Here is a 70,119-nt window from a genome sequence, read left to right as displayed (position 1 = left end):
CTTGAAAATACTGAATCAGCACTCATAAAGAAGTCAGTTAATGATATGAAAGTGGTAGTGTGGAATACATTTGTTAAGAGTTCCAAAATAATTGCATTTTTGAGTCCTTTCTGCAGAAACGTCTGCTTCTCTGGGAGGAAAAATATACCATTAATGCTCGAAATACCCCGAATATTGATGTACAGCAGTGTATTAATAGGATATTAAAACCTGGAATATTATACTGAATTTCACAGCATCCCAAAAATTTGTTTTTACAAGGCCAGTTACCTTAATTTCCAGGACAGACTCTTGACGCTTCTGTCAGCGTGAACATGATGCACTAAGTTACAATAATTTTGCAATGACACTTGAAGTTTAGCTCAGGTGCGTTTCATTTCTCTTGATCATATTTGAGATGTTTCTACACCTTGACTGGAGTCCACCCGTGGTAAATTCAACTGATTGGACATGATTTGGAAAGGCGCACACCTGCTTATATAAGGTTTCAAAGCTGACAATGCATATCAGAGCAAAAACCAGGCCATGAGGTCGAAGGAACTGCCCGCCGAGCTCAGAGACATGATTGTGTTGCGGCAGAGATCTGGGGAAGGCTACAATAAAAACATTTCTGCTGCTTTGAAGGTTCCCAAGAGCAAGGTGGCCTCCATAATTCTTCAATGGAAGAAGTTTGGAACAACCAGGACTCTTCCTAGAGCTGGCCGCCCGGCCGAACTGAACAACTGGGGGAGAAAGGCCTTGGTAAGAGAGGTGAACAGGAACCTGATGGTAACCTGTGTGGAGATGGGAGACACAGAAGGACAACCATCACTTAAGCACTCTTGTGTCTTTCACCTCTCAGTGAAAGACACATTAAAGCCCGCTTGGAATTTGCAAAAAAACAAAAGAACCTAAAGGACTCTGACTGTGAGAAACAAGATTCTCTGGTCTGATGAAACCAAATCTAATTGTCATGTCTGGAGGCAGCCAGGCACCGCTCATCTGCCCAGTACCATCCCAGCGGTGAGGCATGGTGGTGGCAGCATCATGGGGCAGGGACAGGGAGACTGGTCAGGGTTGAGGGAAAGCTGAACAGAGCAAAGTTCAGAGAGATCCTTAATGAAAACCTGGTCCAGAGAATTCAGGACCTCAGACTGGGCCGAAGGTTGACCTTCCAACAGGACGATGACCCGAAGCACACAGCCAAGACAACACAGGAGGGGCTCAGGGACAACTCTGTGAATGTCCATGAGTGGCCCAGAGTGGGAGAGGATCTGCAAAGAAGAATGGTTGGTGTGTGTGTGTGTGTGTGTGTGAGTGTGAAAAGCTTGTCTCATCATACCCCAGAAGACTCAAGGCTGTAATCGCTGCCAAATGTGCTTCAATTAAGTACCGAGTAAAGGGTCTGAAGTCTCGTCAGTGTGATATTTCAGTTTTTACTTTTGAATAAATTTGCAAAACTCTGTTTTTGTTTTCTCTAGTTGGGTTCAAATGTAGACTGAGCGAGTAAGTGAAGTTAAAAGATTTTAGCTTAAGGCTGCAACATAATAAAACGTGTAAAAAGGGAGAGGATCTGACCCCATTCCCGAAAGCGCTGTAGCACTACTGGTGCGCAAAGTGACTATTATAGTTTTAAAATATTGATTTAAAAAGTTTGCATTCACTCAGTCATATCATGATACATTTAAACATACTATGATACTTGTTCTGTATGTACTATGAGGGGAAAAACCAACCTAGTCGCTTAGGTAAAAAGGATAACTAATGATCCGGCAGATACGACAGGATGTATTTATATTTTGATGATCCAGGGGAGATCGGTTTTGAGATTTGCCTTAGATTTAAAAAAAAAGTCAGGTTGTGTGTGTATATAATGAATTCATTTTATAGATGCGGCATCTGTGTGGAACACCTGATACAGGCGCACAGACGAAATGGAAATACCCGCTGTACGAGCCGTGCGGAGAAAGTATGCGCCGTGCGTAAAACGAAAAAGTGGAGACTGCAACACACATATTCCTGCTGCTGATGCTACAGGTATTTCCTAAAAACTTACCACAAACAGTTGGCGGTGTTGGCGAGCTTGGAGAGGTTTTGAGTGTGCGCCTCAGCCAAAATGCCATGGAGATACGCTCACCAAGCAGTTTATTAGGAACACCACACTAATACTGGATAGGGCCTCCCTTTGCCCTCAAAATAGCCTCAGTTCTTCACGTCATGGATTCCACAAGATGTTGGAAACGTTCCCTTGATATTCTGGTTCATGTTGACAAGACTACATCACATCAGTTCTGCAGACATGTCAGTTGTACATTCATGCTGCCAATCTCCCGTCCTACCACGTCCCAAAGGTGTTCTGATGGATTCATACCTGGTGACTGGGGGGCCACTGAAGTTTACTGAACTCACTGGTTCGTGAAACCAGTTTGAGATGACTTTTGCTTTCTGACATGATACATTAGGCCCAAAGTGTCCCGACACCATTACACCACCACCACCATCCTGGACTGTTGACAAAGTGTCAGCTCCAACCAGAGACTGCTGTGCGTGACAATCCCAGATGATCAGCAGTTTCAGAAATATTCAAACCAGCCAAACTGTCACCAGCAGTCATGCCACGGTCAAAGTCACCGAGATCACATTTTTTCAGCCATTCTGATGTTTGACGTGAACATTAGCTGAGCCTCCCGACCTTTATCTGCAGGATTTTCTGCATTGCTCTGCGGCCACATGATTGGCTGATTGGATAACTGCATGAACACGCAGGTGTACAGGTGTTCCTATTAAAGTGCTCTGTGAATATCTTCTGAGCAGAAGGAAAGGCAAATAAACATAATCTATTGACAACAGGCAGAGCGCCCTCGCCTCTGCGATTCCTATGTATCAGAATTACTAAACGAGTTGCAAAAGTGTGTTTATCATTGGTTGATTCAGGCGCTGCAAGAGTTTCCGACAGTCTACAGAGGTAGTGGAACATACACATCACTGATCACACAGAAGTCCAGACGTTTTATCATTTATTTACTGCGGAGCGTGGCTCTCGTGCACACGCTTGCACTCGCGTCAAAGTCGTGGAAGCAGGATGATGACGTAACCCGCGGTGATAGATTTGAGTTAAAAGTGTCTGAAACTTTATCAATAGCACTTGGACTTGACCCGATTCAAAACCTGTCCGCCGGAAGCTGCACTCGTGGAGCCGCTCACCTGGAAAAGGTCTACTGCAGGACCAGCTGTTCGACACTGAAGAAAGACCCGGAGGAAAAACTTTCATTGAGAGAGTGGCCTGCTGCTGGAAAAATGGCTTTTAATGGACGCCCCACGGAGGAGCGCCTGCTGGCCAGAGTCAGACGCTGGATCAGCTACTATGCAGGTAAGACGTCTTCTCATATCCCACCTGGTTTGATGATCTGATAAGTCTGATGAGTGGAAGAGATAGTCAGCCACAAGTTGGACCTACATACAGACCTGCCGTGCTCAGTCATCCCTCCTAATGCCTGTACCTGACATGTTGGTATTTTCATAATGTAGTGCAACGTGAGAAGAGAAGAGAGGAGAGTGGTTTCCTCATGCAGTGACTGTGCGCGTCCTGCTTCACGCACCCCGTTATGTGCGACTCATCCACTGCGACAGCAGCCGGTGTGAAAAGTCTGGCTCTCTGAGCGGCCTGGTTCTCCAGATCTCTGGCTTACTTAGATCTTCAATGATTCCTGTCTTCATGAATGGACAGAAGCCAACCGGTAATGAAGCAGTGGTGGAATGTAACTAAGTGCATTTACTCAAATTCGGTACTCAATTTGGACAGTTTAGAAATAGTTGTACTTTACTTGAGTATTTCCATTTGATGCTACTTTTACTACTTCACACGTCGAAGCCATAGTTACTAGTTACTTTGCAGATTAAGATATTACATACAAAGCATATGATCCATTTATAAAATAGGATGCATTGCAACAGAGTAGACCACCTAAAGTTTACAAACTAGTTCAAATCAGCTCCATTTCAATCAGCTACAGCGTTAAAAGGTTGCTTACATGTTAATGCATCAGTAGCAATAAGCTAACAACATATCGCATACTTCCTAATAAACTTTGCTATTGAATGCAGAACTTTAACTTGTAATGGAGTATTGTTAAACTCTGGTTTTGCTACTTTTACTCAAGATCTGACTTCTTCCACCACTGCCATTATGTCTGGTTATCGGGCTGATATCGCAATAATTTAGATGTCCTCTTCTTTATAGTGTAAAATAGTTGAAATTACATGTCATTTTGTCTTTACTATCTATATAATTAAAACTCATTTAAACTATGGGGTGACACAGTGCGTATCACATACGTCCCTATGGGCTACAGCCTTCTTTTTGTCTTTGTACAGCCTGTTTTGGGGTGACCCAGATGTTTTCCTGACAAAGAACTTGTAGATTGAATTGTTGCATCAGTAAAGAAGAAGCGTAACCGGTAGTTCTTACTGCAGCATGAATGCAGAATCACATGACTCTCATCATGTCACATGTTGAAAACAAACAGTAGCAGAGCTGCACTGTATTTGATATTACATGTAAAGGTGGCAGTAGCACTTTGTGTGTTGGAGGCTTCTCTACAGGGTGCTTGTGATGCATTTTGTGAAGTACAGTATTCACAGTTAGGTTTGGGAGTATACGAGCTACTTACATGGTCCCATTTATTGATTAGGCCTTTAAGCCTCTTGTTCGAGTCTGTTTTACGGAAAAATGCAGAAGGCAACTTTTTTAATGCTCATTTCCACCTCAGGTGCCTTCTTTGGGCCATTGAACAACAACACTGAACGCCCCGACGCTGAAAGGCCTGAGGAGAACAGGATCAACGACAGTCCTCCTGTCCCCCCTCATAGAGATGATGAAAATGAGGATCATGGCGGGTTTAACCAGCCCAACAGCAGGAGAGGAGAGGAAAGAGAGGAAGAACTGAATCATGATGATGATCGGGCTGCTCCACTTCAGCAGTTCCTACCACCGAACGTTGGGATGGACTGGAGACAACAGGGTGCTGCTGTTGAAATTCCTGTTTATTATCCTCTTCCCTATGCTGACCCCTATGCCTTCCCTATCGTTTTTCCCAATGCTTACCCTTATGCTTTGCTTAATGCTCTCCCTCATGCTTTACCATATGCTAATCCTTTTGCGCCTCCTTATGTTCGGCCTTATGTTCCTCCCAATGCTAATCCTTTTGCTTTTGCTTATGATCCTCCTTATCTTCCTCCTTATACCCCTCGTCATGCTGCTCCGTATGTTCCTCCTTACGCTGCTCCTCATGCTTTTCCTTATGCTGCTCCTCCTGCCAATCCTGCTCTTTTTCATGCTGATCCTCATGGTGTTCTCGAGCAGCTAATTGCCAGGAACCAGCATGAGAGACTTGAACAGGATCCTGGAATTGATGCCATTGGTGTGGATGAAGAGGATGAAATTGTGATCCCTGAACTTGAAGTGTTTGGTCTCGGTTATCCTGAGACCATTGGGCCGCTCACCACAGCGGAGTGCTTAGGATTCTTTAGGAGTGATAGCTCTCTGGAAGAAGAAGCTGTAGTTCCCTCAACTTCTGGCCTCAGCTCCGCAACAAGGAGGAGCAGGGAAGAGAGCGACGAGAAGGGGGCCGTTGCTAAGAGGCCGAGGTGGTCTGATGAGAGCGACTCAGACTAACTCCACATTGCTCTACAGGGCTGACGAACCACCCCAAAGGTATCTCACCGAAGCATCTGGCAGGATGGCTGCAGTGACCCTGTTTGCCACTGACAACTGGCCTCTGCGTCTGGCAGGACCAGCGATTCCCAACGTAGCGATTCCACCTGGCAGCACCAGTGACACCCAGCTAGCGTCTTTACCATGGGAATTATCTCTGCTATTTCTTAATGTTGGCATGGTCTTTGAATCGACCCTTTTTAACCCTGAGGGCTGGCCTCTGCGTCTGGCAGGGCCGTCTATGTCCCAGGTAGCGTCTTGCACTGAGGGCTGTTTTTAACATTGTCATATTGTAGCACAGTGGCTGGTCTTGCAGGGCAGTTACTTTTTATCTTGGCCGTTGTGTTAGAATGGACGCCATCCTCCTCGTCACAGCGCTATTGACTTCTACTGGTTGGTCTGCATAGTCGGCCGTGGAACTGGGAGTGACATGGAGGCAACACATGTGCTGTACTGCAGAGGGAGAGAGAGGAGAAGATGGAGCAAAAGCTGCGGAAACTAACAAAACAAAAACACCTTCCCTCAGCGGAATACAAACATCAGCCCCATACTGACACTAAGTTTAGCGGAGAGTGGACATGAGACAAAAGTGACTTCGAAGACTATGAAAGTTATGTATGTTATTGCATTAGAAAAATAACTGAAAGTAATGCAAGTGTGTAAAAATTAGATACAGCGTGTATGCGACACCTTTTTATTCATATATTAACACTTATTTATCAATTTAACTTAGTAATCGAAGTATTTATGTCTGACTTACTAACCGTTAATTGCATTTTTCTGTTCTTACTCAACTAGCTGAGCTGCTGCAGCTCACTAAGGCCAAAAAAGGTAAGAGCTTCTGACTAAGAATGGGCTCGTAATATGCAGACAGAGAATGTAATGTTTTTGCGTACACGTGTCTCAACATATCTTGACATATAACACATTACTTATATAATAATTGCAGTATTTGTCTAACCTGTTTTGTTGGCTGTTATCTTTCTCTGCTAACTCAACTGCTGGGCTTTCCTGTGGACAACAAGGTGAGTATGAGTTTCTCACCTGAAGACTGAAAAAGTAATACGAGCTACATTCATATAGTATAACTTATGTAGATGACAGCAAGTTTATTTCATCTTGTGTGTGTTAGTTTACAATTACCCTGAGACAACGGAAGTAGATTGACGTGACTCAGTGTGATGACTGTTATCGGCGGTGCACGACACACGGAGAAAAGTGTCTTACCGGTGCCGGTGCGCCTCGTTTTAGCCAAGCTGTTCAAGCTAGCCGTAGAGCTATGAAATTACTGCGCAGTTTCCTCCACGCGTTACAAAATGACGGCGATATGATGCGCTCAAACAAACAAACAAAAAAAAAAACATAGCTAAACTATGATGATGAGGACGTTTTTCCCGCCCCTCTGCAGCTAATAAGGTGCGTTCAGTATTCGTAAGGTCTATTTGCGTTTTCAAGCATTAAATGCGTGTATGAATGTATGTTAACAGTAGTTGGCAAATACATCATTATATTTGTGTTGTTAATGTCAGAGATTAGGCTAACGTTAATGCAATACACACAGTATGATATATACATAGTAAGTATAAATATGTAATTTCTTGTTGGATATATTTAACAAATGGATGTGCATAGGGACAGTGAATACAACTACATTTAAGTGAGGTTGAACATTAGCTGTTGACCGGATTGAATGTGTACTCGGGTGCAGAGTTATGCCTTAGTCTTGTTCAGTAACCGTAAAGACAAGGAAACAGGACGAGATGTATCGTCAAGATTACTTTCTTCCATGTTGTGTCTTTATTGTTAATGGTTATCACGATGGGACAATTCTGGGTCATCCTTGTATGGCGAACTTAGAATTAAACTATCAGTCAAACCAAGTTGTGCTCGTGGTTAATGGAGGGAGCTAAAACGTATTCAGTAATGCAGAGACAGTTGACGCTACCAACCATTATTTATTGTTCTCTGCTTTTTTTCCCCTACTTTCCAACACACCGAGCTGCAGCCACTTTAGAAAGTGTCTTAGGCTAAGATATAAAGAGAGGGATGTATGTAACCGTGTACATTTATTCATTTTTATAATATTACTTAGACAATGTCAAGGAAGTAAACAAGTAGGTGTGTGCATCTTGAGTCATAGATGTTGTGTGTGAGATTGGGGGGATGTAGGTAAACCCTGTGTTTTTGTGTGTTAGTGTTAGTGACCCACCACAACTTCCTGATAAAAACGTGGTAAACCCACTGGGCACACAGCTCTCATCATCTGAAAGACAATAATTCAAACATTACTTGTCCTACTAACCATTTTTTTTGTCTGACTTTATTCTTACCTTATTCCATCACCTAAGCTGCTGCTACTGCTCACTATGGAAAAAAGGTGAGTGTAAGCTTCTGACGTGTGAAAGTGACTTAGAATAGGCTACTGCACCCTACTGTTCTGTATCCTACACCTGTTAATCCATAATAACATTTATTACCTCCGCCAAGGTTATGTGATCACCTGTGTGTGTGTGTGTGTGTTTGTCTGTGTGTTTGTTGGTTTATTTCAGCAGGAGTGTGCAAAAAGTACTGAACCGATTTGCACCAAACTTGGTGGAGGGATGGGGCATGGGATAGGGATTCAGTTCAATTTTCGAGAAGATCCGGATCATTTACTATGAATTTGGATTTTTTCCTCTGAAGTCTGGTATATATCTTGTTCGACGTCGGCCTCGGCGGAGGTCTGCGCTCTGCTGAGCGCATTTTGTAGCTTAGTATTTCAAAGATTGTTTGCCTGTGTTACTAACCATTTTTTGTCTCACTGTCTTACTCCACCACCTGAGTCGTTACTGTTCACTGTTGACTAACCTAGTAGGTATGAACTTCTAACTTGTAAATAAAGTAACTTAGACCAAAGCATATAACATTGATAATAATCAAATAAAAAATTCTAAGACTACTTGTTTTACTAACCATTTTTTGTCTTACTTTATCTCATTCCATCACCTGACTTTAAATAAGTGACTTAAAGCCTATGATAGGCAGTGAAAGTATGAATGTATTTTACTATCCAACACCAACCTATAACTAATCTAGTAATGCAAAGATTATTTTGGCTGTCTTACTATTTATTGTTCTCTACCTTTATCTTAGCATCAGCTTTTACTGTTCGCTGTGGACTAAAGGTGAGTCGGAGCTTCTGACTTGGAAAGAAAGTGATCTCTAACAGGCTTTAATATCAAGACGGATAAAGTAATGTACGTTACATACCTTGTTGTACTTTGGTGGGGTGTTTCCACCAGGTGCTGACTGCTGCCCCAGGTAGAAGTATCAACAGAAGTCTCTGGCCCTGGCGTCAACCCTGAGCACCATCCAGAGGTGAGAAGGGAAGCACAATGTTAACGTTTCGTCCTGCCAGGAAAAAGGGTATGGTATTAATCATTAACCACTTAAACAGGCGCTTCCTGCGTGTCTTAATATGGCTTATATTAATCATTCAAAGATGATTTAACTGACTCACTCTGTTGTACTTTGTTATTTTTACTTAAGTTCTCTTTTTATTTTTTTTATTTATTTACAGAGACTCAGTGTTCCTGCATCCCATCCAGGGTTTCCTAACGACAAAGAAGAAATGCTTATTTCCGATCAGCAGGATGACTGAGCACAGGACAAGATGGAGAGCAGTGGTTGCCTCCGTTTCAGTCAATTAAGTACTGTAAGCAAGCTGCATATTAAAGAAATAGTTCAACATTTTGAGAAATTCGCTTATTTGCTTTCGTGCTACGAGATGAGAATATACAAACCACTTCCATGGCTGTCAGCAGTAATGTGAATTAGTGCATTTCTCAAAATGTCAACCTATCCTTTTCAGTTTACAGAGGGAGAACTATTGACTTAAAGTGGTGAAAAGCTAAAGTTAACGTGCTGATATTTCTTACTGCTAGCTTCTTTAATAGTAATCCATTGCTAATAGTGTAAAAGATGAAGGCTACAAATGTTTTCTAGCCTCAAATAGCCTCTACCTGTAAAACTATGGATTACTGTAGACTCAGACATGAATTAGCCTGCAGGCCGACACTGCATACTCCATTACTGAAGTTTGGGAGCTTTTTGCACTGACAGTAGACCGAGAGAAGGATCCATATTTATGACTTGTTTTTCATGTCACAGGGAAGGACTCTTCCTGGGTCTTTGGCTTTCCTTGGGCCCCTGAGAGTGGATGTTAACCAAACAGAACCAGCATCACACAACCCGTTTCAAGCCCCAGCACCACAGTAGCCCACAGAACCCACTAAACCGCTTTGAGCAACAGATCTTCTACACTTGACTAGTTGGATGTTGAATTTAATAAAAAAATAAAATAAAAAAAGTCAGACAATTGAAAATAATTCTGCGCTCTGTCTGATCCTTTACCCTAATTGATGTTGGCTTAATGTGACATTTCTAAAATAGCAAATCAGTTGAAGGTTCAATAAAATGTGTAGCAGCTAAACTGCTTCCATAACAACTTTCCCTCCAACAGCCTGTTTCAACAAGCAGCTATCCTGAGTTATCTGGATAAATTGGTAATAGCCACATCAGTCCATGTACCAGATTTGAGCAGCACTTGCATATCCTACAGTTGTGAGGGACCATCAGGGATTTAAGACGACAACACAGATCTATAAAGTAACCAAATGTTAACATTAATTTTTAGAATTCTAATTTACATATACCTGTATGATTTATTATTAATTTAAGAAGACTTAAATTGATGAGAAAATACTCAAAGCGTTTGTGAGGCAGGGATTACAATCAACATAGTTATAAGTAATGGAAATGTAGCCTTGGATTGCATCAAAGTTGCTGATAACAGCACAGGCTGGGAGGACCCAAACGACCAAGCTTTAATGAAAGTAAACAGGCTTACAGGCAGACGGGAACAGCCAACAGGTTTCTACACGCAGGTAACAGGTACACAGGGGAACATAAACAGATGAACCAACAAAGAGCTGGTGAAAAAGGCAGGTTTAAATACAGGCTGGGATGATGAGGGAACTGGGATCAGGTGTGTGAGTGGGGAGGGACGCTCAGGTGATTGCAAACGTGGAGCAGGTGAGCAAGTGGCGTGTAGACAGGGGAAAAAGTCTGGGGGACATCAGGTGGACGGATGGAGAATGGCAGATCTGGGGAGATGAAGGGGAGAACATGGCTTGGCAGAAGAGAGCAGGGGCAGGAGACAGGGACAGAAGGGAACTGGGAAGCCGACCGTGACAGATGGATGCATTCCAACATAATGAACTGGTCAGCTAGATTTGGGTGTCCAAGTCAGAAGTCTTCAATTCAGAGTTTTACTTTTAATTGTTGGGTTAAAAAGATATATTGATATACACTATGCTAAGCAATGACCATTAAATAGTAGTGGAACTTATTATGGAGTTTATAATGAAGCCTATAAGGAAGTTAGTTGGTGAATGAAAGAAGTTGTTTGCAATTCATTTGTTAACAGTTACAAATTCATTATAATTCAAACTTTATTTTGTTTAGCCTATACATCTGTTTCAGATTGTCTCCTCCTCTTCAACCCTTTAAAAGCAGCAGTCTTCTCTGGGAGGAAAAAAGATGCAGGACCCCAAAGAGTTATATACAGCGGTATATTAAATTATCTGGAATATTACACTGAAGTTTAAATATTAATATACAGCATGCATCTCAAATGTGCTTTCAAGGTCAGGTGTTGAAAATTCCTGTCACTATGTAAATGATGCTACAGTACTATGGACTATATATTCATTTTTTAAAAGTTTTTTTTAAGAGTTGATTAAAATTTTGTATTCAGTTAGTCATATAAGGGTACAAGTACATAATTAGGCTTTTTCTGTAAATACTATGACAAGCTCGACCAGCAAGGCCACTTACATGATCTGAGATTTCTCTGGAATAATCTTGTGTACAGACAGAATTTATTCTGATGATCCAGGGGAAAACTGGGTTTAGAGATTTGCTTCAAGTAGGCTAAAAAAAAAAAAAAAAAAATGCGGCCGCACAGTAAATGATCTCACTGTATAAACCTGGCACATGTGAAATACTAAACAAATTGCAAAAGTGTGTTTATCAAAGGCATTCAGGTGCTGTAATAGTTTCTGACAGTCTACAGAGGAAATGATCATAACAGAAGTCCAGAAATTTTATCATTTATTTACTGCAAATCATGGCTCTAATGCTCTCACACACACATGGGCCTACAATAAAGCTAGAAGTCTGTAGCCATTGTGGTGACTGAGGATGTCATTTTAAGTAAATAGCAGGAAACAATGTTGGATGGAGGAAAAATGGAGACAAAATGTTGCTACTTTAAAATACAATTTTGAAAAAAATGTAAAGTTTGACCTGAGGGTGGCACCATAGGAAAAGCCACGTTATTACTAAGGTCATATAGTTTATCCACTGTATGGGAAATTTAAAGACTATCATTACTACCTGGTCATTACTACCTCTCCTTTTAAAAGTCTACTGTAGCATCAGTTTACCAAATTTTCAGGAACTCAATTAAAACTTGTGCAACATATTAACTGAAACAAACTGGTGAGGGAGAAAACAGGTTATTCCAAAGTAGAGGCAATTTGTGCAAGCTGGCTGCACCGCTGGCTGCGTAATACTGTAGAGTCTCATCAGCCTCTTCCCAAGAGCTGTCACCCACTGACTATCTTGCAACAACCCTACGGATTTTGCATTTTATTTTAAATTATAGGTAGTATTTTAAGGACTTGGGCGGCTCATAAGTCGCATCTGCATTCTCTTATTTAATCAAACAACCCCTTTCACTTTACACAGCACAGTACCACTGTGATCCCTCCATTATAGTGATATTTTTAGCTAAGCTGGTAGCATGTCTTTATGGATGCCAGTGTCAGCCAGTCGGTCTGTCCACCACTCCTGATTTATAAACTACTGTATATACCGTTTACTGTAACCTATGCAGCCTGAAGACACTGAGCTTCTACATCATAATTTGAAGCTAGTACTGTACCTCTAACAGTCCATTCACACTGTGTGTTATGTTATTCATTTATTGTACTGGTTTATATAGTGAATGATTCTAGATCTGAAGAGTTTGTCCTCTATCTGTCCAAATAAAGCTAAATGATCAAAGAAAGACAAAGGAAGCATTGTTAAAGAGCATTACTTTATTTTACGTCAGAAGCAGGTAGTTATAGAAATTATGGAATGTGGGATAACCACATATAAATCATCATCCCTCTTTGGCTGTTTGCAGAGACATAACAGCTAATTTAATTAAAAGGGGTTCCTCTGCATTTCACTTTATTGAAAGTCACTAATGCCATTATTCATTCTTTTCTCAATTTTTTCTAAGTCTTACAATTTGAATAGTAAGGTCAAAAATCCGGAGAAAACGGCAAAATAAATAAAAATAATATGGGAGTATAAAACAAACCAACATGGATGAAAAACTATTTTAATCCCCCTAGACCTTCAACATTGTCAGACAGTACATTTTTGCCATTAGGGCTGCAACTTACAATTCTTTTCATTATTGATAAAATCTCCCCACTGGTTTCTTGATTAACTGTTTGGCATATAACAGATCAGAAAAACAATGATAAATGCCCATCACATTATACTAAGGCACAAGGTGACGTCATCAAATTGTCTTTTTTTGGGTTTTGTTTTGTTCAACCAACAGTCAAAAACCCCAAAATATTCAAGTTAGTATAATGCAAGACCAAGAAAAGTAACAAATCATTGCATCTCTGAATGTAGGCTCGTCCAATGTTGGGTATCTTTACCCAATGACTAAAACAATTTATCATTTTCAGAGTAGTTCCAAATTAATTTTCTTTCAATCGACTAATGAATAAATCAACTAATCGGTGCGTCTCTATTTCCTTTGACATAAAGGGACCATTACCCCAGATTGTTTCCCTTTATTCTTAGAAAATCAAAAGAAATCCCCAGAAAAAAAAAAGCCATGCTGATGATTGTCTTAGGATGTATTTCAGTACAGTGGTGTTTTGAGTTAAATGCTAACATGTTAATGTTTAGCACGTTCCCCATCTTAGTTTAGCATGTTAGAATGCCAACATTTAATTCATTAAAACAAAGTACAGCTGAGGCTCTTGGGAGTCTAATTAGCTTTGAAGGTATTTGGTCATGAACCAAAGTGTTGGAAACATAAAAACTTTGACCTGATGATGATGCTACATGGAACATCAGGCAGTCACCAAAGGCATTAAAATACATCCTGATGGGAACATGGAAATCTCTACCAAATTTGTAACACTCCATCATGTCAACCTCACCCTTTCCCCAGGGGACAGGTCAGGGATCCCCACATTCAGTAGGATTCATCCTCTTGGAACAACGAATGTCAAAATTTGACAGCAATCCATCTCAAAGTTGTAGAGATACTTCAGTCTGGATCAAAGTGGTGGAAAGACATTGCATTCCACAGAGCCATGTGAACCTCCACTTGTATAAACTATAACTGTCCTGCTGTGTGCAAGTGTGCACACTACATTCTCCCTCCCCACACCATCTCCATCTTCTGCATGTGGGCCTTCGACGACTTGGAGAAGGTGCTTTTAACCACGTTGAGAGGCGCTGCCTTGCCGCTGAGGTAAATCTTATTGAGACAGGCAGGAAGACAGGACTGCTCATCCTCCTTGTATTCTTTCTCCTCTACATTTTGCACTCCTTCCTTCTTGGCAAGGGTACATGAGTAGGCAAAGATGAATCCCGTCATAAAGGCATCAAAACCCGCTCGATGCGTTCCTGCCTCAGCCTTACTCTTCTGAGCATCATTCCCAGTTAAGTGGTCACTAAACTTCTCTTTTCCTCCATCTCCAGTCCTGCTTTCTACACGGTCCTCTTTGTTGGTCTTCTTGCTTGTGTCTTCATCGGTTGTGGAAATTGTTGCAGAGTTTCTGGAGTCTTTGTTGTCTTCACACACTCCGTTCCCCTCGCTGTTTGTTTTCATGTTCTCTTCTTGATTCTGTTGAGTGTTTCCATCACTGTCCATTAGGGGCCCACTTTCTGGGCATGGATCTGCAGTCGCCTTTTGCTGGTCATTTGGTGGTTCTACTTGATCCACCTCCATATGGGGTATTTTGTTTTTAGGGGCACCGTCAAAGATGGAGGAGCCATCTGCTACCTCTCTTCCACCTTTCTTCTTCTCTCTGTGTCTCTTCCTCTTTTTTCTCTTGTCCACCTTGCCCTTCTCATCCTGGAGGATGATCAGGTCAGTGTCATGGGATAATGGACACTGAGTACCATTCGGACACCAGCCAAACGCCTGTCAAACAAACACATACAAATAGAGAGACAGGGTAGGTAACACAAATACATACAGTTAGGTCCAGACGTATTTAGACAGTGACACAATTTGTGGAATTTTGCCTCCGTACACCACCACAATGGACTACCACAAAACAAAAAAAAACAAAAAAAAAAAGACAAATGATCTGTTCAGGAGTTAAAGCCATTTTTTTTTTTTTTTTTTTTTAAAACATAGTCCCCCGTTTTCAGACGCTCATAGATAATTGGACAATTGACAACTGATCAGTTTCATGGCCAGTCGTTATTTCAAAACAAATTAAGCAGATAAAAGGTCTAAAGTTGATTCCAAGTGATGAATTTGCATTTGGTAGCCGTTCATGGGAACTCACTATATGTGGTCCAAAGAGGTGTCAATGCAATTGAAGGAGTCATCATTAGGCCGAAAAAGCAAAACAAACAGATAACAGTGGCCAAATCCACAATTTGGTAAATTCTTAAAAAGAAGGAATGCACTGGCGAGCTCAGCAACACCAAAAGGCCTTGATGACCACGGAAGACAACTAAAGTGGATGACTGCAGAATTCTTTCCTTGGTTAAGAAAAACCCCTTCATAACATCTAGCCAGGTCATGAGCACTCTGGAGGAGGTAGGTGAGAGAAGATTAGACAGATTAGACTTTGCCAGCAAATATCTTTAAAAAAAAAAAACCTGTCCAGTCCTGGAGATTAACTTGTACCAGAATAATGGGAAGAGAAGAGTGTGGAGAAGGAAAGTAACGGCTCATGATCCAAAGCCACCACATCATCTGTCAAACATGGTGGAGGCAGTGTTATGGCATGGGCATGTATGGCTGCCAATGGAACTGGGTCACTGGTGTTTATTGATGATATGATGGCTGACAGAAGTAGCAGAATGATTTCTGAAGTGTAAAGGGCTGTATTATCATCTCAGATTCAGCCAAATGCTGCAAAACTGATAGGACGGTGCTTCACAGTACAGAACGATAATGACCCAAAACATACTACGAAAGCAACCAAGAGCTCTTCAAGGCAAAGAAATTGAATATTCTTCAATGGCCAAATCAGTCACCTGACCTCAACCCAATTGAGCCTACTTTTCCATGACTGAAGGGAAAACTGAGGGCAGAAAGACCCACAAACAAGCAGCAACTGAAGGCGGCTGCAGTAAAGGCCTGGAAAATCATCTCAAGGGGGGAAACTCAGCGTTTGGTGATGTCCATGTTTTCCAGACTTCAAGCAGTCATTGACTGCAGAGGATTTTCATCCAAGAATTAAAAGTAATCCTTATATTTATAATTGTGTTGGTTTTTCCAATTACACTTAGCCTCTGAAAATGAGGGACTGTATAAAAATGGCTGTAATTCCTAAATGGTTAATCTGATATTTTTGTTAAACCCCTTGAATTAAAGCTGACAGTTTACACTTCAATCACATCTTGATGGCTTTGTTCCAAATCCATTGTGGTCGTACACAGAGGCAAATTTACAAAATTGTGTCACTGTCCTAATACTTATGGACCTAAATGTACAGTCTACTTGGCTTGTCTCTTCTAACAGATACAGAAACAGATACAGGATGGAAAAACAAGACTGTACCTTTCCTAAGATCCTTATTTCCAGGACTCCATGTGTTTAATTTCACTTTAGCTTGAAAATTTTGGTAAAACTGAAAGTTTCCTTAGGGTAAAAAAGTAAAAAAAGGTTAAAACTCACAGAGAAGCGCTGGCAGATGTCCGTTTGTCCCTCAGGAGAGGCTACAGTTGGACACAATCTGTAGTCCACATAGCTGGACATGTGACCGGCATACTGACAGAACTCTACATAAACATGAGGTCCGGTCCTTCCAGAGGTCAAACTGCGACTGTTATCCAGCTTACTGGAAGGTGGAGGACGTAATATGAGGAAACAGAGAAAGATATTATAACTGATAAAAACATACACTTTAAAACATCAAAACAGCTTCATTTTTTAAGTTTGTTAAGTACCAATGATACAAGCACAATAGGTGTCCTTGCATAATATAAACTGCAGCCATTCTGCTCTGCTCTTCATTTTAGCATCATCCATCATTTTCTTACATTGTGATATCTTGCACATTATGACTGACATAGATACAGATACACACAATTATAATACGTAAAAATTATCCAAAAATAATTAAAAATACGATATATTTAAGAAAAAGTTGAAATAAACAAGAGTTAATGGCGGTTGCCAATCTGTAGCTGACCAACAATATCCCACACCACTAAGGCATATTATCTCAAAAAGGCACATTATGCCAAAATATGCAAAAAGTCGAAGTGCATGTATCCATCTATACACAGGGTAAACTAACCAGCTTTGTTTAACAGCTTTGACTGTGGCTGTTCACAAGTCAAATAGTTGTTGGAATTTAAAAAAAAAAAAAAGTTCTATTTGTTTCAAATACTGGCAGTTTGAAACACATTCCAGATTGCATTACATTAAAAGAGACACAGATGACATGTGGGGTCATTGATAACCTTATACACCTTTTTGATGACTTGTTCAGTAATAAACTGTGCAAGAGATGTCAGTGTTTTAATTAATCATTTTAGAGCTAACTGATCATTTCATTAATTACACCTTCCACTTAGCTCTTGTCCAATTTGATAGGGGGTTTTAAAAGTAACACAAAAAAAAAAATCAAATAAAAAGAAATTCAATAGTCCCTGATCTACTCCAAAGAAGTAGACAGAACAGATGCTACTGAACCTTTTTCACAATTGCATCTGTACTTTCACTAAATGTCAAACTGTTTACAAGTGTTTTTAGGTTTGGATAATTTCAACGTGTTGATACTGTGTATATTTGAGTCTATACTGTCTTATAAACCCATACTCACCATTTCTTATAGGCATACTCCAGATAGGAGGCAGTGAGCCGCAGCTCAAATTCAGTGACGTATTTGGTGTCATAGATGCCGGCTGGAAACATCTCAGAAAGGTCGGCTGTGAAGGTGGCCAGACGCTCGGGAAGATGAGCGTAGAAACTCTAGTAGAGGGAGACAAAAAATTTTTTTAAAAAGCAGTCATTAAATAAAAACTGTATGCTGTGACAAACCCAATATAAATCAACAATTATACTCAAAGGATTTTTGTCACCATGTGCACCCTTGTTTTCACCAAAGCTAATGATATATACTTGACAAACACCATAAAGCTAAAATTTGTAATGTTTTGTTATTAACTTGCCAGATAACTATATACCCACAACAACTAGGTTAGATGATGTATTGATAGTGCAACACAAATGCTGCACAAGCTTTGCTGCATCTTAAAGTCAACATGAGATTAGAATTCATCTCACCTTTTGTGTGTAGAAAATATAAAGTATAATGACACTGCTGCCACTATGCATATATTTCCATTGTGGATGACTGACATTTGGGGAAGGCATTGCTAGCCGACGCTCTGCCAACTTTCATGGTACACCCCTGACTGGAGCATGTCATAGCACTGTAAAGCCTACGAATGTTGATACAGGGCATTTCCCCCCCTTTTAATAAAAGCCCACCTAGAGTCGGTTATATACTGATAGCGATTTAAGACGTCTCTTCTGTTCATTTATAACACTGAACGTCAAATCCCAAATGAGACTGCCCCCCAGATAGTTAATTGCCTGTGTCTCTCTTGGATCTGAAGTAATTGTACAAAATATTTTTGGTACCTACCTATACAAATATACAGTCTGTATACAGTCAGCGCAGAAAAATAAATAAATCTTATTATATTATTAGAATCGTATTTTTTTAATTACCACTGTGACCACATAAGTACACAAGTCAAAAGAAACACTAAAGATATACAGTATATGCTGATTTCATACTAACTAATCTCAGTTTGATTTTAGAAAAACTAACTGTTCAGTGAACCTTTCTATTTTACCTAACTGGGAAAAAAAAAAAAAAAAAAAAAACATTTGGGATTTTTCATCTGCAAAAAAAATTCCATATATTGTGAAACACATTTAACATCTTAAATTAAAAAGTAATGAAACTGGAAGACAAAAATAATACTTGGTACCTGGTAAAGGAAGGCCATGTCGATGAGGCCGTTATGAAGCACCAGGGGTTTCCTGGCACGCAGCAGTTCAGTGAATAACGCCCTGATGTGGACACCCTGGTCATCGGATCCTCCCTGACAAAAGAGTGTAGAGATATATAAAACAACCAGAAGTCAAATAATAACATATGTGGAAGGTCAATTATCTTTTGTACTATCCTCTTCTATGTTATATTGTTACAGACAGGCACAATAGCGAGCGGAGTGGGCACAGAACAGGGCTCAGAACTCACAGTACAACACAAAATAGCATGGAGCACGTAGGCATCCTCACCTTATTATTGCCCTTGCAGTAAGGGATTCCATGGGCATACTGCTTGTTAAAGTCAAATCCATGCTGCACCAGGAACTGGACTGACTGGGGCTCTATGATATACTCCTCTGAGCACAGCAGGGTGAGGTTATACACCTGGGCCAGGTATGTGTCTGCAGCCTGGGTAACGGGGTGACGAAGGGGAACGGGGAGATGAAAGAAGGAAGCAGCAGTGGATAACTTCACAGACATAACAGATGTAGTATTAAAGAAGTCTGCAGTGGCAAATTCTCTACATTCCTACGATAGACCTCACAAGAACAATGTAATTGGGAGAACAATCTAATATGTTATGATCATTACAAGTATACAATAATCACCACATACATAAAGTTTATGGCCAAAAGTATATAGACACCAGTATCCACAAGTTTTAGGCAGCCGGATAAGGCAGCATCTTGTACCTTGTTGTCCAATTTCTTGTAACAGGCAATTCCCAGGGAGAGGATGGAGCGGGAGCGCGCTGCATGGCATATGGCTTTATATCGGTCCTCTATAGATCTGAAACATCCCAGCAAGAGTCGAAGCGGACTTAGAGATATGCAAACACTGAGAAGCAGTTAGAGGATGCATGACAGACTCAGAAACTTATATTTAGCATCCATTGCTTCTTGTAAAACAGCCTCTTGATACTGTTCCAAGCGTGTGAGTGTAGGTGTTAGGAGGAAGTGCAGAGAAAGAGAGGATCTCTAATGTTTTTACTCACTCTGCCAGCAAGGATTTCCTGTTCCCAAGCCCACTCAGCTCCTAAAACAACACAGAGGCCACTTACTACTTACGTACATTATATGTGAAATTTGATGCACATCCTGAGCCTATCACACTGATCCCAGTTTGTGCCTCTCAAGTGATAATACATAATACCAAATACGACATGCGAGTCAATTTAAGTTTATTTCTCTCTCTCTCTCTCACACACTCTCTCTCTCTCACTCTCACACACTCACTCACACACACACACACACACACACACACACACACACACACACACACTTACCGTGTCTAGTGCAACGAAGGACGAGGTTTTAATAGCCACTACCATAGCAGGCCAAAGTTCTTTGAAATTATCAATCTGGACATCAATGACTGGAACGACCAGCGAAGATGCCATGTTTGTCTCTACGTAATTTACCGTGTAGAAAGCTAACAGCTCTTTTCCGTGGCAGAAACGTTTCTGCAGTTACCGATGCTAGCTACAGTACTATTAGCTTAGCTAACTAACTTGCAAACGTTTTCATTGTGGCTGCACTATGCGGAGGCCTAGCTCTATGCTTGCGTGTTATACTACCTTCATAAATTTTTTAATTATTTGGCAGCTGTTAATTTCTCCTTACTCATTCAGGTCGACAACTAACAGCGGTTTAACCGTAAACATTTCAACGTGCTTCTCGGGGTCCTCGGACAAACAACCCATAGTAGTTGAACTATTTCCAGATCGCCCAATATCAATAGTTTTTCGCTAAATGTATGCACAAAATATTCACAATTAAGTTAAATAAAATTTTCATCAGAAATTATGGAATTTATATTTTAATTTCCCTTCTTTGTTGAGTTTTTTCTTTTCAATTAAACTTTATGGCAGGCGTTTATAACAGGCACATATAAACATTTCGTCACTATACTCAACCATCGAAGAGAAGTGCGCCATTTTGGCTCAAACAAAGTAAGAAATATTTTGTCTCAGATAAACTATTTTAAATTGTATCCACAAAATACTATGTAAACACCTGCAGGACAGCACTCTGGTTTCCATGAGTGAACATTTAATGACAATGTAACTTTTTCTTGTTTTTATACCGCGTAAGTAGTTAGCCAAAATTAATGATTAAAATCCCCAGCTGAGCTTCATTGCCAGCCAGCTAACTTAACGTCTGCTAAATTTAGCTTTGCTGTTTGTTTTGACTGCTACAATGGGTGGCTGCTCCGCTCCGAACTGCTCCAATTCAACTAGCATAGGCAAACAGCTGTTTAGATTCCCCAAGGACCCTGTCCGCAAGAAGAAGTGGGTGGTGAACTGTCGTCGTGACTTTGAACCAACTCCTCACTCCAGACTCTGCCAGGTACATTCACGCCGAGACTGGCATCTTTACAACCTAACGCTAACATAAATTGTTGGAAGCACTTACATGGAGACGATGCTTTAAAAAAATCGAGTCACGCGTTTTATTTATTCTTTTATGGTAAACGATTTTCTTGTTTAGTTCATAATCACTATCCACTCGCAAAATGCACGCTTTATTTTTTCTTGCGTTCACGGTGTATCATTAGTAGGTAAAAAAAATGTATCTGTGTATATCTCTTGTTTCGTCAAGGACCATTTTGAGCAGAGCCAGTTTGAGGAGATAGCCAGGTCTCCGGCTGGGGGAAAGAAGCTGAAGCCCAATGCCATCCCTACTCTGTTCAGCGTTGGAGACCCTCCATACCCTGCCGTCACAACCCCATACATCCTGCTGCCCCTGAAACCCGAACCAGGTAACTAAATGGACTGCCAATGACGTGTTTTCTGCGACATTGCATATTGCACGCGGGGGTAGTTTTGGTCAGTGATGGCCACATGAAGCTTCCTTCAGCACTCAGGCTTTCCAGCCCATTGGTTCGCCAAAAGGTTAAATACTGGAAGTTTCATTTGACAGTAGTCAGTAGCGACATCTACTGTTGAAGTTAATACGTAGATGCCAAATCATTCATGAGCCTTTAGCATAAAGAAAAAATGTAGCACTGCTATCCCCTCATATTCAAAATGTTGACTCATTACACAATAAACTTATTTATGCAGGGTTGTTAATGAAGATGAATGACAGGATGACATTTGTGTTGGGAGTCAGTACCTGGGGGGACGACACGGAGCAGAACAATGCAAGTAGGGGAGAGAAAGGAGGGGGACATTTTTACTGATTTTTATTTAAAAACATTTCTTTCTTCAGTGTGCCTGGCTTGTTCATACAAATGACCTCCCCGGCCTTGGAAAACATCCTTTCACATGGCACTGAGTGCTGCTGCTAATAATAATAATATTATTATTATTATTATTATTATTAACAAGAAGAACTAATGACGATTGTTGATGATGCACGAACCAAACTGTCACGTACAGCGACCCATGAAATGCCAGGTGTTTAGGACACTTTTATCTGCGAACCGGCACTCGAAACAAACTGGTAACGTGTCCCATCTAATGCGAGGCCTCGTAACTCATAGGTCACCTGGTTTTCTGCAGTGCGGGACTTCATCTGGCATGCCCCTTCACACTCGGTGCACGCCGCGGAGCCTCGGCTTCAAGCGACCCATCACTAGTTTTGGAACTTTGTTAAACGTATAGACCTCAACTGCAGCTGCTTTCTCAGGAAGCATTTTTAAAAAGCTTGTTGTTTCCAGTATTGTACTTTCCAGACGGCCAATCACTCTTGGGGTGGACTCTGCAGTGCTGAATATTGCTGTCTAGTCAAACACAAGCCTCAGAACTGTAACAACTCGAATACAACAGTAATTAAGATCCAAACAACCACTGATTGTCAATAGTGCTAATATTTGGATTAGAGATGGAAATTTCTCTTAATGTTAATGTCAATGTTTAAACGACACTTACACAGTTGATTTCTCAGTTTGTCTGAATAAAGTGACCCTGGATGATTTTTGATACCAAAGGTGAATAAAATGGCTCTTTGTAACAAAATATGCTCATGTTCTTCAGCACTATAGAGCTTTTTACCCACTTTTAGCCCATTGGAATTCTTAGTGTTATAACTTTTAATATCATAACACAGAGCAATTTATTTAAAATGATGGTATGACATTAAAAATGTACCAGATTCCAGGGAGGAAATACAGTACTAGTTACCTAATGCTTTGTGTCCCTAGTGGAGAAGGAGCTGAATTTTGGTGACCATGGCTATGCCAGACGTACCCCTCTCCCTGGCATGGAAGAGGATGATGCAGACAGGACAGGCGAGGACCAGCAGCCCTGCACACAGTGTCAACTCCTCAAGAAACAGTTGGACCAGGAGATGCAGCACACCGCAAGGCTACAGAAGGAGGTTCCATGGCTACAGTCTTTTTTCTTTTTCTTTTTGTTTTATTTTTTGGACAAATCAATGTTTGCATTCCTGATTTTTTTTTTTTTCTTTCTCCCCTCATGATGGGGCAGCATGCTATTTGGCAGCATTAAAATATTTCTACATTTAAAGAGGCACAATTATTGTCACTGGGTCAGACTTTGTCAGAAATGTGTGGTGGTCAGCTTTACAGCTTACATAAGCTTTCCTTACCTGGTTATTTAATTATTGGCTGTAATTATCTGTTAGCTGTTGACTCTGATGTGGGAAACTGTTACTCGAAGGTAAAAATTGAGAAAGGACATCTTATGAGGAATCATAAGTTGAAATGAGCAGCGATGTTAAGTAACTGTTCTAGCCCTAATAAACCATTTTCTTCTTGTCTGTCTGTCTCTGCCAGGCAGAGGAGATGAAGAAGCGTCTTTATCGTCTAGACCGGATCGAGAAGGGCCTCCAGAACTTTCTGTACGAGGACCAGATTCGCGCCCTGTCCCTCACCAAGCGCTCCCGTAGGGCTGTCTGGTCTCCAGAGACCATCCTGAAGGCCCGCAAGATCCGCTGTGCGGTTGGCACCAAAGGCTACGAGTACTTGAGAGAGCTGGGATACCCGTTACCCTCATACAGGACTCTATGTAACCGCCTGGAGACTAAGATCATGGTGACGACCGACCTGAGCTGTGAGGAGCTGGCAGAGCTGGGACTCGGGCTCATGGCCACCTGCGACAGTTCCACAGAAGGTGTTGGGGACAATGATGAGGAAGAACTTATTGGTGTTTTGTCCTGATCCCGGCAGTTTACGTGATCTATTGATTCTAACCAAAGGAAGAATTTGCAGAACTTGCTGTGTTAGACATTTGCAGATTTGGTGTCGGGTGAAAGAAGATGAGCACGTTAGGCTTCTTTATGTATGAAAGTCTTCAGCGTCAATATAAACGTACGCTTCTCTCGACAGAGATCGTGAGTTCACCGGTCTTAAATGTCACCTGGTTGTGCTTGTGATCTGCACCACTAAGACACGGCTTTGCTTTGCGAGATGCTGGGGCTTGCAGCTAGTCAGTCTGTGCTTACGGTATTTTTCCATGAAGATGCTGAGCTACAGTATAATCTTGAACATGTGACGAGACATACCATGTAGTCTGGCAAAGCAGACTGCCACTGAGAGGTTGAGATTGTGTGTAAAGTGTAGACAGAATTTGCACAAAGCCTGTTGAATTTATTGCTTGTGTTCAAATGTCCCACACTTGAGTTAATGAGTGTTTCACTGACTTTATCTACATGCACAATAAAACCCTGGTTTTATTCAGTATGAGAAAATAAGCTCATATACTGGGTAAGGATATGAGTACTCTGATCATTTGAAGGCTAGCTTTTATGCAAGCTTTATTTTTTGGATAAAATTCACTCAGTATTTATCTGTTGATGGTGTGTGTGTAAAGCTGCAGCACACAACTGGGATAAAAGTGGTCTCAAACCATGCTGTTTGAAATAACCTCCTCAATTACAAATCATTTCAAATGCTGTCAACGATGTTAGAGTTAGGGTTGATTTCCTAAAGTCATGTGGCCCATTTTGATCACATTTGAAAACCTGAAACTTTTGCTGTTTTCTCCATTGGAAAATAACCAGTGTAATTCTACACGAGATAGATTTTGAATTTCATCTAGTGGGATGTTTTGACTCTTTGCTTTGTCTTGAAGTGTTCACCAAAAGGAGTATCAGTATCAGGCTCAAGCAAAGCAAGTCACGGTACGTTCAGCATCCAAAACACTCACTCACTCAGAAAATACACCATTCAGCCAAACCGTTAAAAAGGGTAACTGGTTTTAATGATGCGGCTGATTGTTGAATGCTGAATGGCAGGATTAAAGGGGACTCTTTGGGGAGGTTCACATATTGTTCAGCTCTTGGGACTAGTGTAGTCGACTACGCCATCACTATCATGGATCCCTCCCATGTTAGTGCAGTAACTGTCAGACCACAGACCCCACTATCAGATCCCTGCCACATAAATGTGTATTTCAAACCAACTGAACATAAGTCAACAGAACCTGAGCCCTGTAAATTAAAAACATTGCTGTCACAAAAATACATTTTATTTCTCACAGATCAGCCAGTAAAGCAGGTCTTACTAAGAACAGCTCTGCATCTAAACAGAGGCCTGAGACGAAATTATGTTGAAACACTGAGAGAAGACGAACAGATAACAGGACATAAAAAAAGCAACGTGAAAAATAAAAAAAATTGAGGAGTCCATAAAAAAATCAGTTCTGAGAGAGATGGAAAAACTCAAACAACAAAAAAGACAACCTGGCCCTTCAAAATGGTGACTTTGGAAAGATCATTTTGAAAAACTGTATGAGCCAATTTCACCTAACGATCTCAATCATGAACAGAAACAACATCTAGAAAAACTGACGATCCTTGAATCAACAATCAACAATAACCAGACCCCCCATGATTACCTACTTACAACGAAAGAATTAGAAAACAGCAACAACAACAACACAATCTAAAACCTGGCAGAGTGTGCAGAACTGACGGCATCAGCGCACACAGATGCTGAGACAGGCCCTGCTTCAGCTGTTCAGTCTCATTCTTCAGTCAGGTTGCCTTGCTGAAATCTGGAGCAGCGGACCATCAACAGCACACTCAAAAATGAGGCGCTTTCCCTGTGCATCCTGACTTTTAGACAGTGTACCTAATTTAGTCACCTTTCCACTATAAGTACATTACACATTTGAACATGTTTGTTTTTTTTGGTTTGTTTATCCCATCCCGTTAATAGCGGGATTTTCCATTTGAATCACTGTTGATCCTGGTTCTTTACTCAGTTAATACTGAACATGAAATGAGAAGTTTCAACTTGCAATTGTACCTGAATCAGTGTAAATTCTTCTCTGATAAGTCACTTATTTTCCCAGTACACAACAACTACCAAGGTATTTGTGTGAGCAGTACTCCGGGGAGGGTTTTTTGCAGTGTTATCAATGCCTGGATTCTGGCCTTTGTGGAACACAATGCCCTGAGTAGAGGGCACATTGGCTTTTAACCAAATCACCGCATTACTGACCTCGTTTACACTCTACACACTCTTAATTAATCATCACGTACACCAAAAGAACAAGGGTACAGTGTAATCAAACCAATTGCTCTTTATGGTAGTGAAGTTTGTGGTCCACTCAGGTCATGTCCTGTGGAAACTCAGACCAGCACTGCTTTCTGACCACTAATCAGGGTAAACCAAATTATTAAATTAACAAAAGGTGTCTATCTGGAACACTGGACGAATCAAACCAAAACTCAAAACAAACTTAATTGCTATCTGGCCTTAAACCACAAATATAAATTTGCAGAGCATCTCTTTCCCTTCAGAGCCCCAAAGCAGAGACAGATCCTGACCAAATACAGACTCAGCGACCATAGTCAAACCTTAGAGAAAGGACAACACGAGCAGTCGTGGCTACCAACAGGCGGAACAGTCTGTGGTCACTGCAGGACGGGTGAGGTGGAGACGGGGATTCACTTCCTCTGAAAATGTGGCAAGTATAATATCATCGGAGTGGACTACTTGAAGCAATTTGATTTGTCAATCCCAAACCTCACAGAGCTGATGGCAGTGTAAAACAACAGGTTCTGTTAGAAGAAGGACATGCAGCATCGTAGCTGCACAAGATGTGACTGCCTGTCACAAACTGAGGGGCACACGAAGAAAACCACATCACTGAATGGCAAATAATTAACCTGACATATCCTATTGTACATATAGAACACACACGTGCTAAAACAGTGTTTTCTGTTTTTTTGCCATTTGAGATGGCAAAAAAATGAGTTGCATTCTTTTGCCTTTCCTCATCTGATTAGTGAATTGTGTTACGCTTGGTGCTTTGGAAAAATTGTTCACCCGACATTCAAGCCAGCAAAATATTCTGAATTGAAAGAGAGAGAGGGAGACGGAGAGGATCTGTATACTAACATGTGCTTGGTGTGTAATCAACGGTGCAAACATTAATAACATCAGAGTTATTGGTTACACCTGTGTTTTTTCCTGCTCTGACATGACAATATCATTTTCCCTATTTCCAGACTGCATACAGTATGTACCATATACTAGTTATTATAGAATGCAAACACAAAAGTCACAAAAGCTCACTGCTGCCTGCATTTATTTATTTATTTTATTTTTATTCATTTATTTCTTTATTTTGCAGCTGTGAGGAACTCCTCCTTTTCTTTTGAGTATTGCTTTATGGGAAATTGGATTCCATCAACAGCACACTCAAAAATGAGGCGCTTTCCCTGTGCATCCTGACTTTTAGACAGTGTACCTAATTTAGTCACCTTTCCACTATAAGTACATTACACATTTGAACATGTTTGTTTTTTTTGGTTTGTTTATCCCATCCCGTTAATAGCGGGATTTTCCATTTGAATCACTGTTGATCCTGGTTCTTTACTCAGTTAATACTGAACATGAAATGAGAAGTTTCAACTTGCAATTGTACCTGAATCAGTGTAAATTCTTCTCTGATAAGTCACTTATTAAACAAAGGCTGATGTAGAGCGGTGTTTCCGCCAGGGTACAACCTGAAGCTATCGCTAAGGCTTTTAGCCACAGGAATGTTCATGCTTCTAGCCTTGCTAGCAGCTGGCCCACCACATTGGTTCATGGTAGCCAGCTCCTATGGTTTGTGTGAAACACGGAAGAAGATGTCACATTTGTTGAGAAATATCTCAACAAATTTTGTACAAAGTTTCCTGGTTCCCCTCAGGATGAATTCTAATAACTTGATTGTTCAGCTAGCGCCATCATCAGGTCCAAACTTTAATTTGCCCCAGTATCTGGTTTATGAGAAATATCTGCAAAAAATGAAAAACTGAACGACATTCCCATTAGCACAACTTTGATTAGTGCTAATTTGTAAATGCTAGCATGTTAACACGCTGAACTAAGATGGTGAGCATAGTAAATATTATACCTGCTAAATATTAGCATGTTAGCATTGTCTTTAAGAGCGTGTTAGCATGTAGACATTAGTATTCAGGTAAAAACACCTGTCCGCTAGCATGACTGTAGACTCTTAGTCCTGGCTACCACCAAAAGGACTTTCTGTATTGTATATTGATCTCATTACTGAGAATATTTGCTTTACTATGTATGAGTCAGGCTTTGGACTGTGTAAAGGTGAATTCCACCGTTAAAAACAAACCCAGAGCTCCACTCTTGCACGAGGCAAGAAGCCAAAATCAATTACAATCAGCAGACGAAGGTCAAAGTGACAGGCTTACTGCAGAGTTGTATTAACAGTCAAAGAAAAAGATGTAAACTGTACTGTATACATGTACTGTACAGTACTTTAATGCACTGGTCATTCTATACAAACCTGTGGGCAATGTTTGTCATTTGTCGTATTAGTCTTTCAACCTTAATGTTACCTACATTACAGTTCATCTCAGGTAACAAGCCAGCTGCAAAACAAATATCTAATCTTTCATGTGAGTGATTTGCTCAAAGTCCAAACTGAGCCAGAGTAAAATTAATTCTTCGTTATATTCAGGGTAAGGATAACTTTAACAACAGCTACACACATCTGTTTCATTTCAATGCTAATCCAACCAGTCTAGTGATGCCAGCAATGCTGTTCATCTGCCTCTGTCAGTCGCCCGATTGGCAGTGCAGACCTACCTGCACTGTGCCTTTAGATGCAGTTACATGAATGTCTCTCTCTCACACATTTGCGCACACAAAGACAAAGAAAAAAAACAAATAAATTCTTGAAGGTGGCTTTACGCCAGTCAGCCAATACAATAAAACCTGTAACTGGTTTTGATGTTGTGACTGATCGGTGTATAGAGACAGAGATGCACTAGTTCTTTCCCCATTTTGTTCACAAAGTGGTCTTGATTGTGTCCGTGGCTAGTGGTGGGGGTCCACCATGTCAGGCTCACATCCTGTTCTGGCATTTAAATCTCCCACCAACAGGACACTACCTATTATCTCTCTCTCTCTCTCTCTCTCTCTCTCTCTCTCTCTCTTTCTGTTTGATTTGGGGGAAGTGCTCAGTAAACCCCGAAGGCTTTAAAAACAACGGGAATTTACTGTCTGTTTATGTGGGTCACAGGACTGAGCGAGAGGGCAGAGGTAAGAGTATATTTTTGGGCTCATACTTGAATTCACTTGAACTAACTGTCGTTTATTTTGAAGAGTAAATTGTAAAATATGTTGTATTTGACTGTATCTTTCTTTTCAAAATGATCAGTTTTTGTATCAGATTGTAGGGTCCTGTTTTAAACTGTTCTTAGTTACAGATTCATTTGAAGGTTTGTTAATGCACTTTTACACTCTTAATATAATCTGAATTCTGGGGGTTACCTCTGCTAATGGGACACACACATGACATTGGGTCATGTTGGCTGTGAGGTTGTTTTCCAGACAGCGGTGTACTGATTGCAATTTAATAACTAAACTTAAAGTCATTTTAAATCAACGGCCAAAACAGGCACAATTATCTGACGAAATCTGATCCAGACGCTGTTTGTACAGGGAGACCAGTTTGTGGCCGTAAACGTCTCTGTTCCTGCCTCTCTTTGTCTTCCTGCCAGCCTGTCTGTCCATTTGTCCTGACATTCTTCTGTCTGTTGGCTGTTTACCCCAAAATAAGCTTGTTTTCCTGATTATCTCCACATGTGATGAGAGAGACAAAGAGTGTGTACCTTTTTAATCATTTTGGGATCAGTCTGAGTGGCCATTTGGTTCGGGGCAGGAAAAACCTGCCACAAGGCACAAACTGCCTGTGCACGCTGCTCTGCACAATAGCCCAAAGACTGAATTTATAACATTTGAATGGTAGTTATATTATATAATACTTAGGATTTTGTTAAGATCAGTGGTTGATGGCTCAACTTTACTGACGTTATAGCTTTTTTCGTTTCTTTAACCCCTCTTAGAGTTGTAGGTTTTATTATATGCATGTCTTAAAATTTGTCTTGGGTATATTGATGTTTAAAAAGCTGCATGTAGCACCTGTGTGACAAAGCACTTCTTGTCCAAATAACAAGTATTATCACACATCTTTTTCCTCAGATAGATTTAGTCTTTGCAGCCAGGGAGGGACAATGTGTTCGCTCTCTTTGCTATGGCTGTACGTGGCCCTGCCAGGTGTGCTGTGGGCCTCACATACCACTCTGATGGTGGAAGGGGACAATGACGCCTCTAAGATCTGCAAACCCGCCCCTCACTGGGACATTAAGGGACAGACTCCCATGCAAGAGCTGCTGGGAAACGTGGTAGTGGTGGCGCTACTGAAGGCCAGCTGGCAGTTCTGTCTCACTCAGGCCTACAAGTAAGAAAACAGACGGCACTTTTCGCTATGACAAAATTGAAAAGCTTTTATCTTCATGGCTTTTTCATGATCAAGGTTTGAAAAACTATAACTTCGTGGCACACAGATGATAAAGCAGCTACAGCTCACGCACAGCGTTATAAAGCCCTCTTCTAGCAACTTGCCAAGGACAAAATCAGGATCAGTCGTAAATCTTTCTCCGTTCTGTCGGTCTTTATCTGTTATATTGTATTATTTTGTTCATGTGCATTCATTCCTTACCCTGATATTTGCGGTGGGCACCACAATGCAGCATTACCGGCTAAATGCCTCTCATGTGAAACACACTCAGGGCAAAAATGATGCATGCCTTAGAGTAAATTATGGTGCGAGGCAACTAGTCACCTGTTTGTGGCACTTTTGTCCATATTCTGCTTCCATTGGCATTCATGAGTTAGACTGTTGCAATTTAATGTTAACACATTTAGGCACTTCATTAGAGTTTTTCTCATTTACATACTTTCATTTTATGGTTAATACATAGCTAAAGTAAAGAATATGATAATGTAATATGTGGCCATAATCCAGAATAAGCAAATGTATAATGATCTTGTTTGTATTTTTAAAAGCTTGTGTGTGGAAATGCCTTTCAAGTGAATTTGACCCCTAAAGGCCTCAAGAGGGCCTCTTCTCATATTTCGGATTTTAACCATGTTTTTTTTTTTTTACGTAGAAGGCTCAGTTATATGTAAAGACACTAGTACCATTACCAGCACCCACTGTTGAGATACAACATGACTGGCCAGACTGACTGAACAAATTTGTTTCTGTGAAAATGCTAACCATAATTGGTGGAGTGGATGACAGTGCCTTTAAGCACCTCATGTGCATTGGTTTCAATTAAGAGTAGGTTTCCATAGCGTCTTGCAGTTCTTCAAAGACCTTTTCAACCTGCCTGGATTAGCAGTGAGGTCAAATGAATCCCAGCTTTCTCTCTTTCTCTGTCCGTCCTCTGTAGTATTGGAGGCCTGCGTGACAAGCTGAGCCGCAGCAACCTGACAGAGGTGTCCTTCATGATAGTGAACGAGCGAGAGGCTCGCTCCAGGGCCATGTATTGGGAGCTGAAGAGAAGAGCGCCCTCTGGTGTTCCTGTATACCAGCAGGCACCCTTTCAAAATGATGTGTGGGAGGCTCTAGATGGTGACAAAGATGACTTCCTGGTCTATGATAGGTAGGGCCAGCCACCTTCAAGACATGTAGATCAAGTTCAGAATCTTTTACCACCTGCAGGTTTTATATTTAAAAAAAAGCCCCAGCAGGGTTTCAGCTCTTTGATATGACTAGAGAGCAAACATAAAATGCATAAAATATCAGTACTAGCAGCAGCATCCTTATCTTGCCAGTTTTTAGGTTGTCATGTCATGATTTTTGACTTTGCTCCCCATTAACTATACATACTTTCAACCACCAATTTCTGGATTATAAGACAGAGTTCCTCTTGTGAACGATTTTAAAAGCACAACTACGATTAATTGCGCTATGTGAGAACATTAGTTCTGAGTCAAGAACAACAGGAGATACAAGGGAAGAATGTGCTTTGAAATGGCATGGCCAGGTATTTGACCCGAGACCTGCGAAGGAAAATGAATCTTAAAGATAAAAAACATAAACATATCATCTTTTTATGCATCATATTGTCAAAATAAGGAAGGAACCAATAAAAGTACAGTGATTTCCATCTACATTTTGATTCTCTCTCATTCTCCTTTTCCTCCAGGTGTGGTCTCCTCACCTTCCACATAGTGCTACCTTACAGTTTCCTGCATTACCCCTATGTAGAGGCTGCAATCAGAGCCACTTATCACAAAAATATCTGCAATTGCTCTGTGGGTAATCACACAAAACGCATACACGCAAACGCTTACACACACACACACACACACACACACACACACATACAAGAGTTTTGAACAGTGATGCAAAATCCTCCACAAATGATTTAAAGCATTTAGTATGAAATTCTCACTCAGTCAAAAATATAAATAAAAGGCTTCCTTTGAATTAAAGCTGCACTAATTAATATTTTTATATTAATTAAGGACCAAATAAATGTGTGTAATGTGAAAGTGGATACTCGTAATGACAAACCAACAGAGAATCATCATCCCATTCTGCACCTCACCTCAGCTCTACTGAGGCTTTTTAGCCTGTTTAGGCTCATTGTTTTGGTTTCCCGAAAATATTAAGAAAAAAATGAATCAGAAGCGCAACTCCAAATTAATGATAATGTTGCGTCATGTCTGCTGGATATGTAAATAAGCAATCATAGCAACACGTTGAAATAATATGTCCATGTTGTGTTTTTAGCTTGTTCTATTGCCCCCAGGTGGCCAAATAAAGGCAATTACAGCAGCCTTAAATCAAGAACTACAACAATATAATATAATTCTAGAAGGTATTTTATCTTTCCCAGGCTAATTCTACTTTCTCAAGTGGCACAAAAAGCAGCATGAAGAATGAGACAGCACCCCTGAACAGCAACAAAACAACTACATTACCCACAATTCAGTTGGACGCTGATGATCCAGAGGAGGGAGACAGAGCACCTGGAATACATCAACACACCCCTGATCATCATCGTCATCACCATCAGCACAGTTACCATCATGCCAGTCAGCAGACTCAGTCCCACCATGTACAGGATACAGGCCAGAATGAAACTCAGAATCTTCATCCTCTCAATCATCATCACTACCAGCCCCATCCTCAGCATCATCACTAGGATGTTGGTGGTGGTGTCTTTACTTACCTCTTTCAACTTTAGTTGGTTAGAATAAGATTATTTAGTATTATATTATTACCAAGAATATTTTAGAATATGCAGGTAAACAGCAGTTCACTGAGCAGTCGAATCCGTTTTGAACAGTAATCTGACCGTGGTCTCTCTTCCAATACTTCCACACCTCAGTCCTCCGTGTGGATAAAGTAAGCGGGTCTGCCCCATCCTCTCCCATTAATGAAGTCTATGGTGTAAAACCTGCCTGCAGGAGGCTGTAGACCGATGTGTGTGGAGAGACGCGGTGGACCAACAGCTACTGTCATTCACCAGAGGATGGTGCGAACTGCAGCTGAGCAGACCTCAGTCAGGTTACTGTCCAAACTGGATTCAGAACTCCTCCCAGGTCAGTTTGTACTTCCATTAATCCTTTTTTCCTGCTGGAAAATGCCTGGAGATGACATGCTGTGCTGTGTTCATAACAGGACTTCAGAGCCATCTTTTACTGATACAGATGTGTTGAAAGAATTTGGAGAGTGACGCAAAGATTAATATATTAATTTAGTCTAATCATTCAATATTATATATCACAAAAGGAATGCAGTATTTTTAATGTAAATGTACCTTTTCTACTGGATTCACTTATTTTTCAGTTGCGTATAGAAGAACAAACAAAGTGTGGATGTAGTTAATTTTAGTCTAATAAACTGTATTACAGGATTGACCTACACTATTGCTCAGTTTTGCATATTTTCTGTGTTACTTAATAGGATTCCCATGGATAACCTGAATGTAAAATTAACTTTTAGACTGTTATTTTGGTTTAAAAGGAACATACATTTAATCGTTACATTTCATCTCTAAAAGCATTAAAACTGAGTCTTAAATCTGTGGCCTGTGTAGTTCATATTAAATAATTTGGGAAGTAAAGTATCCTTCTTCCTTTCCTCTTTCCTTTATAATAAAGAAATCCTTTTTGAAATCAGAAAAAAAAGACTTTTTCAATTTATTTTATTTTATTGTTTTGTTTTGTTTTGTTTTTTTAACTCCTGCTTGCTTCCTCTGCTGTTGGGGTTCCAGAAAACGAGACACTGGTCAGTTAAAGGTTATAATTTTTTAATAATGAAATGTGACAATTGAAATTCTCATAGTTACAATCACTTTTACTCTGAATCTCACTGGGAACTGTGTTACAGGGGCTTTAGCTGGAAAGTACTTGAGTTGCTGCACTGGTGTAAGGGAACACAGTGCCATATGTCAAGCCAAACACATACACACACACACACACACACACACACACACACAAACACAGAGAGAAACAGGTGGCTTACCTCAGTGCTGCTTAACACATGGCTGAGATGCCACATTGTCTGACCGGCGTTTGAGCTGAGGAGAAAATCAGGACCATCAGAATGAAGGTAAGGCCACTTTCTCAAAAGCTTTCACATCCACGTCCAAAATCTGTCATTGTTAAAAAGAGATATAGATGTTTCAATTTAACATGAAGTATGTAAGTTCACATCTATTCTTCCTATTGATTGAATCAACGTATTACATGGCTAACATATTAACAGTTAATCAGTGTTAGTATGAGTGAGAGATAACTGGTAGTCATCATTTTCCATTTGTCACAGCATTGAGGTTCTCTAGTGACTGGATCGAAAGAGCGGTATGACATCAGCTGTGTTCACTGCAGATTGTAGTCGTCATTATAACCACAATGATAGTTTCAACCATAATGCTCATATGCTGCTGTAGTTTTCATAGATTATTCTGTTCCTGCTCTTGTTGTTTTCCTGTCGATTACCATCCAGTAATGCTCTGCATGTTAAACCTCAGCAGTCTGTACATAGCTCTGTCAGGGATTTCCATCTATAAATCCTTGTGAAGAGGCTCCTGGAGAGGCTAAACTGCTTAGCTCCGTCCACGCGGCCTCTTCCTTCTACCGATACAGTCATTAATGCTTTGACTGACATTCGGCCGTAGAGTGTTGAATCGAACGCTTGGGTTGAAAAATATCCATAATATCTATTTATGATGCTTCTTTTAAAAAGTGTACATTTTGATATTGCTCACTGCGGACCGAGGGGATGAAGTAAAGATTTATGCTACAAACTGGTGGATAAACCGTGTTGAAGTAGAACGCGACCAGATCCCTTGTTGAAAGAAACACAATTACAGATGAAATAATAGAACACGTTCCTGCTTGGAGAGGGGTAGATAGTATGGGTGCTAAACTGTGAGTGACAAAAGTAGCGAAAGAAGAAAAGAGGGAGGTGTGATTACGTGTATTCCTCCTTCAAAAAAAAAAAAAAGGATGACGAGATTGTGATTTGAGCCTGTGTCAGTGTGTGCTAAGAAGCAGTCAAAGAAAATGTGCCGGCATTGACCACTGAGTGGTACGCTGCTCTACTACAAGATGTTTAGGAAGAGAGGTCTGCGGAGGTAGAGATGATCTGCCTTCTACAGTCCTTTCCCCCAGTGCAAACCACACCCCCCCACCCTTACCAAAAAAGCCTGCTAAATTTTGTATTTTTTCAATAATTAGTATTAATAATTAATCTAACTCTTCAATAAATTAATTAAATCCCTTCGTTATACAGTATAAATTTCATCTATTAATTTGGCCAGAAATAAACATATTGAGTTTAAATATGCCAGAATTACGCTGCAAAACCCATCAAGGGAAATGTCTGTGTAACTTCTCCTCTGGTCATTAAAACCCCCGAAGTTCCAGAAACACTACGAAGGAAATGGCCTCTGTGTCCTTAACAAACGACTGTGTAGGAGTTCCCACATTTCAGACACACCAGAGACCAAAACCCAGCTGGTTAGAGGACCACCACCGCGAGGCCGAGCTCAGGTCTCGGCAAAAGGCACCAATGCACGTGCAAACCGGGCTCGGTGAGATATGAGGGAAGATGAGGGAATGGAGAAGCGACCTGTTGTGCGTGGAGCTTTCATCTGCGGACACTAGATGGCAGCACTGTCGTATGTTGCTCACTGATGGAAATTCATCAGCCCGCCGTCCACATTAGGCAGCCACTCATCAAGAGGATTATTAGTTATTATCCATTTTCAGGAGATACGTTTGGATTAGGGAACATAATCCTTGAATTATAATCCAGACCATCAGGGTGCTTTAATCAAATCTGTAGTGGGGTGTTCTTCTCTATGTAAGAACTTTCAAAGGTAGTTTTAATTTATGGACAAACACAGTAGATTATACTGTTTTCTGCTTTTACCAAGTGTTGTAATTTGTTCTGGGATGTATTTTCAATCAGTATCAATTCTTCAAGACAGCTTTTTTGCATTTACTTACCGGCTCAGACAAAGGTTTCAAGACCAAAGCCTGGTTTCAATACAACACAATAACAACTTTTATTTTATTTTTCTATTAACCCTTTAGAGAATACAGCATACAACAACTGAAATAACAGCCTGGAAAACAACATACAAATGCTCTTGACATGTAAATGAATACTATCAGTTGATACCATAAAATTCAGATTGTCTTGGGCATGAAAGACTTTTCGAATTCTCAGTCTCCGTGAATAAATGTTTCTTTTTTGAGTGTTGTGTCTTTCCTTTATTGCGTCGCACATTTTTGTTTTCAGGTGCACCTCTTCCAAATTTTGTTTTGAAAAGTGTTTGATTCAGCTCTGCGCTCACAAGGTAATGAAAGTATTTCCCCTGCTTTTGTCTGTCCGCCTCAGGGTTTCCAGGTGCTCACCCTGTGGCAGAAAGTCCAGTTATTCTACCAAGGGATTCTGGAAAATGGAGGCGAGTCTTTATTTTCACCCCATCAGCGTAATTACTCAAATATTCCACTGATATATTGTCAGGTAGTTATATCAGACACCAGCACAATCACGCCGTGATTTCTGCTTTTCTCTTTGTTTTCGTCTGTCCAGACAAGAGGACAGACCACTGGCTGCTGGTCTATTCTCCTGTTCCAATCAGCCTTATCTTCTCGTGCTACCTGATCATTATATGGGTGGGGCCAAAGCTGATGGCGAAGAGGCAGCCAGTCAACCTCAAACCTGTCCTGATAGTTTACAACTTTGCCATGGTCTGCCTGTCCGCCTACATGTTCTATGAGGTACTACTGTCCTGTATGTGGGAATTTTTGTGAGGGAGGCAGAAGGGAGAGTGGAGGCTACAAGGGCTGAAAAGAGACAAGTTAAGGAAAATAGAGGGGGGGGGGGTTGGCTAATAAATTCGCCGACAAGCTAAAAGTTGATAATATGTCAGTTTTGTGTTCACAACTTGTTTCTGCTGCCCCCTGTGGCAAAAAACAAAACAAAACTATTTTTTAGGATTAATAGGGCAAAAATCCTCCATAGCTGTGAGGTCAGACAGATGTAAATTTCGGGGGACCCCGCATGTTTTATGTGTCCCGGCCACTGTGACATTCGTCAGTCCAACAGGAAGTGATTTCACACATTCACAGCCAAATCTTTGTGTGACAAAAATGGGATGAAAGGTCCCTGGGCTGATTGAGAGAAACCAAAGCAGAGATGAAAGCAGCCTTTGTCTTTCCAGTTCACAGCCTCGTCCTGGTTGGCCAGATACAGTCTGCTGTGCCAGCCAGTCGACTACAGTGACAGCCCACTGGCCATGAGGGTAATTTTTTTTTTTTTTTTTTTTTTTACAACATCTTACTTGATGCATTCATTTCTAGCTAAAGCTCCAGATATTCTGTTACAACCTTCAAAGCACCCATCCACATGTTCATGTATATCCCCTGTTTGCAGCTTAAACATATCCGTAGTATGTTCCTCTATCTGCAACCTGACACAAAATGCAACAAATTATCCGCACAGCAGTGGAGTTGATACTAGGGAAACCAGATTATAGAATGTTAACTAATGAATTTTGAACAGTGGATCAAGAGAACAAGTAAATAACATACTTTTTCATCTTGCTGGACAGATGGCTAGAGTGTGCTGGTGGTTCTACTTCTCCAAAGTGATAGAGCTCAGTGACACTGTGAGTGCGAAATGAGTGAAAAGAATTTGTGTAGATTTATTTTGATTTTTTTAACGTTACGTTTTCCTATTCAAAGCAACCAAAAAATCACATACAATAACTCCAAAGTAAAGTGACAGATTTTTCAAACATGCTTACACGTGCATGTATTTCTGTACCTGCAGTGCTTCCATGTAAACGCACGGCCGCAATATCTCACTGTAATGCCTGGCTTTGTGTGTTTCCGCGGTGCAGATATTTTTCATCCTGAGGAAGAAAAACAGTCAGCTGACCTTCCTCCACGTCTACCATCACGCCACCATGATCTTCAACTGGTGGGCCGGGGTTAAATATGTGGCTGGGGGCCAGTGTGAGTACAACCCAACCGCCCAGTCGCACAAAATGTCATGACAATGGAACAAATTCTGAAAATTGTGTCTATTTATTTACAGGAGAACACACCGACCCATAATACTGATACTAATCATACTCGTACTCATCCTGCGTATCTGTCCATAGCTTTTCTGATCGGTCTGATCAACTCCCTGGTCCATGTAGTGATGTATTTATACTATGGCCTGGCAGCCCTGGGACCGAGCATGACCAAATACCTCTGGTGGAAACGCTACCTCACCTCCCTGCAGCTGGTCGGTATCTCCCTCTGTATGTGTGTTTGAGTGCGAGTACCTCAGTGCCAGTCTGCTTTCACTTTGCCTCTGCGTAACTTTCTTTTCCTTTCTATTTTTATTTCAAGATGTTATCACGTTTCCCTGTTTTAGGTTTTTTTTTTTCACTTTTGATCTTTCTGGGTGCTTGTGAAGCATAGAGACTCTGTAGTTCCAGCTGTGACACAGAGACAGCCATCCTTTCCTGCTCTGTTTAAGCATGTTTGAATAAAATATGTCACTTTTAGCAGCATGTGTGTAAAATCAGAGTGTTACCAGATTTGTTTTCTGAAGTCTTTGGGTATATGTCCATGTGACAGGCCTGACATGGAAACCTCCTGCTTGGATTGCCATTGCTCTGGCTGGCTGTTGGCATTGCTAGACAGATTAGCAGCGCCGATGTGTCTCGGCTACAGTAACTACTGGACCATCTGTTTTCTTTGTATAGAGTTGATGAGGAGACAATGCATCCTGTACAGTTTTTTCCTTCTATATGGCTGCAGCATATATAGGTCAGTATGGTGGCTGACTGTCATTATGTAACAATAATTGTACTGACCCTAGAGGTGACCTGCAATCCTTCATTACAGATGGCTTCACAGCTTGGTGAATTGAAGCTGAGATAGTTGAGTTGATTGGGGAGATTGGAGATTGTGTTTCTGTGTGTGTATCGGGGGGGGGGGTCTTTTGTGTTTTTGAGAGGTCATTATCGTATACACTGAAAGGGGAGGTGTGCGGTGTGGAGCGGGATGCATAGTTAGATGTAAAACGTCCATTATGCTCATTCATAAACTCAATTCCTGGCTGGGGCCCGAAACTTTATGAAGCATATGGATATAGATCAGCCTGTACGCTATGACAATGACAGCGGAGCATCATGCAGATTCATAATGCTACCTTTCTCCCCGCTAAATTAGATTGGGCGTTCTTGTCTGCGTCTGTCATGATGGTCGTGACGACTCTTGCTAAATACCTGGCTCTTCTTTTTTTTGATGAGGAAATAAACACTATTTTTGCTATAGAAAGCTAGCATGAAGTAGCAACCCACTGAACCACTCTGGCATCAGTTGGTGATTGGCAGTATCAAAATGATATTTATTTATATAAAAATCCCATGTATTATTTACAATAACGCAAAACAATAACGACTGACAAAGGAAAGCTGCAACCTGCGAGATTAGAGTCAAGCAGTAGCTAGCACCATCGTCTTATAGAAACACACACACACACAAAAAAATGGATAAAATGAAAATTAAAAAGAGGAATCAGATTTTACGGGATTTTTTTTCCCTGTATTGTTCCACTGGTTTCCCCTTGGGCCTTCACATGCCCAGCTAACCTGCCACTTGGTATTGTCTCTCTCTCTCAATTATTTCTTCTGTCTTTCTATCTGTCTCTCGCCATCCAAGCTCCAGTTTTTCATAGTAACCATCCACACCACCCACAACCTGCTTGCTGACTGCGACTTCCCCGACTCCATGAACGCGGTGGTGTTGGCCTACGCGCTCAGCCTCATCGCTCTGTTCAGTAACTTCTACTACCACAGCTACCTCTCCAAGAGGACCAAGAAGACATGAGGAGATGAAGAGACAAATCCGGTGTATATGAAAGCTATGTGGAGACAGAGGAGAGAGCGGAGATGAAAGGCTTTGGAAACAGGGAGGTAACACAGAAAAGGGCAAAGGAGAGATGACAGAAGGAATATAAAAACAATTTCGACTCGTCTGTTATGTTAATTACTGCGGTTCTCACATGTACAAATACATTAACATATTTATGAAAATCTATACAAATGGAGAAGTGGAATATATTTATGTCTTTTTAAATAAAACCAAACATGTGTTATGAATGACATATTTGTGCCTAGCACACACACACACACACACACACACTCATTTGTTCTTTTCTTTCATCTGGTACAAGACCACAAGCACAGCACAGTCAGCACACATTAACCCTTGTTTCATCACTCCCCTCCCCCCCCAGCCGCTAATAGATGACAATTTCTAATCACTTTTGGAGTTGGAGTCGCTTGACTCTTCTCTTACACCCATTGGCTGGCGGTCGCAGCCAATCATCTGTTAGCTGCCATTGACTCCTGCATCCTTCTCTCTCCATCTAGTCCTCCAGGGTCTCGCTCCCCAGTTTAATCCCTCTTACCAACAGGGAGACCCCAGCCCACGCCGCAACCCTCCTGCCCCATCTGTCATGATGTAGAAATATAATTGCCTGCGCACCATCCGCTCCCCCTTGTGGTGAGAAATGAAAGAACTATTAGAGGAGGGACTACATTAACCATATCTTTCACCCTTACATTATATTTCCCCTGCCATCATCACTTATTTCCATTCTGTTGATTATTTCTCTACTTTTATCTGCAGCAGCATATTGGTTTTGACTAGCCTCTGTTCCAAACTCATCAGGGGGGCAGGCAAAATAACAGAACACCACATGAAAAAGCACTTTGAAGTGGCTAAATCAAAGTTCCAAAGGCAGCTACTCAGGCGAGTTGTTTTAATACCAATCAGCACAATGTGGCAACTTGACAAAGTTCAGAGGATCACCGCTTTACATGTAAGTTGTCAAAGAAAACAGAAACCAAACTAGTATTTGCAAGAAAGTACACTTTAATATGGAAATGGGATCACTAGTTAAAATTAAAAAAAGGAAAATGTAGAAATCTTACATGCCATGACAACAGCGCATCCAAAATTAACCACTGAATTATATCATTTATATCATATCAATTTCTTTGACATTTGAAAAGGGCATATAGACCTTTTGGACCAGTGTAAACTTGCTCACAGGCATGGCTTACTGGACACATAAATGCAACTCATACTGTAACAGGACTGCAAGTAAAAACCCATTTGGATCCCAGTAACACACAAATATGCACGATCTGGCATTAGGAGCACAGAATATAGACCGGTGAATCAAAGATTGTGGTCTGAGGAGATGTTTTCACCCCCTTTCCTACAATCAGATAGGTTTGTCTTTGGAAAAAAACAAATGAAGTCTATACTCTGGAATGATGTGGTAGATTTGGAGCAAGCTCGGACGCCATCTTGTTTGAGTATTTATAACTACTGATTTCGTGGTTGTATAATGTTGAAGGCTTATGAGACTGTTTCAAAGCTGCCCGAGCCCCTGCTGAACACGTTCAAGATTAGAGCAGCAGCATCAAGTCAAACCTCTTCCATTCTCCAATCAGCAAACAGAAACACCACTATAGAGATATCTAGATATCTAAACCCCTTGATCCTTCAAAGAACTAGAGGCTTTTCCTCTTGTACACACACATTCCTCTTGTACACACATTTTCAAGACAGCGAGACCAGACGGATTCTGTTTTGCCAGACAAGAACACTGTGTGGGTAACCACAGCTCCTTCATTTGAAACAGTGCAGATGCGCAGGGTTCCTGCAAGAAAACACAGGCTTGTCCTGCAAAAAACTTGAGCCCGGCTCAACTTTTGCTACAACACAACGCTAGTTGAATACATGCAAGTGTACATTCTTGACAAATTACTTGGTAACATGAATGCTGTTCTGTTTACTCTGCAATTGCAGAACATGAGATAAAGTGATCATGACATAGTTTTGTAAAGCGATGTAATGTGTTTTGGAATCTGATAAGAGTTCAAACTCATGGATCTGTTATTAATTTAGACTTTCTGGATCATATTTCACCATCCACTGGCACCTGATACCACACACACTTTCACCCTTAAAGACCCTAAAAACCTATCGCATTTTGTTTGTTTGTTTTTGTTTTGTTACACTTTCTGGTGTACCGCCATACCTCGGAGGTAGGACTTTTTGGCCCCTTGTAGAGGTATGGAGCAATGTTTGCGTGGCTGGGGCCCCAGTTTTGTTTGTACCTCACGCAAGCACATGAAGATGCACATGCATGACAGTCATTCCCGCAGACTGCTTCAGGATCCTCCACTGATGAACCGTTAGAGGGGGCAGGTAGAAAAAGACTACAAGCTAGTAAACATGGATGTCGACAATATGAGTTTTAAAATATATATTCAACGAGGAAGGAAGGTGGTCCAACACATTTGTTGGCCTCAAGGATACACACAGTGCACTTGGTGAGAAACACTAACTGTATCAAGAAACCTCTGCAGGGTAACTTGAATACGTTTGAATTTATTACCACAGATTTTGTCTGCTTTCTTTATTGGTAGAAGAACAACTCTCTTCTGAAGGCTGTGTGATGTCTGACACTTGGCTCACACAGCAAGCATTTTGTGGACCGTGTTTATATATGTGTTTATACATATGTGTGTGCGTGTATGTGTGTGTGTCTGTGAATTTAAAACAGTATGGCCAGTACTAAAATAACACCGGACACACTCGTAGAGCATTATTAGCCATATTTTGCTGCTAGCAAGTACGTAATCTAATCTGCATCTCATCACAAGTGTGTAACAACCACGCACACACACACACACACACACAAGCACGCACGCACGCACGCACAGCTTGATTGCCAGCAGCCCACTTAGAAACTGATGTCCCTCAACCTCGCCGCAGGCACAGCTCCAGGTTGATTACTGCTGAGTGCCATGCAGCTCGGGCATGACTGACTTTCTGGCACGCAGACACATTGATCACTTTTTGCAACCAGGTGATGGGTTTCATTTTGAGTGTTTTGTGAGTTACGGTCCTTTTGAGATGATGCCAAGCTAGTTAGAGGTGTCACATAACCATTAAAATTTTTCACATACATGTGACTTGATTGATTAACTTTTGATCGGTATGCGTGTTATTTAAAATACTTTGAATGCCAAAGTTGATACAGACATGAATAGGCTGAGCAACGGCTGTGGTGTGACTGTGCTTAAATCTGTGTTTCCTAAATCTTCTTTGTGAATGACTTTGTCCAGTCTCCTTGGTAACGGTGTTAGACAGTGTTTGGGCTGCGGTCAGCTAGAGGCAGACTGTAATTAATAATCAGGTTAGAGGGAGAGGATATTGAAGCGCCCTCGAAGCTGCTGCTGCTAACTTCCTAGCTAGTGAGAGCGACAGAGATACACACTCACACACAAGGACACACGCGCACATGTACACACGCGCACACACAGATATAACTGCTGATAGTGAGAGAGGTTTGGGAATAAGAGGCTGATAAGTGTGCTTGAACGCGAGCCACTGGGTTGTTTCATACAATGAGGGTTAACAAGAGGCTGCAGCAATCTCAGCATGATGGGAGACCACTCAACCACAGACAAACTAGTGTTAATCAGCCAACCAACCAGCTAGTAGCTTCCTGTCAAGTGTGTGTGTGTGTGTGTGTGTGTGTGTGTGTGTGTGTGTGTGTGTGTGTGTGTGTGTGTGTGTGTGTGTTTGTGTGTAATTAACAAGCATGGAGCTCTATGTAATCGCCAATACAGAGAGGAGAAACGAAGAGAGGGTATTTTTTCCATCTTTCAACATTTACGTCTGTTAAAATGCATCTATCAGTCACTTTGTCATCACTTGTGCCGGCGTGTATGTGCATGTCCATGTGTGTCTTTGTTTCAAACAAGAAAAACCCCAGCTGTTGGTAACACCTTCCCCATTTGTGGACAATGGGATGAACCCAACACCACCTGTATCTGTGTTATTAAAGTTATAGGGGGGATGTGCCATTTATCTTGACAGGCAGATAGCTTGATTTATGGCTTTTATTGTTTGCTGTGGGTCAGACAATCGTGGGTATTTATTTCCACAGGGTATTGATTGACTTAATTCATATTTGCATGAACCTGATTCTGTAAATTTGCCCTGTTAGCCCAAATTGATTCCTGTTTGCGTTCACACGTTTTATTCAAAATTCAAAACTGATCTTCCGTAATCGCACATGAGAAAAGTATTACTTGTATTTATTGTACTGATCTGTCAGGCCAGAGGGCAACAGGCAATGCCTTGAACTCCAGTAAATGCACTGTCCGTTGACCCATTGCTCCAACTGTCTTCCCCTGTCAGTCAAAGGCTATTGATTTTCTCTTTGGTGACGCAAAATGGAGAAAGCTAGAGTACAGTGCTGAACAGATGATTATGTTATTGTCGTTTGTTCAATGTTGTTTAGGATAAGCTATGTGGGTTCTACTGGAAGTCGTTCGAACAAGTTATATTTTTTTCTTCAAATTTGTTTGAACTTGATATTAAGTAAAAGTGACAACCCTTATTCCTGGTGGTTGGTGTGTTGACTGATATTCTATAAACAGAAAATGAATGAAATCAAAATTTGAAAGAAAAAGCATCAGTAAGCAAATGCACCATTTGGTGACTGGTTACATCAAAATACACACAAAATCTCAAATCTCCCACTGACACTGGTGGTTGCCAATACCGTTACCTTATATATCAAAATATGTACCACAATAAAACTTTTTGCAAAGACATCAGCAGCCAGCATATAAAATGGCTAACGTTTCTTGCCTCATTACTAGCACTTCCTTTGTCTTTGTATTTCAGGCAAATATAGCAGGTCATCTAATAGACTTCAAAATGAAAATGACTATCTTTGGCACCACAAACCCACTTGAAGGCTTCCAACCTATCACTAAACAATTCACTGCCTAAAATCTGATACCTTTCTCTAATCACATCTATTTTCATCCACAACTACAAAGTACATGATTTTCTCCGTTTTCATCCTCTAAATTTTAAGTGGTTCTTTAAGGCTACAGGAGGTGGCTATCAGGCATAATCTGCCACATATAAGCAAAATTAGCCTCGAACTTCTCACTAACTCAATTTCACAATGGTCCTGTCTGTGGTGAGGTAGCACAAAGTGGTTTATCTTGCCTGTAAAGCCTCTAAACGTTGATTGAATTTCATTTAGATTGATCCATTTAATCAAAATTATGCTGATAAAAAAAATGGTGTATCCAGCTGCATTATGATCAGCCCCAGAGCAGACAAGACAGATCATCCTTTGAGATACTCCTTACTCTATTTGCATGCTCACAGTAATTAGTTTTTTTAAATTTTAGATTAAGCAGTTTTGCACATAAGGAACAGTCTGTCAATATAAAAGAGTGTGGTGGACAAGACCAATGCGTTATGCAGCTACATTTCCATCAAGAGCCAGTCTGGCCACAGCATACCTCACACCTCAAGCATGCCATATATTTTCTGACCTAAGACCTAGTCCAGACCACTTTACGGTCAATATGATAACTTCATGGCCCCCTTTTCACTCTTGTCTGGAGCAAGACTGTTGACCACTTCTTCCTCAGTCTTCAGTGTCACCACAGGGTTGGTAAGTTACACTGACTAAGTCCATTTTCCGTGACAGACTGGAGGGGCCTCGGTCTCTGGTAAGAGACAAGACAGGAAGGAGAAGGGCGGTGTGTGACACAGAAAAAGACAAAGACAGAGGAAGACAAATGGAGGAAATCAGTCTGCTGAATGCTGACAAATTCCTATGCAACATCTGACCGCACAGGTGGCAAGTGTAGGGTTGTTAGCTTTGACACAGTATGGCATATTTGATTCCAATTTTTTTTTAAAGAAAAAAAAAAGAGTTCATTTTTATCCACAACATTTTGGAAAGTCTACTTGTTTTCTCTCTAAGCAGCAGAGTTAGATAAGAAGTTCATTTTATTGCTGAATGTTAGTGACAACATGTATTTAGCCCAGGTTAGCACAAAGATGGGAAACTGGGGCCACAGCTAGCTTAGCTCAATCAAAAAATTCTCACCTACAACTTCAAAGTTGCCATATTAAGGCACTGTATCCAATGTATTTGAATGCAGAAATAGGAAATAAGACACTGGGGGCTACACACAGTCAGCTAACACATTAGAGCTAATGTTGTAAAGCAGTGTGGTCGCACTCTCTGCCACTCTCAACAGAACCCAGGTGCTTCTTCCGGTCTCTTTGATAAACCGGTCGAGACACGTCCTGGCCTTGTTACTGTTCTGAACACACAAGGATGAATATTCAGACAAGAAATATTCAGCCAATTGATGAAGTGCCGAAAGCACATGTAGACACATTGAATAATGTGTTTACTTTGTGGTGATTGTTCTGTGGCTCCTGAAAATATAATGTCAAGGCCAGCTGGCAATTAAAGGGTAATTAAAAAATTGACAGCTTCCATTCACCGGCTTGCTCCCTGTTAAACATTCAAATGTATTACAAAGCTCTTTGTCCTTCGCTCAGCCCAGTTCACACCTTTGCCACTCTACATTATTTAAAGCACCAGGCGTTCCTCTTCCGTTTCTTCTCCTCCCTTTCTGCTTTTCCGTTACTTTTTTCTGTGCTCACCTTGCCTTTCATCCATCTTCTGATCTCTTATCGCTCTACTCTCCTCAGCATTCGTATCTCCTTCCTCCTCTCTCTTCTCACCCACACAATACATTCTCTCTTCAAAGTCCCTGTATTTGTGCTGTCTGGTCTTTCCTCTGCTTTTCCCTCAACTCTCCACTCCTTGCCTGGCCTCACACTTCTTGTGCTCCCTCGTCTCCCTGCCACCCTGCCTTTCCTCTCATCTCTCTCCACCCTTTCCTCTCTCCTCCTCCCCACCTGCAGTCGCCCCTCCTCTCACCACCTTGGTTCACCCTCTGATGATTGCCGAGCACATTTCATTTGACATGAAGACAAAGGGCTGAGTACACACGTGGTTTCTGTACAAGTCCGGTGTAATATGAAATATTAATGCAGGCATAATCTGACTCCCTGGATGAGGGGTGGAGGTGGGGGCGGTGGGGGCTTTATAATCACCAGTGACTGCCGTTTCCTTCCCCAAAGGATGGTAAGGCTGTCAGGATGGATTGAGAAACAGTAAAGATAACAACAACAGAATGTTTACTGTTGGCGGCTACTGTGGCCTATTTCTGTCTCCGTGTTTAATGGTTAGATTGGCTCATTGCCCGAGTCCCTGACAGGCTTCTCAGAATGAAAAGGTGCTGGGTGCAGCATTTTCAACCATCCATAATCATGGTCAAATTTGATGTGATAGACTGCTATAATTGCCATAAACGGTTGGTTGCTTTTCTAGCACAACAGCGGTATTGCCAGTCCTATATCTCATATTTGCCATAAACCACTTTGCTTCAAAGAAGATGTTTTTAATTGCTCCTCCTTCCCCTCCCTTTGCTCCATCTCTTTTCTCTTTTTCTGTCCTGAGAAGGAAAAACTTTTCACCATCCTTGATTTACTCATACCATACCAATCTACTTTCGCGAGTAACTCGGCAATCTTTAGCACTGTATGTGAGAGGTGAGAGATGTTCTTCTCTTCCTCTTTCTTACATAAACCAATCTCCATTCGTGCTGTAAAGCAATCTGTTTAATTTCGCCCCAGATCTGACCTATTGCTGGTGCACAATGCAGCTAACCATCTCTTTTTCATTTAACAAATGCTATCAAAACAGTTCTATTATGGGACAGCACAAATCCAAAAAGCTAGCAGTGCATATTTGGTATTGTACTGTAACTTTGTACTTAAATTAAGTATTTTGATTTAATGCTCTGATTCTACACCACTGCATTTCAGAAGGAAATATTGTACTTTTTACTTCACTGGATTTGACAGATATATTAAGAGTTACTTTGCAAATACAAATGTTACATTATATAAAGTAGTTTAAATTAGCTTCATCTTGACCAGGTACAGCATTAAACTTAGAACTCTTCGAACTGTTGGTTTCCACCAACTCCTGAGAGAAATATGTGGCTCTTTAGCCACTTAGTGCTCACCTGTGTTCACCAGCCAGTTGCTAAAATTGCCTGGCTGTCGTTTGGTGGTTTTATCCGAGTTTTTTCCGCTGAAAAAACCTGCCTGCTGCTGCTGCTGGAAATGAGCTGGGCGAGAGTGGTGGCACTGAGACAGTGGCGCTGTGGGCCTTCAAATGAAAACAATGAACTAAAAAGATGCTCAAAACATCACAGCAAGTGACACCTGTCTCAATACATATCGAATATCAATATTTATTAGTACAGAAAGACATATTGTACTTTTTACTCCACTACAGCTAGTTAGCTACTTGACCTTGGCCAGCTACATTAAAAGGCTGCTCTCACACACACATAAACACACACGCTCAATCATAATCATCCAAAGATTTATAATAATTACAATAATAGACTATGAAAGGGGTCGTTCAGGGTGATGAATAATTTTAATTTTGACATGCAAGTGCATTTTACTACCAATATTGCTTTACTTTTAGGTTATGTGAGATAGCAAAGTAAAAAGTAAAGTAAGTAAAATAAAGGTATAAGCTCCGAGTCCTTGCTCTACTGCTGTAGGATAGCAAATAAGAGGGTTTAGTGAACTTGGTGAACTCATTTCTGAAAGCTGAGTATAGCTGCAGAATATAATGAGAGACGGTTCTTTAAAGCACAAATCTGCACTTCAGCCATATCTGCTTAAGAGATTTTACACAAGCAGCAAAAAGAGCTGGTAAGATTGGTGCAAAGTCATTCACGTGTTGGAATGCGTGCTTGTTAAAGCACACATCTATGTGCTGCGGTCCTTTTGGGGTCACCTTCAGTTGATTCAGTTACACCTGTCCACATCTATTTCACTCTTTGAGTTGACTAATGATAACGTTGCTAATCAAATTAGGTGAGGAAGTATTGTCTCATAATGTGCGAGCATACACTATTGTCTAAAGCTGCATTATCCATACAGCACTATTACCCATGTGTTACTCTCTCTATACAACACAGCACAAAACTTTGCATCACAGCCACGCATGTGCACACACACACACACACGCTCGCTTTTCTCATGGGAACCAGCTTTTTGTGCCCTCCCTTTCTCTCTGTCACTCTATTTTTTCTCTCTCTGGCACACACACTCACTCATGCTGGGTGACACCCGTGCACACACACAGACAAGGTCAGAATTTGTCTTTCACATTTAATTCTCTCTAAATATACTTTTTTTTCCCCTTTTTCTCTCTTCCTTTCACACGCAAAAAGGCAGACGTACATTTTTCTCACGCGCACAGACGCACACGCACCCACACAGGCTACAGTTGCATCACTGGTGAATTACCATGCCGTTCCGCGTTATTAAACATGACACTCGGCCCAGATAATGGAGCCTTTCTTCATCTCAATTTGGAAGGCTAATCTTATTGCTTTGATTAGCAGCAGCTTCATTTGCATATCAAGGCCTCCCCTTCCTTTAATTCCTCCATCGCAAATCCCCTCTTTATAGCTGTAGATAAAAGGAATCTATCTATATGTATCTATCCTAAGAATCTTTTCTTCCTTCCCCCCTTCCCCTCCTTCGTTCCCCCCTTCTTGTTCATTTGTTCACACTCTTGTTTTCTCTTTTCTAGTTTTTCGTATTCATCATGAGTTCTGCTTAGCCGCCTTTATTTTTCCCTTCCTTCGCTTGTATCGAAAGATGCCTATCATTTAACAAGAGCAGAGGCAAAAATAAAGCGTTTATCGACATGTGAATGGACATGAGGTAATGGTCAGTAAGCTTAGTTACTTATTATCCAGTATGATTCATACTTTAAAGGCGGAAATAAAGGGATTAGAAAAGAAGGGAATGTTTCAGCAGAAGTTTAAATTACAGCCTACTAGTAAAGTGTAACCACAAGGTTACAACGTCGACAATAAACTTCAACAACTGTACTTTGCTCACTATTCATTGCTGTGAGTGGTGATTTTTGGTTTGACTTTGAGACAAGTAATTAAAGCAAATGGGGAGAAAATGACATTCTGCGTAACACAACATTTTTGTGGCAGGAGATACAAGCTCCTGACATTTGCATAATCGCCGTCTTCTGACCTGTAGAGCACGCTAAAAACAATAGAGGGATATACCAGCCTCTCACTAGATCTAGTTATGATAAACTCTCTGCTTAATTGCCAGATTATTTTTCAGCCTAGACCAAACGCTCCACCACTCCAAAAACACTGAGTTGACTCTCACCACACAATCAAATTTATCTGCGTGACTTAAGCATCGGGTACTCTAAACATGTGGCATCAAAAATCATTTATATATTTAAATCATATCATACATCACACATATGTAATTACCTGCAGCTTAGTAGAAAATAAAAATGGAGCAACCTCCAGGTGGTGGTGATCTTACAAACAGATTAAAAGGCAGCACCCCCTATGATGTACAGGATATAATTTACCGCAAATGAAGTTTCACTAGCGCGGTGATAGACACATGGATTTCCTATACGTTCGTGACAATTAAAGCATCACCCTGGTTCGCCGGAGGAAGGCTGTTAATGCGAGGCAGCGATTTGCAGGGAATGTTTGGAATAACAGACGGGAACGCAGGAATAAGCTAAACTGCAGAAACCCAGAGAATCAGGTGGAGGCCACAAAGGTGCTGAGAGCTGAACCGGGAGAGACTTTACAACCAGGCACAGTTTTGCCACCAAGGACACAGCTGTGGGAAGAGGCATCGCAGGTTGTCCTCGGAGGAGCACAGCAGTGTGGCTTGGCGTGGCTAAAGTGGACCAACCCGGGCTAATGGAAAAACCCTATGTGAAGCTAAACAATGCCCACTACAATGTGGACTAATATAATTTATATCACCTATATTGTCTTTTTTAAACTTATAATTCTGTGTGTTTGCTATCTGTCTTTTTGTCACATGTAGCGGATTACTTGTACACACCTGTCACCTAATGGGGGGGGGGGCTACTACAAAATTAGGGTCGGATCCCCCTACGAGTTATTCTGCAGCCAGAATATTGTAATGCTATTTTTTATTATTAAAAGCTGCTGATGTAGGGAGGAGCCATGCGCTCTTTATGAAGCGATTGCATACCGTGGTTATTTGGCTTATTCATTACCATTGAACGAATAATGAATACCAATGCCAGACTAGAAGTATTTCTTTTTATTATCTCTGTTAGTCACTTAATCACATGAATGGTAAAATATGAAACTGTTTTTATGGTAATTAACAAATATTTATTATAGTATTGTTATTAAAATAGGAAAGGACCTGTGGAAACCACACAAAGAAATATGCATCAGAAGTCAGACAGTGGCTCGAACATTAGGCAGAAAATGCTGCATCGTCAAGTATACTCTAGACAATCAATGTAAGAGAGTTAAAGGTCAACCTGAGCCCAAAGTCATATCATGTTGTGCGGCGCAACACACACAGGCTGTGCAAAAATGATACAGATACTGCACATGTGAAAGCCGATGAAAAGGGGGTTTTTTAAACTGCATTTATTCACTTCAGCTCACAGACCTCTTGTGTGAGTGTGTGCGAGGGTGAGGACAGAGAGAGACAGTAAAAAAAGAGCGAGATAATGGCTGTCTTTTATAGGATGTTGGCCAATATGATGTTTTATGTATCTATAAAGAGCTCCAAGGCCATGTTGACTTTTCATATCAGTGGTCTGTGAAAATGGCTGTATTGTGTGAGATCGAAGTTAAGTGCAGCATCAAAAGCTTTTACCTAGTCACAGTTTGTCAGAATTGAAAGCCTGAGGTGCTGCAGTCATGTAGTCACTTTAATGGACAATTTTCAGCCACCAATGTGTACAAGGAACATTAATTCTGTTAACAGTGGGGCCATGGAGTGAGTTTATCTTAAAGGAAGATTTAAGAGTGCTTTTTGTAACTAGTTTGCTGTTTTTATTCAATTTGCTGCAACACATCTACTTGCAGAACTCTTTCAGTTATCTGAAGGAAATGAAGTACATTCTGTGGTATCGATTTTAGTTAATTATGTAAAAAAAAAATACCTAGCTTTAATCACGTTAGGACGGATACTCTTTTAACACTGACAGCTGAGAACCAAAAAGTCTGTGGTTTTCTCATAATATTTTTATGACCTACTTTTCATTAGGTTTTCGGATTGTTCCCAAAGATTGGTGGAAATGTGCATTTATGCCACTGAATTACATGTAAATGCAATATACAATTGCTTGGTAAAAGGAATAAATACAATGATACAAATAATAAAATCAAAAATGATAAATCAAAAACATAAAGTAACCAATTCATTTGCCAACACATTGCTAAATATCAAAATATAAAATATTAGATCAAAGTTTAATAGCATAAAATTGAGATAAATGCAGGAAGTAGTACACAAACACGGACCAGAACGTTAGCAGACTACTGAAGTTACACTAGCAATAATTGATTGGCAGCTGATTCATTCATGCTTCAAAATCACTGTTCATACACTAGTTGCTTAGCTACAAGCTGACAAGTAGAATTCAATTATATTCATGTAAATGTTCTGACTGCACAATTATTATAATGTACAACTAATATTGTGCTGATACCTTAATGCTCTCTTCAAGAGCCCAATGTCCAAAACTGACTATATAACCTTTTGCTATAAATGACCCATTCCTTGACGTAAGAGTCTCTGACTGAAATGTGCCCACACACACACACACACACACACACACACACACACACACACACACACACACACACACACACACACACACACACACACACACACACACACACATTTCTCATGCCCACTGTATATTGTGTATGTACCCTTATGCCTTCATGTTCCCATTAGGCACAGTGCTAACAGCGCACTATAGATAGCAACTTCATTACATTTTGCCCAGAGACTGCTCACCAGTACACCTACAGATTTGTGACAAATTAAATGAAAAACCTGAATAAATGAGTGGAGAAACAACAAATGCAGATGCTTCCACGCAGGTGCTCTGCATGGTACAATTAAGCAATGAACATCTCATCACGCTCTGTGGCATTATTTAAAAATGCTGAGCAGGCCCCGTTTTTTGTGATTTTGTATCAAGATGGCACAAAGACTGCTCCACTGGCTATTGTTTCAATAGGAACAGTGACTACAGTGGCATCTATAGTTAGATCTATGGGAAAGACGTCAGCGAAAGGCTCGGAAGCTGTGGTCGACCGTGCACATTTAATTAACGTGATGCTCTTGCATTAGTTTGATATGTAAGGAAAAACAGGAGAGCAACTCTTCCTCAGGAGACTGAGAATGTCAATGCAGGACGTGATCAGACTGGATCAGAAACAACAGCCCTTCAACAATTACATAGAGAGGGATCTTACAGTAGGGTTGCAGTGCATTAAGCCCTCATTACAAAGATGAATACGCATTGGAGAGTTAAGTGGTGCAAAAACCACAGACACTGGTCTACAGAGACATGGAAAAAAGTGATATGGTCAGATGAGTCATCCTTCACCTTATTCTCAACAAGTGGACGAATGTATGTGTGGCTTACACCAAGAGGATGCTAGAGGCCTGAATGCTGGACCCCTGCAGTGAGGGGATCCGGTGGCTCTGTTATTCTGTGGGGGGCATTTTGCTGGCATGGTTTGGGTCTACTTGTCCCCTTAGAGGGAAGGGTCACTGCAAATTAACTCAAAGTTGTTCTGAGTGATCACGTTTATCCTGTGATGAAACATTTCTATCCTGATGGGAGGGGTCTCTTCCAGGATGACAATGCCCCCATTCATAGGACACGAGGGGGCACTGTAGTTTGTTTTGCATCAATTTCATATACACCGTCTTGGTGCCGTAAATAATCACTAGTGCACCAAATCCACAGCTGAAAATAGTCCCCCTCAAATGCATTATTTACTCCTGTTAGAGTAACAATGCTAAAAACTATGGTACCCAGCTGTTTTAAAAGATGAAAATAAACATTCATCACCCATTTTAAAGATTTATATCTCAAGAAAGAACAAATGTGCTTGGGGCTAAGTGCCACTGAAAGGCTACAGAAGTCATAAAGTATTGAGAATTGGTTTTAGTCTTTTCGTAGGATTTGGTGACTGTAACAAAAATATAGCCAGCCTTATCCTTTAAACACAACCCTATTTAGGACCATGTGCCATGTGAGCACAACATACACTAAAATAATTAAGGCAAGCAGATTTTATAACAGGGCCCCTCTACCATACAGGGCCACAGGATTATGTTATGATGCATTATAATGAGGTTATACTGTATTTCCAGGTGCAAATTCCCCCCAAAATTTGCAGTCAATCAAATAATGAAACTCCAATTGACACACAGTGAATATGATGCTTTTGGGGCCCCAAGCAGTTGCCCCCTTTGTAATCCAGCCTTGGTAAAACCACATGACCATTTATACTTACAAAATAATTATTTGTGTGGCCATATAAAAATATGTAAACCATAAAGTACTCATGAAATGACTACTATCACATTTGATCATATTCTGGAGCTTATTCAATGCTAGTCTATGAGTAAAGGCCTCGCATAAGTACATGATCTTGTTACAGATCAGACCATTCACAAAATAAGGATAGCAAACTACTTCAGATAGAGGGATTATACTTTCGAACAAAGCTCTTTATTTGATTTTAGACTCCGCAGCAGTAAAAGTGAAGATGTGACCATAAAGCCTTGCCAGCCAACCAAGCCAGGAGAGTTCGTTGACCTGGAGGTGAGATACCAGCTCGCTGTGATGAGCAGTCAGCATTTTACTCACTGCCTGGGAGCTCCATAAAAGCCCGTTTATGCGGGTTATTGCCCTCTCCCTCATAGCTTATTGTTGTCATCATCTTCAGTTGTAATTGCACTCTTGTGTCACACCATGCAGATGAGGTAGGTGGCAAGAGGTGCACAGTATATAAACAGGGAACAGTCTTGGTCCCGGTACCTTGCTTTTCCCTCAGCTTGCCTCAGTATCTCTGCTCGCACGCCTCCACCCACCAACACCACCAAAATGGCCTTCGCTGGAAGATGGGAAACTGAGACCCAGGAGGGGTACGACGAGTTCTGCAAGCTGCTCGGTGAGACTGAATTGTAGACTGAATGTAGACTGAATGTAAAACTCTTCTCAGCCTCATAACACATGCGTTTTAATTCTGTACTTCTGTCCCTCTGATTTTCCAGACCGATAAACCTCACACTCCTCTCATTAACCCCACTCTAGGTATCCCTGATGACATAATTGAGAAGGGCCGCGACTACAAGCTGATCACAGAGGTCAGCCAGGACGGCGATGACTTCACCTGGACCCAGATCTACCCCACAAACGCCAAGGTCTCCAACAAGTTCACCGTCGGCAAGGAGTGTGATATGGAGACCATCGGGGGAAAGAAATTCAAGGTAGGAGGGAAAGAAACCAGGGCTTGCTCTTTAATCGTAGTTAGCCATACATGCAGGGTGAACAGCTGGCACATGAAACACGAAAACATGATACCATGAAGGTGATAATAAACCCAGCAGACAGGTAAGGGAGGATGAATGTACCCTGGTTCCCTGACTTACTATAACCTCTGTGTTTTCAGGCCACAGTGTACATGGAGGGAGGCAAGCTGAGCGTGACCTTCCCCAACTACCATCACACTTCTGAGATCAGCGAAGGCAAGCTTGTTGAGGTAAACCCTGTCACTTGCTTGCTTGTAGTGCTGGGAATCCAGTGCGATGAAAGCAGTTGTTATACCTCACTGGGATCATTGACATTAATGATACACTGCTGCAGCTGGAGAGCAGCATTAGCTAACGAGAAAAACTGTCTCAAATGTAGAGTAGTGCATAAAATCGGAGCTGATGTGAGGTAATTCTCCAAATGTTACTAAATCTTGCAGTTCTTTTTGTTCCCATTTGAATTTCTGCTTTTCAGGAAGTCTCAAGAATGCACTTAAATTCTTGTAAACTAAGGAAAATTAAGGCCCAAACCAGGAGGAAACAGTCTACAGTCTACATTGAAGTATAACAAGGCACTGGAATAACATATTTCCCGCTTCAATAATATCTACTTCTCTTGCTGTCTCTCTCCAGATCTCCAAAGCTGGTTCCGTAGTGCTGAAGAGAACCAGCAAGAACATCTAACTGCTGACTGACCCTTGACCTCCTTAACAAGTTACCATAGAGACCTCAGAGCTACAGCTAGTGCAATTAATAAACTAAGACATTAACACGAATCTGTGTTTCCGTCTACACTTTCTAGTGTGTGTGTCTGTGTGTGTCTTATCGTTGCACCATACTTTTCGGGATAATGTGTTATTTTTAGACTCAGAAAATATTAAGATATAGGGGTTTATGCAAGAATTAGGGAACGGTATTTGAGTTCAAATACCGGCAGTTCAAATGGATCCAGCCTTGCAGGGACTGGCAACAGAAGAACATAAGACCTCTATTAAAATGTTTTTGGCTCTTAGAAATATACTCGACCCATATTACATTAATAGGGTTGTAACGGTTCCCTAAACACTATTTAGGCCTCATCAAAAAAAGAAACAAACAAAAAAAACCAACTATAAATTAGAAAAATACTTTTGCCAGACAGACAGAAATGGCACTTTAGATAGCAATATGCGAGAAAAAGATGAACAGAAATTAATAGAAAAATAGATTCTGAGGATAAATGAGAAAAATAAAAATAATACAAAAGGTAGTAACCAAGCGATAGAATCACATGGGCTATAATGGCGATGCTGATGTCAGGTTTAAAGGAAAACACTTATTTGTTTTCTTGCCAAGAGTTAGATGAGAAGATTGATGCCACTCTTGGGTTTGAAGCTGGTGCTTTAGGAGGCTATTAGCTTATCTTAGCTTAATCAAATAAACCCCCCCCTAAAACCACAAATTGTCATTTTAAGTTAGGTATTGAAAGGCATATTTCTTAGCTTTGGAATCTGCCTGTTTCCAGTCTTTAAACTGAGCTAATGCTTAACTCCTCCTGGCTCCAGCTGCAAACTTCTCCAATCTTATTATGTAACCCTAAGCAAGAAAACAAACAAGGGTATTTCACATAATGATGTCTTTTTCTTTTTACATTATACCTGATGGGGGTCAGCTTTAGGCACAGGCCAACTAAGCGGTTGTCTAGGGCACTGCCAGCTGGAGGGGCACCAAAGAGGAAGAAATATTAAAATTCTGTCACTGACATTCAGTGTGCCCCTCACATCGTTAAAGAAACACATAATCGCATATGAGTACCCAGGTTACTTTTGTTCCATGTTAATTATAATATGATCCACGCCGGGATAAGTCATAATCGGGATGCAGATAATACTGTATGTGTGCAGGCATGTCCTCAACTCCAGCCATGTGGTGACTGAGTCGGTAGATTTAACTAAAGAAAGCCTGTAATGACAAACAATTAGACTGCCCTGAAATTAATGTAACGTCAGGGATGCCGCGAGGCAGGCAAATCCAGGTGTTTGGATATGCCGTAGGTAGCCCAGATGTTTGCTCCTGGAAAGACAGCTGTCAAAATCGCCCCACCGTGCTCCATTAAAACACTGAAGGCCTCGAGGGCGAGTGCCCTGGTGAGCCACAGAATTGATCAAGATAGCCGCTAGTTTCAGTTCTGCTATACAACAGCAGCAGCGAACGAAGCGAGTAGGCCGTTGTTTTGCATCTGTTTCCCTGATATTTAGCAGGTGAGCAGACCTCTACAGTGCTGCTGTTAGTTTGGCATTTTGTTAATGCTGAGATTAACGAGCGTCTGTCTAAATCCTGTCCAGACCTTCCTGCTACCAAAAAAAAAGATTCACAACTCTATCTTAGAAGTGTGCATTGAAAGTTGTATTATTGGGGGTAAAAAAAACAGAATTAAAATATATAATGTCTCCATAAAACGTGGTCAGGACAGCCATAGATGAAAGTCTCGTATTAATAACGCCTGCTCTTCAGGACAGAAATCACAGAGAATGTCCGTAATGTAAAGGCATCAAAAACACAGAGGAACTGCAACCTGTTAAGATAAGAATCATATGGAGATATGGATAGTCAGGTTATGTTCTCTATCATATACGGACTATGGTTAAAACCAGGATAATACATAACAGGGACAAGTATGCACGTAAAGATAACTGTCAGATGATGGTAATGGCATGTAACAGAGGAGAAGTTGAATAAACTTAAAATAAGGTATTATCATAATTAAATTATTATAATTGTCATAAAATATTCTAATGAAAACTCATCAAATCAGACCCCTGAGGGCTGCCAGCAGACATCAAAATGCCCAGGGACAGCCCCGCCCCTGATCCAAAGATGGTCGCACTACATGCTGTATTGCATTCCTGGCTGCCCGTCTCACAAAGGCCAGGCCTAGCAGTTATAAATAGCAGGAGGAACGATGAAAACAAAAGTGAATAGTAGGAGAAAAGTCTTTTCCATTAACGGCAATAGAAAAGTCACGACGTCACGTGCAGGGCTAGCTGCTGCTCCATAAGCTTATCTAACTCCGTGCAATCTCTCATCCAGCACTGCTTTCATTGGTCTCTCTGAAAAGTGAAATGGGTTTCTGGGCTTTAGTATCAATATTTGAAGATAGATAAGATTTGAATGAGGTGTTCTTACGTAGAGAACCTGGAAGTTCACAGTTTTCCATACAAACCGTGTAAAATCAAAGCTGGTGCAGGATCACTTCCTCACTCACTGACTTGCAGTTGCACTAAGACAATCCTCTGCGTATGAAATATACGTCTGCTTCTTTTCACAATAACTGAGCTGCTGGCCTCTCTCGTATTCGTTATCTTGATTGTCGTGTCTTTTTCCTCCTTTACACTCTTCATCTATTCTCCTTTTCCTTCTTTCCCACCATCGTTTTCTGTTATCCTCTCTACTCCTCTATGCTTTCCCCTCCCTCTATTCTTTTCATCCCATCTCTCTTTTGTAGTTTCCTTTTGCTTGACCCCCGTTCCCCGTCTGGGCTCCGTTTTTGTTTTAGCTCCTCAGTGCTCCCATTCTCTTCTTGTCCTCTCACCGTGTGTCCTCTCTTTTCCCCTCCTTCGTGTCTCTCTCCAAATCTACCCCATTTCTCTGTGGCTTCCAGCCAAGCAAACAATCAGTTAATTAACCAGCTCAGTCCCAGGATCATTGTAGCAGCTCTCAGAGGAGCACTGTAAAGGCTCTCATGTCTCTAAATTTACAGCTTCATTAAGTGGACCGGAGTAAGGTACAAATCTTTTGAATAAAATTGCCAGACTACAGCCTCAGTGCATGTGTGCATGTGCGCTGGCCTTGAATTGAGAGCCGGTGACTCAATAGCTCCCTAATGAAAACAAAATCTCTGTTTTTCTGCCTCTGAGGTGGCGATTGTTTTGGTGTAATAATGAGAAGTCCTCTTTAGCTGGCACCGATGCAATCAAGATCTCACGCTCCTGGAAAATTAGGGTTGGAAGGCAACAAGCAAGGTGCCATTTGAGCATGTTTGTGGAGCTCAGCACTGGTGCAATCACTCTGCAATATCACTTCCTTTGTCCTCACAGACAAACAGGCCTAATTGGCTATTTCCAAAGCTACTGTTTCTGATTGGACATTCTGCCTCTTTTCTGATTGGTCTCCATCAAGGCATCCAGAAGTGGGGAGAAAATGGCTTGTTAACATCTCCATGCTGTGTTTCTCTTTCTATCTTGTGATCTGCACCTTCAAGCACACTTGAAGCCAAGCCAGAATATGAACTTGCATCCCCCAGAATACAACTGCTACCAACAAACAAGCAAACATTCGCAAACTAACTAAACCACTCAGAAATGTGAACGTGATAACCTGTTCTCACCCTGAATGCAGACCACCTGTTCAGGGTGAACCCCACCCTTTGCTCAATGGAAGATAGAAGAGCGTCTAGCCCTGCAAACATGCGTGGGACGAGCAGGTGCAGATGACGATGAACTGATGTATTTTCTATTTTAGTGAAATGCAAGAACATTTCTTTTATTTGAGGTATGGATACCCACATGTTCAATAAAAATAGAGGACTTTATCAGCATGCTGCAGCAGCTTCCGAATGACTGCTGGTTAGCATGCCGTGTTCGTTTCAAACCCGCTCAGTTGTCTGACAACAGAATCTAATATGGACAATATGTAAAGGAGAACAGCGTTAGCGTGAATTTGGGTGCGTTAAAGCACGTGCAGGTGGCCGCAGAGAGCACAAGGAGACTGAATGGAGGTGTAAGGTGCTCACACTCGGCAGAGTAACCGGGGGTGTGTGTTGCCTCCTCACAGCCGGGGGCTGTGAGAAAAAGGAGATGAGTGTCTGTTGTCTCTAGCTGTGCCATATTGCTGATACATCGCAGCTGTTTACGTTGATTCTGTAAAATAATGATATGAATGATCAGCTGGGCTGTCTCTCACACTCCCTACGAGTTTTGCCGTTTGCCAAATGAGTGACAGGCAAATAAGGAGAGATTTAACTTTTTCACGGTGGACAGAGGTCTCTACAAAAACCTGGAGACCCAAACGTGGACGCAAATTGTTTTCACACAACAGTTTAATATAGACGTAGTCTAAAAGTTTCATCTCCACTGATTTCCTCTACACTCTCTGTATGGTGAGGTCGAAGTAGAGAGACAGTGTGTCCTCCCAAGACTCTAGCATAACATGTCGTCAGTACCAAAATGAAGAAATAGGTCATTTGTCTTTGCCTTCCAAAATCATAGCATTGCAAAAACGACTTATATAAGCACTTTCTGTTCTGCAGCCCGTAGGGTTAAGGTATTATATGGTTTATTTTAGGCAGGGAAAGCTATTCACTTACCAGAAAGACTGTGGTCATGGTCAGAGCTGTAAACACAGCCAGCCACCTCAACTTCCTCTACAAGAACATCACTTCCTTTAGATTTAGCACTGAACATAATCATTGGTTGTTTAAAGCTGTTTCAACAAATGACCACTGCTGAGTTTTTGTAGAGAACTGTCTCACATGCAGCGGTCTGAATACACAAGAAATCACGTACACAAACAATGAAACGGACTACTTGATTTTAGTGTTGCAAACCTCCTTTCATTGCAAACTGCCTGAAATAGCTTTTAGTAGACACTTTATGAGCTCAGCTTCTCTGACGAAAGAAGCAGGAGACGTTAGCCATCATTCGCATTTGCTGCCTGTAACAGCTTCCTTTGTATCTGAGTGCATCAGGTCAACTTAAACCGGCTTTATGAAACAGACCCAATTTCTTTAAAGGGAAGACAGGAACTTGATTTGCTACTTGCTATCATCATTGAAGTAACTCTATCATCCTCAGGCTCCAATTGCAATCACAGCAGTTCAAATCACAGTGTTTTAGAGAACGCGCTGAATAACAAGGCACAGATAGACCAAAAGGAAAGTGATTCAGTTGGATGAGGAATTGAGACAATAATAAAAACTAGAAACCGCAAGAGAGAGAGAGAATGTTCTGGGTAGGATAATAAGGGCTGACATACCACAATGTGACTGACATGTTAGACATTAATAACCTGGAATTACCTGTAATAACCGTGGTAACACCGGTAATTTGCTTTAAGATCTCCTGTCTTGGTGAAAGGTGATTGGTCCAGATGAAAGGAGAAGAAAGCCAAGGAGCTCAATTTAGTATTAATGTGTGCATTTTCAGGCTATAGCTATAGTCTTTGAGTAAGAACCCCCTGCTTCTCTCTCACTATGCTTCTACTGTTCACTGGGGTTGTTCTATCACTATTAACTCTACCACAAATTGTATATTATTTATGCCCAATTCTAAAACAGAGTTTTCCACCTTCCTCATTTGCGCACAAAGTTTGCAAGATGGATTGTGCCTGCGCAAAGCAAACATGAAATAGCAGCATTTCGGTGTTCAATCCCTTTCTCAGCCCATGTCCACACAGTTGAATCTGAAAGCACCGTTTATAGAACGTGCCAAAATGTTTTCCATCTTCACGAGCATTTTAAAGGGCTTAGTACGCCTCAAACAAAGTGCTTGTTGGATTGACCGAAACCCCCTAACCTGACACCTTTCTGGCTTCGGTACTAGGGGGCAATGTGCAATTATTTGCATAACGTTCTGAAACATTTCCAAAACAATTCGGCAGGTGTGTTGAGGGGGAGAAGTAAACAGGACATGAAGGTACTTTTGTCTCTTTTACTGTGAACAAACATGTGTTAACACCATGAATGCCTCTGAGAGGAGAATGTCCAAATTTGCCCGCCATTATCCAAATTTCAATGATTAACACATCTTGCGCCTCTTTATGACGCAGGCTCTTCTGCCCACTTTTAAGTGGGGCCATTTGGAACAGCCATAAACGCACTTACATTCCGGTCGATACATTCAACACACCTGACACATTTCGGCCTTCTATCGGTGTAGACAGAGCAGGACACATTGGAACGCAAAAAATGAGGGGGGAAGACCTGTTTAAACTACTATTACTTGTTTAAATATGGGGATAGTCGCGTTTGAAAGGCCTTCGTAGCATTGCACTTGGTTGTACACACAGAATGGACCAAAAAATAGTTGCGTGTAAAGATGAGCCCAGAGCGCTTGAGAAGTTTAAACTCAGCTTATTTTCTTATCTCTGCACACCTGGCCAGCTGCTGCGTGAAGTGGGCATGCTAGTCGGATTGTCAGATGCGACCTCCGAATTGTGACATCAGAAAAGGTGTGGGAGGACAAGGTGGCCAACATTGTTCCATCATCTACCAAACAATGCCTATAGGCTAAGGGTAATTCCTTGGCTTTGAATTAACACTTAATCATTATTTTATCCGAGTGCTTCCCATTGTTGGTTTCATAACATTGCAGGAAAGAGGACATTAAGTCTGCCATGTATTTCATCACAGAACAATAACACTGCATGTCTGTTTTTGAAACGCCCTTTTATTCCAATAAAAAGCTCAACACAAGACTGTTTAGAAATGTGCTCACTTTGGACAGCATTATTGAAAAGCTATTTTAGATGATAATGGATAAATAAAGGTGCTTTTTTCAAATGTACACACTTTATTGTGAACATCAGTCAGTGGACGTCCTCCAACCTTCCCACCCTCCCTACTCAAAAAGCAGTTTTTATGTTTTAGTTTTTGCAGACCCATGACCCAAACTCCTTTTATGTTCCAACCTTTTCTTTTATATCTTTGTTGATTTCATAACCTTTCCTTGGGAGTGTGAACAGCACTTTTCAACTTTGAAATATACTTGACTGAGAGTAGCCCTATGGTACACTGGCCACCTGTATCGACCGCAATCCACCTCTCGCCCAGCACATTGGATAAGACTCTGCATGTGGCACCCCTGGTTTTGTCAATACTCTGCTCCCAGACCAACATCTTTTATAAATTGTGTACTATTTCAAATGAGCCATGAGTGTATGTGGTCAAATTCATGTCATAACTTTGATGAAAAAATAACTACATACAGAGATTTTATTCTCTGTGTTAAAACTCCGGTACTGTTAACTGCGGCTACTCTGTCCAACTCCCTCTGTTACAGCTGCATGACAGATTGAATGTGGCACTGAAAGTGTATAGATTAATGCAGAGCTATACGTTACGAAGAGGTATGCAGAAGTCAACCGATGACTGAAAGCCTGGGTGAATGTGCAACTCAAAGTAAAGCTCAATCATGTAGACGTGAATGTAGGAGTGAATAGCACAGTTGTGCCAGCATCTTGACAGTACACTCCTTTATTCTGGCAACGCCCCCCGCCTTTACTGCCAACCCACTGTTCTTTACCGTGCTGCTGCACTTACTGACTGAAAGGGGCATTCAAATGTTTTATGATTAATTCTGATTATAGAGATGTTTTGCAACAGAGAAAATGGAAAGAGGCATGTAGCGTGAAAGGAATGAAAGACAAATGCAGATGAGCCGTGGAAATGGTTGAAGAAGAAAAAGTAAGACCCAAGAGGACTGAAATAAGTCTCCATCCAAAGTTTTCCACCACACTACTTTTTATGTGATGGGACAGGTAAAAATGGACTTGGGTGGCTTCTGATTTTCCCCAGCGAAAAGTCAGGATATATTCCAATGAACTGGCCGTTCCTCTTCTCCAATTAGTATAGAGCTGTCATTGAAACTGACAGGCCACTCCACTGAACTGTGCCAAAGACCCACAGTGACTGATATGACAGACAAAACCAAATTATTACAACAGGGCTATTACACTACTACTCAAACGGCTTGGTTAAGCCGTATACCTACAGACTCCCTGTCCTGTTCTCTGACTGAATATGAGGGCTAAAAAATTGTCTCGATATCAAAATTTAAGACATTGTAGTAAACACATGTTGTTTTGAATCAGACCAAAAAAAGTAGATCGTAAAGGCATGGACTTTTTATCTTATGTGGAACTTAAGTCGTCGTCATCATGCATAAAACCACAACAATTAGCTCACATTTAGTGAAGTAACAGATAGATATTACGGAGATAATTCACTTAATAAATATCGTCAAAAATATCATTACATTCAGTGGTGGCATATATATTTAGTGATGACTGCAATGTGATTTTCTAATTATACATAGCTGGTCAGTGACTGGTAACTTACAGTTAAAGGAGAAGATCCAAGAAGTCCTGGCTCTTCTGAGCTATTAATGTGTTGAGCTTAAAATATTGATGTCATGTGATTTAAGAGTTAATAGAGTTAATAGTTGTCGGCCAGTATGCAACTGGAAAAAGGGGCTAGAAAATGTCTCCTCAGGTAACTATAGATTGTTTCTGTAAAAACAGACTAAGCACTCTATTGGTGTGTTTTGAACACCAAAGGAAAAAAAAGAACCACACACAATCCATGGTATCTTTGATAGAATCAAAAAGATACAGTGTCCATTCTTTCTGTTAAAAAACATCTTTGTCTGCATGAACAGACACTGGCTTGGGATGCACATTTACCACCTAACAGGCAACGCAGTTTGGAAAACTCACAGAATCAATGTTAGAAGCAGCTCTGACCCTGCCCTTGATTTTCGGTGGTACAGTTCGGTAGTGGGAGGTTGCACTGATGGTGATTTCTAGATCACACCTTGCACCTGATTTATTTAATATATTCATTCATTTAAGAACAACAGTTTGGAAAATATACTGTGTGTACATGGTATTCACTCAAACTTTTGGTCTGCTTTCTTGTCAGTCAGCAGGCTAGCCAATTGGCTATTCATCCATCTATCCCTCCATCCCGAGAGGCTGATTCCTCGTGCCCTGTAGTCCAGGACAGGGCCTCTCTCTGGGGGACAGTAGTCAGCTTTGTTCCCATATCATGCTTTGCATTCCCAAGACCTGCCCTGGTTCCCCTACATGCCCACTCCGTGGGCAAGCAGGGCAGCCTGCCTGAGAGTCGAGGAACCAGCATCCATCCAGACAGCCGGTCAACCATCCATCCATCCATTCATACACAGAGCGGCTGACTTCTTGTACCCCCCTGGCCCAGAACAAGGCCTCTCTCTGGGGGATAGTAGTCGGCTTTGTTCCCCCTCTCATGCCTCACATTCCCCAGACCTGCCCTGGGACCCCCCCCAAAGGCACAGGGCACTGGGAGGGGCACGGGCCTCTCTACGCCCCCATTTCCCTTTCTCTTTCTGATATTATCGCTCTTTTAGACCCCCCCCCCCACCACCACCACCACCACCATCATTTCTCTTCCTTTCTGAAGGTTCCTCTCTCCGGCCATAAGCTGTTACTAAGGCCCTTTCTTGGTGTTTCTTTCTTTTTCTTTCCTGTCAAGCCATAAAACCGACAGTTAACAACCTCGTCTCTCCTCACTCAATCTCTTACATCCATTCTCTCTCTTTCACTCCCACACACTCCCACACACACGGTATCATTCCTGTTCTCTCAAAATTCTCTTTTCTAATTCTGTTTAGTTGGCTGGATTAGGATAGGCAGAGTGCACATATACCAACATTATACCTATATGTTATAATTATATTATTACACTTTCTTCACTTCTTTTCTCTGACCTTTTTCAATCTTTTCTCTTTCTTAAAATACTCTAATATCCAAGTTTCCAACCTGAGATCAGCTATTCACCACTCTTCGACGCTGGTCCAGGACCAGCACCCTCCACCAGCTGACCTCCTTTTAACCGATTGCTCAACACAAAACACATAAACCTGATCCAGTGCCAGTGTCTGTCTGTACCTACAGCCCACTTCCATTCACCGAGAAGAAGGGTGGGGGTGTAGGCCATAATTAAAGATGGCGGCCTTGCCGTCGCACAATGGCTCTGCGCAGAGAAGGCTTTTATTGTACGTATTTTTCTCAACAGGAGAGTGGGCAGTCAACCCTCTGTGAGCATTTAATTGGTTTAACAGCTGGAGAGGAGGAGGAGGAGAGGTGGGGGGTTCAAAGGAGGAGAGGAAACAAAGACATGGGAGAAAGTGTGAGTCACCGGGATTTTAAATTTGTTGTGTCTGATGTTTATAAATTTATCAGCAGCAGACTGACTTTAAATATTATGCACCACAATGGAAATTAATAATTTGGAGCCCTGTCACCTCTCATCTGCACAGTGTTCATTAGCATGCATCTCGATTCTGATCAGGAGTGTGTTACAGTTGCCTGAACAAAAATGTGGCAGGCGTGGGCTCATTGGCAGGTAACATTTCATTTTCCCTGCAGCATCATGGATATAAATATTATTTTTAAAAAATACACTGAGATTATGGAGAGTGAGGATTTTTTTTTTTTTTTTTTACAAACACAGCACATTACCTCCAAGCTACTTGTGAGGCTGTGTGTATGTGTGTGTTTTATTTTGAAAGGTTCTGTGTTTTGTCTGTATGTGCTTGTGGGCATGTGGGTGCTGACAAGTGTCTTTGTCTGTCCTCTGCCAATAAATGAAAACTGGAGCAGAGCCTTGGGGCAAGGTGAGGCCATGACGTTCCTCTGGAGGTTTTAACTAATGGAGATCCACTGTTGGGTTGGAGGACCGGCCCTCAGGGGCTCGGTCGGGGATTAAAAATGTAATCCACTGCACATATTAACACATAGAGACTAGAAATTGCAATCTGGGGGTGTAAGTGCCCACGATTCTGTGCTTCTACTGTTATATTCTGATATCCCTTCCTTTAGATCCACTCTAATGTTGATATTGGAGTATTCTTTCAGATTTGAATTGGTTTCTGATTCCATTCACTGGTGAAATGATGGGGTCACATTTTTTACAGAAAAGTAAACCTTTTCCTATTTTACTCTCAGTGGAGATATGGCACCCTGGAAATAAACTGTTGCATCCATATTCAAAAACAAATAAGACGATACTGGTATTAATAATGTGAGAATGATAATGCTTAAAGTTTATAGTAAGGTCTTATTCCCCGTTAATCTCATTTACTTTCCTTTGAGTGCCATGTACATTTCTACATCCCTGGCGTGACTTCACAGAGGAATCAAACACTAAACCTCTCAGTATCACAGCAGACATTATAAAATGAATCAGAATTGGTTGCAGCACATCTTATTCAATACAAGAGTAAAAAGTGTTAGAGTTGAAGGATGTTTACAATTTCCTCTACCATTCTAAGAAAATACTCCAGAATTAAGGGTTTGTTACTATAGACACTACCCTCAACACAACTCACAATAAAGGAAATAAACCACAACTTTACAGCAGCTTAACAAATGTCTGCTTTGGTGAGACTATTATTTGAACCAAAATAGTAAAATTGTCTGCCATAAAACCAAAACAATGAGCTGAGAGACACTAAAACACCATAAAGCAGAGGGGAACTGCAGACTTTGGTGATAAGTCTCTGAGGGTTCGTTACCAGCTCCCCTTTCACATTACACAGTAATTTAACCACTTGTTCATATAAAGATATTGGTTAAAAAGACTTTTCTCAGATCTGCAAGAACAGTGCTACTGCTGAGGCTCATGGTATTGAGTGTAGCTACTGTAGCCTATGTGATTTTTTAAATCAGTAACTACTGTTTATATAATACAGTCTATACTGTAATAAAAAAAAATCACAACAGGGACCAATCTGCTGTATTTACTGAACACTTGGAAAGCTAAATGAACTTTATCTAAACATAAGATCATGACAACATCATTCATGCAGCTGTAAATACAGTTTCAGTGGAACAGTACGTTTTTTAATGTACATTTTTAATTTACAATACTGAAAATTAAAAAAAAAAAAAAATGAAAAGAGATGGAGGGGTTGGTGCTGGCCGTAACAAATCATGACAAACAGGAAACGTGTGACTTAAATGTCCACTAAAGCTTCCTCTCCGCTGAAGAGATGAAAAATAGCGACAGATGAAATGTGCCCTGCAATGAGGAGACAGTAACCTTCCTCAAATTATTACATGAAACAAACATAAATTCCATATTTTCATCACGTTTTCTACATTGATTTCCACCATCTGAGGTTTGACTGCTGCTTTTTTAATTCCATCATGGCACCTGACTGTACAATTAGCGCCACCGACTGCTTGTCTCGATGCGCTCAACTCCTAATATTCACATAACACTAACAGATGGAAACACACATTAATTAGCATTACATTTGACCAGTTTTCGGGAAATTTGGTTAAAACCTGTCCTACAATTAGACAGAAACCAGGCTAATGAGAAGGTCATACTTAGCTAAATAAAAAGATTGAAATACATTTGAAGGAAAATTATGCTATACATGTCATTCTTAAGGGCAAGGTGACATAAAATGGAAGCTATTATTAAGGTCTAAGCACATTATCATTTAAAACAAGAGTTTTATGTAATCTATAATACCCCCATGTTGTCATCAGTGTTTACTCATCAGCACTAGATCCATGATGGTATGTCCGCCTTGTCACTATCAAATGTTAGCTTTAGTGGAGGCCTGATGGGCAAGGTGGGAGGCTGTGTAGGTGGAGGGAGAGATGGTAAACATTTGTGATGTGTTGAGGGGGGGATTTCCCGCAGCTACACTCCAGAGACAGAGGAGCTTATTTCACACTTCATTTCATTCTAATATCTAGAACAACAGTACGGGGAAAACATACTTATGCACTCACACACACACTCACATACACAAACAAACCTCTCCTAAATATATATCCAAATGTGGGCAAACACACACACACACACACAAGCACAGGAACCTATAAACACCATCAATTTTCACATCTGAGGGCGGATCTATGCACACATTTTTTTGGCAATGTAGAGGGACTAGGAAGAAGGAAATCATAGAATAAAGAGTAATGAAATATGGTTAATAACCAGAAGCATATGATCATGTTCTAGCAAGGTGTGTGTGTGTGTGTGTGTGTGTGTGTGTGTGTGTGTGTGTGTGTGTGTGTGTGTGTGTTTCAGAGATCCTGCGTTCAGCTAATCTCTAAA

At 41.0% G+C, this 70,119-nt stretch overlaps 5 protein-coding genes and 1 long non-coding RNA gene across 12 annotated transcripts; 4 read left to right on the top strand and 2 right to left on the bottom strand.

The window, feature by feature from the left end:
• Positions 1 to 2,979: 2,979 nt before the first annotated feature.
• LOC120799372 lies at positions 2,980 to 10,659 on the bottom strand. 3 transcript variants are annotated; one of them, XR_005708829.1, is made up of 6 exons: positions 10,581 to 10,659; positions 8,942 to 9,082; positions 8,023 to 8,056; positions 7,902 to 7,955; positions 6,654 to 6,703; positions 2,980 to 6,145 (listed from the first exon to the last, which is right to left on the bottom strand). It is a non-coding gene; the product is annotated as an uncharacterized LOC120799372 (long non-coding RNA). The 3 variants fall into 3 exon arrangements; XR_005708827.1 differs by lacking the exon at positions 8,023 to 8,056; XR_005708828.1 differs by lacking the exon at positions 8,023 to 8,056 and having other exon boundaries at positions 8,942 to 9,032; positions 10,581 to 10,657.
• Positions 10,660 to 12,822: 2,163 nt separating this feature from the next.
• toe1 (target of EGR1, exonuclease) lies at positions 12,823 to 21,040 on the bottom strand. The gene is made up of 8 exons (XM_040143813.1): positions 20,362 to 21,040; positions 20,071 to 20,111; positions 19,769 to 19,865; positions 19,326 to 19,484; positions 19,013 to 19,126; positions 17,833 to 17,981; positions 16,680 to 16,842; positions 12,823 to 14,963 (listed from the first exon to the last, which is right to left on the bottom strand). Exons 1-8 carry the CDS (start codon positions 20,473 to 20,475, stop codon positions 14,184 to 14,186), a joined length of 1,617 nt encoding a protein of 538 aa, XP_039999747.1. The 5' UTR covers positions 20,476 to 21,040; the 3' UTR covers positions 12,823 to 14,183.
• A 22-nt stretch (positions 21,041 to 21,062) lies between these two features.
• Positions 21,063 to 24,720, top strand: si:ch73-382f3.1 (uncharacterized protein LOC100151273 homolog). Of its 2 annotated transcripts, none has more exons than XM_040143814.1 (4): positions 21,063 to 21,424; positions 21,677 to 21,836; positions 23,223 to 23,398; positions 23,817 to 24,720. In XM_040143814.1, the coding sequence occupies exons 1-4, from the start codon at positions 21,275 to 21,277 to the stop codon at positions 24,198 to 24,200; spliced, it is 870 nt and encodes a 289-aa protein (XP_039999748.1). In that variant the 5' UTR covers positions 21,063 to 21,274; the 3' UTR covers positions 24,201 to 24,720. The 2 variants fall into 2 exon arrangements, with proteins under 2 accessions (XP_039999748.1, XP_039999749.1); XM_040143815.1 differs by lacking the exon at positions 21,063 to 21,424 and adding an exon at positions 21,432 to 21,544.
• Positions 24,721 to 29,449: 4,729 nt separating this feature from the next.
• selenop2 (selenoprotein P2) lies at positions 29,450 to 34,476 on the top strand. 2 transcript variants are annotated; one of them, XM_040144441.1, is made up of 5 exons: positions 29,450 to 29,555; positions 30,502 to 30,756; positions 31,754 to 31,966; positions 32,513 to 32,621; positions 33,209 to 34,476. In XM_040144441.1, exons 2-5 carry the CDS (start codon positions 30,530 to 30,532, stop codon positions 33,515 to 33,517), a joined length of 858 nt encoding a protein of 285 aa, XP_040000375.1. In that variant the 5' UTR covers positions 29,450 to 29,555; positions 30,502 to 30,529; the 3' UTR covers positions 33,518 to 34,476. The 2 variants fall into 2 exon arrangements, with proteins under 2 accessions (XP_040000375.1, XP_040000374.1); XM_040144440.1 differs by having other exon boundaries at positions 30,498 to 30,756.
• A 163-nt stretch (positions 34,477 to 34,639) lies between these two features.
• Positions 34,640 to 40,965, top strand: elovl8a (ELOVL fatty acid elongase 8a). Of its 3 annotated transcripts, XR_005708811.1 has the most exons (9): positions 34,640 to 34,929; positions 37,228 to 37,294; positions 37,426 to 37,613; positions 38,057 to 38,137; positions 38,447 to 38,503; positions 38,738 to 38,852; positions 39,002 to 39,129; positions 39,596 to 39,659; positions 40,557 to 40,609. XR_005708811.1 is itself a non-coding variant. In XM_040144442.1 (8 exons), exons 1-8 carry the CDS (start codon positions 34,924 to 34,926, stop codon positions 40,722 to 40,724), a joined length of 810 nt encoding a protein of 269 aa, XP_040000376.1. In that variant the 5' UTR covers positions 34,645 to 34,923; the 3' UTR covers positions 40,725 to 40,965. The 3 variants fall into 3 exon arrangements, 2 of the variants coding, with proteins under 2 accessions (XP_040000377.1, XP_040000376.1); XM_040144442.1 differs by lacking the exon at positions 39,596 to 39,659 and having other exon boundaries at positions 34,645 to 34,929; positions 40,557 to 40,965; XM_040144443.1 differs by lacking the exons at positions 38,447 to 38,503; positions 39,596 to 39,659 and having other exon boundaries at positions 34,643 to 34,929; positions 40,557 to 40,965.
• Positions 40,966 to 55,783: 14,818 nt separating this feature from the next.
• fabp6 (fatty acid binding protein 6, ileal (gastrotropin)) lies at positions 55,784 to 56,971 on the top strand. The gene is made up of 4 exons (XM_040144290.1): positions 55,784 to 55,885; positions 56,029 to 56,204; positions 56,387 to 56,476; positions 56,880 to 56,971. Exons 1-4 carry the CDS (start codon positions 55,819 to 55,821, stop codon positions 56,928 to 56,930), a joined length of 384 nt encoding a protein of 127 aa, XP_040000224.1. The 5' UTR covers positions 55,784 to 55,818; the 3' UTR covers positions 56,931 to 56,971.
• The last annotated feature ends 13,148 nt before the right edge of the window (positions 56,972 to 70,119 follow it).

The sequence above is a fragment of the Xiphias gladius genome, chromosome 14, assembly GCF_016859285.1.
Source record: "Xiphias gladius isolate SHS-SW01 ecotype Sanya breed wild chromosome 14, ASM1685928v1, whole genome shotgun sequence".
Taxonomy (NCBI): domain Eukaryota; kingdom Metazoa; phylum Chordata; class Actinopteri; order Istiophoriformes; family Xiphiidae; genus Xiphias; species Xiphias gladius.
The sequence above is the reverse complement of the archived record's forward strand: the minus strand, read 5'-3'. Positions and strand labels throughout refer to the sequence as shown.

What these genes read in the sequence shown, in the direction of transcription:
- fabp6 (XM_040144290.1), top strand. Translation starts at nt 55,819, where the DNA reads ATGGCCTTCGCTGGAAGATGGGAAACTGAGACCCAGGAGGGGTACGAC. An exon ending in CGAGTTCTGCAAGCTGCTCG is followed by an intron (nt 55,886 to 56,028) that starts GTGAGACTGAAT and finishes ACCCCACTCTAG; the next exon opens with GTATCCCTGATGACATAATT. An exon ending in GCGAAGGCAAGCTTGTTGAG is followed by an intron (nt 56,477 to 56,879) that starts GTAAACCCTGTC and finishes GTCTCTCTCCAG; the next exon opens with ATCTCCAAAGCTGGTTCCGT.
- elovl8a (XM_040144442.1), top strand. An exon ending in AGGGATTCTGGAAAATGGAG is followed by an intron (nt 37,295 to 37,425) that starts GCGAGTCTTTAT and finishes TCGTCTGTCCAG; the next exon opens with ACAAGAGGACAGACCACTGG. An exon ending in TGATAGAGCTCAGTGACACT is followed by an intron (nt 38,504 to 38,737) that starts GTGAGTGCGAAA and finishes TCCGCGGTGCAG; the next exon opens with ATATTTTTCATCCTGAGGAA.
- selenop2 (XM_040144441.1), top strand. Translation starts at nt 30,530, where the DNA reads ATGTGTTCGCTCTCTTTGCTATGGCTGTACGTGGCCCTGCCAGGTGTG. An exon ending in GACTTCCTGGTCTATGATAG is followed by an intron (nt 31,967 to 32,512) that starts GTAGGGCCAGCC and finishes CTTTTCCTCCAG; the next exon opens with GTGTGGTCTCCTCACCTTCC. An exon ending in AAAATATCTGCAATTGCTCT is followed by an intron (nt 32,622 to 33,208) that starts GTGGGTAATCAC and finishes TATCTTTCCCAG; the next exon opens with GCTAATTCTACTTTCTCAAG.
- si:ch73-382f3.1 (XM_040143814.1), top strand. Translation starts at nt 21,275, where the DNA reads ATGGGTGGCTGCTCCGCTCCGAACTGCTCCAATTCAACTAGCATAGGC. An exon ending in CTCACTCCAGACTCTGCCAG is followed by an intron (nt 21,425 to 21,676) that starts GTACATTCACGC and finishes TGTTTCGTCAAG; the next exon opens with GACCATTTTGAGCAGAGCCA. An exon ending in CCGCAAGGCTACAGAAGGAG is followed by an intron (nt 23,399 to 23,816) that starts GTTCCATGGCTA and finishes TGTCTCTGCCAG; the next exon opens with GCAGAGGAGATGAAGAAGCG.
- toe1 (XM_040143813.1), bottom strand. Translation starts at nt 20,475, where the DNA reads ATGGCATCTTCGCTGGTCGTTCCAGTCATTGATGTCCAGATTGATAAT. An exon ending in CCTTCGTTGCACTAGACACG is followed by an intron (nt 20,112 to 20,361) that starts GTAAGTGTGTGT and finishes GTGTTGTTTTAG; the next exon opens with GAGCTGAGTGGGCTTGGGAA. An exon ending in GAGTATGCCTATAAGAAATG is followed by an intron (nt 16,843 to 17,832) that starts GTGAGTATGGGT and finishes TCCACCTTCCAG; the next exon opens with TAAGCTGGATAACAGTCGCA.